Here is a 68,905-nt window from a genome sequence, read left to right as displayed (position 1 = left end):
TAACAAATCCAGAAAGCCCAAGGACCGGCGGCCCGGAAAATAAACAGATACAGGCTGAGACCCCTGGGAGGGAGGCGTAAGACTGGCGTCTGGCTCTGCGGTGGGACCACGGCAGCAGCCAGACGGTGGGCGGCACCCTTGCCAGCCCGGCAAGCAAGCCAAAGTGTCCTCCGAAACAGGGACAGAGCAAAGTCCTGTCCAGGCAAGAACCAAACAGAGAAGATCTGCGCCAATAAAGCCTCATGAAAATCCAATTACAGGAAGGACTTCAGGCACGGGGGAGCGAGCCCAGCCATCAGAAGAGACCCTGGGAGAGAAAACGAGGAAAGAGCCGGGTGGTTGAGCTTAAAAACACAACTAAGCGGCATCGATTGTGTAGAAAAACTCAATGGTGTCTCCTGGGCTAAAAATGGAAACCATCAGACTTAACACACACTTCAATGAAAGCCTACAATCTAGGGACAGGGAGAGGGGGCTAGGATTCCAGCCAGGAACCTAGGGATGGGGGACAGATTCCAGCCCAGAACCTAGGGATGCGGACTAGGATTACAGCCCAGAATCTCGAGACAGGGGAATAGGATCCCGGCCCAACCTAGGGATGGGGGCTAGGATTCCGGCCCAGAACCAAGGGATGGGGGCTAGGATTCTGGCCCAGAACTTAGGGACGGGGGCTAGGATTCCAGCCCAGAACCTAGGGACAGGGGACTACGATTCCAGCCCAAAACCTAGGGATGCGGACTAGGATTCCAGCCAAGAATCTCGGGACAGGGGAATAGGATTACTGCCCAGAACCTACGGATGGGGGGCTAGGATTCCGGCCCAGAACCTAGGGATGGGGGCTAGGATTCCAGCCCAGAACCTCGGGACAGGGGACTAGGTTTCCAGCCCAGAACCTAGGAACAGGGGCTAGGACTCCAGCTCAGAACCTAGGGATGGGGACTCGGGCTCCAGCCCAAAACCTAGGGACGGGGGATGGATTCCAGCCCAGAACCTAGGGATGGGGACTCGGGCTCCAGCCCAGAACCTAGGGATGGGGGAATAGGATTCCAGCCCAGAACCTAGGGAAGGGGGACTAGGACTCAAGCCCAGAACATAGGGATGGGGACTAGGATTCCAGCCCAGAACCTCGGGACAGGGGACTAGGATTCCAGCCCAGAACCTAGGGATGGGGACTAGGATTCCAGCCCAGAACCTAGGGACGAGGGATGAGGATTCCAGCCCAGAACCTAGTGATGGGGGCTAGGATTCCAGCCCAGAACCTAGGGACAGGGGACTAGGACTCCAGCCCAGAACCTGGGGATGGGGGGATTAGGATTCTGGCCCAGAACCTAGGGACAGGGGACTAGGATTCCAGCACAGAACCTAGGAACGGGGGTCTAGGATTCCGGCCCAGAACCTAGGGATGGGGGGCTAGGTTTCTGGCCCAGAACTTAGGGATGGGGCCATGGATTCCGGCCCAGAACCTAGAGACGAGGGACTAGGATTCCAGCAAGAACCTAGGGACAGGGGACTAGGATTCCAGCCCAGAATCTAGGGATGGGGACTAGGATTCCAGCCCAGAATCTAGAGATGGGGACTAGGACTCAAGCACAGAACACAGGGACGGGGACTAGGATTCTGGCCCAGAACCTAGGGACAGGGACTAGGATTCCAGCCCAGAACCTAGTGATGGGGGTTAGGATTCCAGCCCAGAATCTAGGGATGGGGACTAGGACTCCAGCTCAGAACCTAGGGATGGGGGCTAGGATTCCAGCCCAGAACCTAGGGACGGGGGACTAGGATTCCAGCCCAGGACCTAGGGACAGGGACTAGGATTCTGGCCCAGAACATAGGGATGGGGGTTAGGATTCTGGCCCAGAACCTAGGGGTGGGGGCTAGGATTCCAGCCCAGAACTTAGGGATGGGGGAAGGATTCTAGCCCAGAACCTAGGGACGGTGGAATAGGATTCCAGCCCAGAACCTAGGGAAGGGGGACTAGGACTCAAGCCCAGAACATAGGGATGGGGACTAGGATTCCAGCCCAGAACCTTGGGACAGGGGACTAGGATTCCAGCCCAGAACCTAGTGATGGGGGTTAGGATTCCAGCCCAGAATCTCGGGACAGGGGACTAGGATTCCAGCCCAGAAGCTAGGGATGGGGGCACTAGGATTCTGGCCCAGAACCTAGGGATGGGGGGCTAGGATACCAGCCCAGAACCTAGGGATGGGGGCTAGGATTTCAGCCCAGAACCTAGGGACGGGGGCTAGGATTCTGGCCCAGAACCTCGGGACAGGGGACTAGGATTCCAGCCCAGAAACTAGGGACGGTTGGGCTAGGATTCCAGCCCAGAACCTTGGGATGGGGGGGGACTAGGATTCTGGCCCAGAACCTAGGGACGAGGGACTAGGATTCCAGCCCAGAACCTAGGGATGGGGGCTAGATTCCGGCAAAACCTAGTGATGGGGGCTAGGATTCCAGCCCAGAACCTAAGGACAGGGGACTAGGACTCCAGCCCAGAACCTGGGGATGGGGGGATTAGGATTCTGGCCCAGAACCTAGGGACGGGGACTAGGATTCCAGCACAGAACCTAGGGACAGGGGCTAGGACTCCAGCTCAGAACCTAGGGATGGGGACTAGGACTCCAGCCCAAAACCTAGGGACGGGGGACGGATTCCAGCCCAGAACCTAGGGATGGGGACTAGGATTCCAGCCCAGAACCTAGGGATGGGGGAATAGGATTCCAGCCCAGAACCTAGGGACAGGGGCCTAGGACTCTAGCCCAGAACCTAGGGATGGGGACTAGGATTACAGCCCAGAATCTTGGGACAGGGGAATAGGATTCCAGCCCAGAACCTAGGGATGGGGGCTAGGATTCCAGCCCAGAACCTAGGGACAGGGGACTAGGACTCCAGCCCAGAACCTGGGGATGGGGGGATTAAGATTCTGGCCCAGAACCTAGGGACAGGGGACTAGGATTCCAGCACAGAACCTAGGAACAGGGGTCTAGGATTCCGGCCCAGAACCTAGGGATGGGGGGCTAGGTTTCTGGCCCAGAACTTAGGGATGGGGCCATGGATTCCGGCCCAGAACCTAGAGACGAGGGACTAGGATTCCAGCAAGAACCTAGGGACAGGGGACTACGATTCGAGCCCAAAACCTAGGGATGTGGACTAGGATTACAGCCCAGCATCTCGGGACAGGAGAATAGGATTCCGGCCCAGAACCTAAGGATGGGGGGGCTAGGATCCCGGACCAGAACCTAGGGATGGGGGGCTAGGATTCCGGCCCAGAACCTAGGGATGGGGGACTAGGATTCTGGCTCAGAACCTAGGGATGGGGGGCTAGGATTCTATCCCAGAACCTAGGGATGGGGACTAGGATTCCAGCCCAGAACCTAGGGACAGGGGACTTGGATTCTGGCCCAGAACCTAGGGATGGGGACTAGGATTCCAGCCCAGAACCTGGGGATGGGGGGGACTAGGATTCTGGCCCAGAATCTAGGGACGGGGGACTAGGATTCCAGCCCAGAACCTAGGGACGAGGGACTAGGATTCCAGCCCAGAACCTAGGGATGGGGGCTAGATTCCAGCCCAGAACCTAGTGATGGGGGCTAGGATTCCAGCCCAGAACCTAAGGACAGGGGACTAGGACTCCAGCCCAGAACCTAGGGACAGGGGTCTAGGACTCCAGCCCAGAACCTAGGGATGGGTGGCTAGGATTCCGGCCCAGAATCTAGGGATGGAGGACTAAGAATACCGCCCAGAACCTAGGGATGGGGACTAGGACTCAAGCCCAGAAACTAGGGACTGGGGAATAGGATTCCAGCCCAGAACCTAGGGATGGGGTACTAGGACTCAAGCCCAGAACATAGGGATGGGGACTAGGATTCCAGCCCAGAACCTAGGGACAGGGGCTAGGACTCCAGCTCAGAACCTAGGGATGGGGACTAGGACTCCAGCCCAAAACCTAGGGACGGGGGACGGATTCCAGCCCAGAACCTAGGGATGGGGACTAGGATTCCAGCCCAGAACCTAGGGATGGGGGAATAGGATTCCAGCCCAGAACCTAGGGACAGGGGCCTAGGACTCTAGCCCAGAACCTAGGGATGGGGACTAGGATTACAGCCCAGAACCTAGGGATGGGAGGACTAGGATTCCGGCCCAGAACCTAGGGATGGGGGCTAGGATTCCGGCCCAGAACCTAGGGATGGGGGTTAGGATTCCAGCCCAGAACCTAGTGATGGGGACTAGGATTCCAGCCCAGAACCTTGGGACAGGGGACTAGGATTCCAGCCCAGAACCTAGTGATGGGGGTTAGGATTCCAGCCCAGAATCTCGGGACAGGGGACTAGGATTCCAGCCCAGAAGCTAGGGATGGGGGCACTAGGATTCTGGCCCAGAACCTAGGGATGGGGGGCTAGGATACCAGCCCAGAACCTAGGGATGGGGGCTAGGATTTCAGCCCAGAACCTAGGGACGGGGGCTAGGATTCTGGCCCAGAACCTCGGGACAGGGGACTAGGATTCCAGCCCAGAAACTAGGGACGGTTGGGCTAGGATTCCAGCCCAGAACCTTGGGATGGGGGGGGACTAGGATTCTGGCCCAGAACCTAGGGACGAGGGACTAGGATTCCAGCCCAGAACCTAGGGATGGGGGCTAGATTCCGGCAAAACCTAGTGATGGGGGCTAGGATTCCAGCCCAGAACCTAAGGACAGGGGACTAGGACTCCAGCCCAGAACCTGGGGATGGGGGGATTAGGATTCTGGCCCAGAACCTAGGGACGGGGACTAGGATTCCAGCACAGAACCTAGGGACAGGGGCTAGGACTCCAGCTCAGAACCTAGGGATGGGGACTAGGACTCCAGCCCAAAACCTAGGGACGGGGGACGGATTCCAGCCCAGAACCTAGGGATGGGGGAATAGGATTCCAGCCCAGAACCTAGGGACAGGGGCCTAGGACTCTAGCCCAGAACCTAGGGATGGGGACTAGGATTACAGCCCAGAATCTTGGGACAGGGGAATAGGATTCCAGCCCAGAACCTAGGGATGGGGGTTAGGATTCCAGCCCAGAACCTAGGGATGGGGCTAGGATTCCAGCCCAGAACCTAGGGACGGGGGACTAGGATTCCAGCCCAGAACCTAGGGACACGGGCTAGAATTCTGGCCCAGAACATAGGGACGGGGGACTAGGATTCTGGCCCAGAACCTAGGGACAGGGACTAGGATTCCAGCCCAGAACCTAGGGACGAGGGCTAGGACTCCAGCCCAGAACCTAGGATGGGGACTAGGACTCAAGCACAGAACATAGGGACGGGGACTAGGATTCTGGCCCAGAACCTAGGGACGGGGGCTAGGACTCCAGCCCAGAACCTAGGGATGGTGACTAGGACTCCAGCCCAGAACCTAGGGATGCGGACTAGGATTACAGCCCAGAATCTCGGGACAAGGGAATAGGATTCCGGCCCAGAACCTAGGGATGGGGGGACCAGGATTCTGGCCCAGAACCTAGGGATGGGGGGACCAGGATTCTGGCCCAGAACCTAGGGATGGGGGGGCTAGGATTCCGGCCCAGAACCTAGGGATGGGGGCTAGGATTCCAGCCCAGAACCTAGGGATGGGGGAAGGATTCCAGCCCAGAACCTAGGGACGGGGGAATAGGATTCCAGCCCAGAACCTAGGGAAGGGGGACTAGGACTCAAGCCCAGAACATAGGTATGGGGACAAGGATTCCAGCCCAGAACCTCGGGACAGGGGACTAGGATTCCAGCCCAGAACCTAGGATGGGGACTAGGATTCCAGCCCAGAACCTAGGGACGAGGGATGAGGAATCCAGCCCAGAACCTAGAGACAAGGGACTAGGATTCCAGCCCAGGACCTAGGGACAGGGGACTAGGACTCCAGCCCAGAACCTGGGAATGGGGGGATTAGGATTCTGGCCCAGAACCTAGGGACAGGGGGCTAGGATTCCAGCACAGAACCTAGGAACGGGGGTCTAGGATTCCGGCCCAGAACCTAGGGATGGGGGGCTAGGTTTCTGGCCCAGAACTTAGGGATGGGGCCATGGATTCCGGCCCAGAACCTAGAGAAGAGGGACTAGGATTCCAGCAAGAACCTAGGGACAGGGGACTAGGATTCCAGCCCAGAATCTAGGGATGGGGACTAGGATTCCAGCCCAGAATCTAGAGATGGGGACTAGGACTCAAGCACAGAACACAGGGACGGGGACTAGGATTCTGGCCCAGAACCTAGGGACAGGGACTAGGATTCCAGCCCAGAACCTAGTGATGGGGGTTAGGATTCCAGCCCAGAATCTAGGGACAGGGACTAGGATTCCAGCCCAGAACCTAGGGATGGGGAGTAGGACTCCAGCCCAGAACCTAGGGATGGGGGCTAGGATTCCAGCCCAGAACCTAGGGATGGGGACTAGGATTCTGGCCCAGAACCTCGGGACAGGGGGCTAGGATTCCAGCACAGAACCTCGGGACAGGGGACTAGGATTCCAGCCCAGAACCTAAGACAGGGGACTAGGACTCCAGCCCAGAACCTGGGGATGGGGGGATTAGGATTCTGGCCCAGAACCTAGGGATGGGGGGACTAGGATTCCGGCCCAGAACCTTGGGACAGGGGACTAGGATTCCAGCCCAGAACCTAGGGACGGGGGGCTAGGACTCCAGCCCAGAACCTGGGGATGGGGGGATTAGGATTCTGGCCCAGAACCTTGGGACAGGGGACTAGGATTCCAGCCCAGAACCTAGGGACGGGGGGCTAGGACTCCAGCCCAGAACTTAGGGATGGGGGCTAGATTCCGGCCCAGAACCTAGGGACAGGGGACTAGGACTCCAGCCCAGTACCTGGGGATGGGGGTTTAGGATTCTAGCCCAGAACCTAGGGATGGGGGACTAGGATTCCGGCCCAGAACCTAGGGATGGGGGCTAGGATTCCAGCCCAGAACTTAGGGATGGGGGAAGGATTCCAGCCCAGAACCTAGGGACGGGAGGCTAAGATTCCAGCCCAGAACCTAGGGACAGAGGACTAGGACTCCAGCCCAGAACCTAGGGACGGGGACTAGGATTCCAGACTCCAGAGCCCTTACGTTTCAAGGGGACAGAGTACAGATATTCTTAAAACATGAATTTATATGAACACCTGGCAAAAATTCTAGGGTAAAATTACTCCTCAAACAACATAAATCGAGTGTGTAAAGTAGAATTAGAAAAAAAGTCACCTCTAAAGAAGCAAGAAAGGAGAGGACAAAACCAACCAACAAAGCCCTCAGGACAAACAGAAATGACCATGGTAGAAATACAGTCCAGGCATTCAGTGACTATAACAAGTGTTAGTGGTCCAAACGCTCAAGCTGAAAGACAGAGATGATTTTTTAAAAACACCTTTATTGTGAAGAACGTGGAGCACACAGAGAAGTGGGGAGAGCAGCATGAACAGCGCTGGCGAACCGGACAGGCGGGGCCGGCCGAGCGCACCCGGGACCGGGTACCCGACAGGCACCGCCCGAGGCACCCGGGGCCGCGTACCGGACAGGCGGGGCCGGCCGAGCGCACTGGAGCCCGCGTACCGGACAGGCGGGGCCGGCAGAGCGCACCCGGGACCGCGTACCGGACAGGCGGGGGAGGCCGAGCGCACCCGGGACCGGGTACCCGACAGGCACCGCCCGAGGCACCCGGGGCCGCGTACCGGACAGGGGGGGCCGGCCGAGCGCACCCGGGACCGCGTACCCGACAGGCACCTCCCGAGGCACCCGGGACCGCGTGCACAGGGGCCGTCGGGGTGACAGAATGAAGTGGCTCTAAAGGCAACAAGGATGCCCAGCGTCCACTTCCGAGGGGACGCGGATCTGGGCCCCGGCAGCGTTCAGCCACGCACTGCGTCTGCCTCTCCGCACCCGGCCACGGTCGCGGGGTGCAGATCTGCCCCCTCTTAGCCGACGGCTTTTCTACACATCTGTTACATGTTTAACGCACAGTGGCTTTTACGTGAAAAGCACCCGGTAGAGCGGCGGAAAACGAGCGGGCAGTAGCTGGCAGTTGGTTGTACCTCGCCCGGACCGCGCACTTTCTAACAAGTTCCTCCCCCAGTGTTCACAACCTCGGCGCCTGGCACCGCGGGAGCCAAGTGCAAGTGTGCATTAACTGTCCCCGTCCCGCTGGTGGTCGCCACGGCCGGCCCCCAGCGGGCCGTCCACCCGCAGCCTCGGCCCTGGACTGCCGGCCCTGCAGGGCACCCTCCGACCCCGCCCCCGAGCGCCGCCAAGCCCCGCCCCCCGAGGCAGCCCCGCCCCGCGCCGGTGCCGCGCCTGCGCGCCGGCCGCCCCCCCCCCCGCGGGCCTCCGCGCGCGCAGCCTCTGGCCCCGCCCCCCGGAGCCGGCGCAGGGCGCAGCTTCCCGCGGCCCGAGCCAGCCAGCCGGCCGGGTGCGTGCGTGCGTGCGTGCGTCGCGGCGTGCGTGCGTGCGTGCGTGCCGTGAGCTCGCCGGGCACCGCGGCCTCGCCCTCGCCCTCCGCCCCTGCGCCCGCAGCGCGTCGGCCGCCCCCGCCCCGCCCGCCGCCCCCCGCCGCGCCCGGCCCGCGCCCCCGCCGCGCCCCCGCCGCGCCCCGCTCTGTCGCTCTCCCGGGGGGCGCGGCCTTGGCGCTCGCGGCGCAGGTGACCTCTCGGGTCTGCTGGCCGGAGGTGCCCGCCGACGACCATGGCGAAGGTGGAGCAGGTCTTGAGCCTCGAGCCGCAGCACGAGCTCAAATTCCGAGGTAAGCCCGAGGCCGCCGCCGCCCCGCGCGCGCCTCCGCCCCGACGGCGCCGCTGCGGGGCCCGGCCGGCCGGCGGGGGCCTTCGAGGCCCTGGCCGAGGCCCGGGGCTGCGCCGGCCGGGAAGGGGCCGCGGTGCGCGGCGCCAGCCTGGCCCCTGCTGCCCGGCCCGCTGCGGACAGCCGCGGGGGCCAGGCCGAGAGGACCGGGCCTCGCCAGGCGCGGCCGACGTCCAGCACGTGCCCGACGGCGCGGTGCAGGCCCTCCTGTCCCCAGGACAGCCTGGCGCTGGGCACCAGGAAGCCGCGAGCCACACCTCCCCCGTGGGAGGCTCCCGCGCGGGCCGCTCCGCTGTCACGCGTTCGTGTCCGTGTCCCGGGACCTTGTCTGACTTGGCGTTCCCGCCCAGCGCACGTCCTGGGCGTGGGTGGACAAGACGGACGAGGCCTCCGCCCTCGGAGCGCTCCCCGGCCGCCGCAGGACACCGGATCCCGGGAGGAAGTGGCGCTGGCCGACTGGACAGGTCGGCGTGGCCCGGCCAGCAGCGGGGGCTCCGTCAGGCGTCTGCGCGGGGCTGGCCGCGGGCACCGGCTTCTGTGGCCTGCGGTGCCCAGTTGGCAGACGGGGCACGTGGACCCCCGCTTCGGAGCGCGCACTGCCCGTTGTGCTGCCCGACCCCTGGGCCTCGTCCGGAACTGTGGCTGCTGGAGTCCCGGTGGAGCGTGGAGTGACCCCGAGGTGGGAGCCCGCGGCGGCCTCGCGCCTTCGGTGGGAACCCAGCAGAGGCCACGGGGACCCTCGCCCCGCGGCCTGCGGCTGCGCCTGCGCATAGGGCAGACGTTTAGGGGAAGCCACGCTTTCCAGTTGCGATTTTTTTTTTCCTGGGAGTGAGTGAACTGCAGCTCCCAGTCAGCCAGCGCCGCTGCCGCGCGTGTTTCTGCACGCGTGGGGTGTGCGGGGTCCGGCTCCGTGTGCGTGCGCGCTGCCTTCGTTCGGTGCGTCTGGGCACGGGTGAGGCAGGCCAGGCAAAGCCGTGACTCGGGTGCGCCCGAGATAACGTTTAGACTCGACCTTGTCGTCACCCGACGTTGGGTCCCTCCGGGAGAGCGGCGTGTGGCTCGACCTGGTGAAGGGGCCTCGGGACGGGCGTCCAGGGAGCCGACGCGGACGCGACGAGCTGTCTGCAGTGCTCCGGATAGCTGGCCTGTGCGCCCCTGGGAGTTGGCGCCTCCGCGCCTGCGGTCCACGGACGTTTCCCGAGTGCCTGTCCCACGCCAGAGGAAGCAGGACGGCCCCACTCGCTGCCTCCAGCGCTTGAAGTCAGGAGGCGGTGGTGGTGCGGCCATGCGAGGTGGTGCCGGGTGCCCCGGGCGATGCGAGGTGGTGCCGGGTGCTCCGGGCCATGCGAGGTGGTGCCGGGTGCTCCGGGACCGGGCCGTCCGAGCTGCGCTGCGCGGGCGCAGTGGAGGCAGGCGGGACGTGGGGGCCCTCCCGCGGGGCAGGGGTGCCGAGTCAGCTGGTTTCCTGGGACACGGCGGCGTTCCCACGACGGCGGCAGAGGACACCTGTCAGGGTTGCAGGACGACGTGCACACAGGGTGGTAGTGGACAGGAGGTGCCGCTGCTGTCCAGGGGGAGGCGACTCCCCCCACCCCCGGCCCTGGTGCTGTGTCCTCCTGTGTGACGTCACGGAGAAGGGCCCTGGTGCAGAGAACTCCAGTTTCTGTCCCGGTTCCTCACGTGAAGATGCGTGAGCTCGGGCTGACCAGGTCACTTCCAGCGCCTGGTGCCACTGGTGACTTACGGGGTGACACTCGAGGCGGCCCTGTCTCCTGTGGAAGTTTGGAGGGAGTCGCGGTAGAGGTGTTACCCTGCTCGCAAAGTGCGTGGTTCTGTACGGTGGTCAGCGGTTGTATATTACAACCCTGGAGGTGGTGGGCGGTGGCTGAATAATACTCTATGGAGGTCAGAGGTCAGCGGCTGTATATTACCGTGTGGAGGTCAGTGGTCAGCGGTTGTATATTACCGTGTGGAGTTCAGAGGTCAGTGGCTGTATAGTATTCTATGGAGGGGGTGGTCAGTGGCTGTATGATACTGTGGAGGTCAGTGGTCAGCGATTGGATAATACTTTATGGAGGTCAGAGGTCAGCGGTTGTATATTACCGTGTGGAGGTCAGTGGTCAGTGATTGTATTATACTCTGTGGAGGTCAGAGGTCAGTGGCTGTATAGTACTCTATGGAGGTGGTGGTCAGAGGCTGTATAGTACTCTATGGAGGTTGATGGTCAGTTGTGTAATACTCTATGGAGGTCAGAGGTCAGTGGCTGTATAATATCTATGGAGGTCAGAGGTCAGTGGCTGTATAGTACTCTATGGAGGTGGTGGTCAGCAGCTGTATGATACTCGGGAGGTCAGAGGTCAGTGGCTACATGATACTGTGGAGGTCAGAGGTCAGCAGCTGTGGAATACCCTATGGAGGTGGTGGTCGTGTTGTACCGTATGGAGTACTGGAAGCACAGGGCTGTAGAGAGTGCCAAATGCCCAGTGCCCTGTGCAGGTTGGCAGGTGTGCGGTGCTGTACGGAGGACTGAGTGCAGGGCTGTACATTTTTGTAAAGTACTGCAGCGAGTACTGAGTGCACAGTGCTGTGGAAGTGGTTAGGTGGCACAGTACTGTTTACAGCACTGAGTACAGAGTGCTGTGCAGAGTGGTGGTTGTAGACAGCTGGTTTCTCACTTCCACTGTTCTACCTGGAAGGCGTGGCAGCGGACGGTGATCTCTGTGGCCATGGGCTGACTGATGTCACGGTGGCCAAAGTCACTGGATGCTTTTGCCAGGAAAGTGGCTGAGAGAAGGTGTGGGGTCCGCCTGCTGAGCCTGTTAGCCTGTGCCTTGAGAAGAGGCGTCTGGTGCATGTGTGAACCACGTCGTGGGCCTTTTGTTTGTTGGGTTGTTGTTTTAAACTGAACACCAGGACGATAAAGTTAGAATAAAGACTCAGTGCCTGGGGCGGACCCTGAAGCGTAGTGGGTAAAGTTGCCACCTGCAGTGCCAGCATCCCGTATGGGCACCGGTTCGAGTCCCAGCTGCTCCTCTTCCGATCCAGCTCTCTGCTATGGCCTGGGAAAGCAGTAGAAGATGCCCCAAGTCCTTGGGCCCCTGCACCCACATGGGAGACCTGGAAGAAGCTCCTGGCTCCTGGCTTCAGATCGGTGCAGCTCCAGCTGTTGCTGCCAACTGGGGAGTGAACCAGCGGATGGAAGACCCCTCTCCCTCTCCCTCTCCCTCTCCCCCTCCCCCTCCCCGTCCCCGTTTCCGTCTCTCTCTGTGTAACTCTGACTTTCAAATAAATAAATAAATCTTTAAAAAAAAAAAAAAAAAGGACTCAGTGCCCTAGCCTGCTGTGTGGATAGAGCATTCGTTTCAAGGTGAGAAGTGGCACCTCTAACGGGCCCCTTGCAGGCTACTCGAGGTGACAGTTCTGAACTCTGGCCCTTCACCCGGATGGATCCAGCCTCTTCTTTGCCCCCCCCCCCCATGTTTATTTTCTTTTTCTTTTTTTCTTTTTTTTATTTTTTGACAGGCAGAGTGGACAGTGAGAGAGAGAGACAGAGAGAAAGGTCTTCCTTTTGCCATTGGTTCACTCTCCAATGGCCGTTGCGGCCGGCGCACCGCGCTGATCCGAAGCCAGGAGCCAGGTGCTTCTCCTGGTCTCCCATGGGGTGCAGGGCCCAAGCACTTGGGCCATCCTCCACTGCACTCCCGGGCCACAGCAGAGAGCTGGCCTGGAAGAGGGGCAACCGGGACAGAATCCGGCGTCCCGACCAGGACTAGAACCCGGTGTGCCGGCGCCACAAGGCGGAGGATTAGCCTAGTGAGCCGCGGCGCTGGCATGTTTATTTTCACTTACTTGAAAGCAGAGCGACAGACAGATCGTCGAGCAGATCTGGTTGAGCCCCAGATGTCTGCAGCAGCCAGCACTGGAACACCTGCTTGGGATGTCTGATTGCAGGCAGCGGCTTTCCTCGCTGTGCTACAGGCCAGCCCCGAATCCAGCGCACAGGCTGACTTTGCTCAAGAAAGTGATATTTTTTAAAGGTTTACTTCCAAAGAATACTTTTTAATTTTAAAGGTTTTATTTATTTATTCGAGAGTAGAGTTAGAGAGAGAGAGAAGGCAAGACAGAAAGGTCTTCCATCCGCTGGTTCGCTCCCCAGATGGCCGCAACAGCCTGAGCTGGGCCGATCTGAAGCCAGGAGCTTCTTCGGGGTCTCCCACGTGGGTGCAGGGGCGCAAGGACTTGGGCCATTTTCTGCTGCTTTCCCAGGCCATAGCAGAGAGCTGGATCGAAAGTGGAGCAGCCGGGACTTGAACCGGCACTCGTATGGGATGCTGGCGCCTCAGGTGAAGCTTAGCCTACTGCGCCACAACGCTGGCCCCAGATAGTGGTAAGTCAACTGCCTGTCGTTCATCTTCTAAGTGAAGCCTAAGCTGAGGGTGTGGGGTTGTCTACCATCACATTCTGAGGGTAGGGGGTTGTCTACTGTCACATTCTGAGGGTGTGGGGTTGTCTGCCATCACATTCTGAGGGTGTGGGGTTGTCAACCGTCACATTCTGAGGGTGTGGGGTTGTCTGCCATCATATTCTGAGGGTGTGGGGTTGTCAACCGTCACATTCTGAGGGTGTGGGGTTGTCTGCCGTCACATTCTGAGGGTAGGGGGTTGTCTGCCGTCACATTCTGGGGGTAGGGGGTTGTCAACCGTCACATTCTGAGGATGTGGGGTTGTCTACCATCACATTCTGAGGGTGTGGGGTTGTCTGCCGTCACATTCTTTCGGACACTGGGAATTTGTGTGCTTAAATTTAAGGCTGTCCCGTAAGATAGGAGAACACAGATTTACGTGACCTTGAAGATCAGTGTGCTGCATTGCTGATGCAGGAGAAAGGGGAGACCTGGCGGCTGCGTGAGGCTGGCCCTGCTCCGTGGTTGCTCCATCAGACACGCGAAACCCTCCACACCAGTGGGAGCTCCTTCAGGCAGGAGAAGTTTCTGGAAACCTGTGGCGTGTGTGTCAGTGTGGTTGTCCACTGGTGCTGTGTTCTAGCTCTCAGGCCTTCCAGGGCGTGATCCTTTCTGTCTGTCTCCTGCCTGGGCCCCCACGTGTTCGTCTCACAGAGAGCTTGGGGAAGGAGTCACCAGGCGTTTGACGTGTCTCCTCCACCTCCCCTTCAGTCAGGGTCCTTCTGTGGCAAATAGTGCGTCTTCTGGTTCTCCTGTTGTTGTCCAAGTGCTGACACCCCCCAGGCAGTAGGTGGTCACAGAAGAGTCCGCACTGGTGTGAGGGGTGGACCCACTGAGGATCCATTCACCTTTGCTGTGTTCAAAGGCTAGAGCGTTGGCCTCAGGAAGCCTTGGGTGGCGCTGCCGGTGGTGAGTAGGGGTGTCAGGTGCGGTAGTGCCCGTGGGGTGGGGAGCTCGTCTCCACGCTCCAGAGGTCAGGAGTTTGGGCGCTGTTCTGCGTGAGGAAAGCAGGCTTGGATCCTTCATTCAGCCCCCGAAGCTGACGTGTGATTTAAGATTGGGAAGATAAAGTCTGAAAGCCTGTGGACTGGCCGTTCTGTGCGGGTCTGTCTTCTGGATGCTGAGTGCACCTTCAGTTCCTCAGCTTTGGTGCAGCACTGGTCCTGTTACCATCCCTGGTCGCAGGAGCGGACGGCTGTACGGCACAGCCAGATGCCAGCAGTGCGCGGAAGGGTCTGTCTGGTGCCGCTTCAAACCGTGCTGGGTAGATCCCCTTCCCTTACTCATTACTGACCGGCTTGCGCGTCACGGGCACGCTTCAGTCTCGTGGCGCTGGGTTTACTTCTGAAATCGCGCTCCTGGAGGAGCTGAGCTAGAGGCTGACGGTTCTGCTGCCTGCTCCCTCCGTTTCTTCTCGGCGGCCTGAGGACGCAGCGGGCCGTGGGGGGCCTCGTGCTCGGGTCTGGGAAGGGGTGCTGTCCTCGGGATGTGTGTCGTGGGCACGTGCCGCGCAGTGGCCACATGTAGGTGTGGCTTTATTAAAGTAATTAGTCTGAACTGGTGCTTATTAGAGAGCTGAACTCTTAAACAGTGTCACTGTCTTTTATTTATGAGAAGTATCTAGCATCTTTCCTTCAAAATACTGTGCACTTTGACCTGATAGTGTTACCAGTAAGCAGTTGGAAGTGAGGGGAGGGGCAGGGGAGTAGATTGCATTGGTTATCACTCACATGCTGCCCCCAGGCTTGATTTCCCGAACCTGGAACTTGAGTCTCTACATAAAGAATTACCCCCAGGTTGCCTCCTGTGGTCCCCGTTTATTGAAAAATGTGCCGAGCTGCGGAGGCCCCTGATTTGGAACAAATGAGCAGAGCTTTCAGCAGGATGAGGGGAGACGGGCACAGAGTGCCCAGCTCCATTAGTCACGACAAGGTGGCCATCGAATGCCTTTAATAAAGCAAAATAAAATAAAAGCCTTCTGCACCTGGGTTGCCTCCCGAGCGAAGTTGCATTGTGGCTTCCAGGCGGCTTCCTCATTTCCTGTCATTTCGGCCCCTTGCTGGCAGCATCCACGAGACAGAGGCAGAATGGCTTCGGCCCTCGTCCGGGGGTGCGTGGTGCCTCCATCAGGGGCCGCACCTGATGGCCCGGCGGTGGCTTTACGAGAAGGGGCTGTTTGAAGAGCGCGTTCCGGGGGCCGACAGAATTACCCAACTCCACGTCATCTTAAGGTTGTTGAAAAACACCCGTGTGGCAAAACAGCATCTCTAGAAATCTGTTTGTTTTGTCATGTTTATTTTTAGGTGTGTTGACTTATATGAAAGGCAGAATTCTAGGGGGTGGGTGGGGAGACATATTCCATCTGCTGCTTCACTCCCCAGATGGCGGCCACGGTGAGGGCTGGGCCAGGCCAAACCAGGACCCCAGAAGGCCATCCAGGCCTCCCACGAGGGTGACGGGGCCTGAGCCGCCTTCCACTGCTTCCCAGGCACGTCAGCAGGGGCTGGGTTGGAAGTGGAGCAGCCAGAGCGCGAACCAGAGCTCACGTGAGATGCTGCAGTCGCGGGCAGCACGCTAACCCACCGTGCACCCACGGGCCCCACCCACGGGCCCCACCCACGCCCGTCTGTTTCGCTGTTGAGTGTTCTAACAGAAGCTGGTGATGTCTAGAAACCTCCTGACGGTGCTCTGTGGGGTGGTTGGGGGTGCTGTTTAGGACGCGGTGTAGTCGCACGGGAAGCCTGGAAATGCTTCCTTTTAATAACGTTAATTGCACGAAACTGTAAAACTACAGAAATACACTCCTAGGACGTCCCTTCATCCCTTTGTTATGGGAATATGTTTCCCAGTTTTTATTCCAAGTTCTTCCCCCCTCATGAGATAAGAATTCAAAGCAGAGGCATAAAAGATGTGCACAGACGAGAGCGGGTTTTATTTACAGTGAGAGAATGAGAGTACATTCAAGCGTGAGTGTGGGAGACCCCACGGGAAGTAAAACTCCCCACGGAGAGTGCAGGAGGAAGAGAGGGGCCAATAGGAACGGCAGAGAAAGGCCAGCAAGTCCCCTTTGTCGGGCAGGGGGTGGCCCCCTCATTGGATATGCAGGTGGGGTGGAGTTTGGGCGTCGTTCAGAGTGTGTGAGGTTTTCTGGGAGTTTCCCTGTGGAGTTCAGCTTCCACGTGTTCATCATGACACCTGCTTGCCAGGTCTGGATGACACAGGTGCATTGTGGGAGTGCAGGTGTACTGAATTGACTGGCAAGGGGGTGGAGCTACATACATGGCTGCTAGAGACAGACACTGTGGGAAAATCTTCCAGCTCATTTTTTCCCAAACTTCCTGCCTCTTCTTCACAGGACTTTGAGAAGGGTTATTAGCTGTTTCTGTTTAGCGGGCTATCTCTGTCCATTTGTCTCAAGTCATGCCCCCACTGGGCTTCGGTGTTTGTGTGTGCCCCTGTGGGCACCTGCAGGACTGCTGATGGCTGCGGGTGGCCTTTCGGTGGGCTCCTGTGCTCTTTGCCTATTTGAGAAATAAGTATCTTGGGCGAGGAGCAGTTCAAGGCTGTGCGGCTGGCAGCTCTTGGCAGTGCTGTGGGGCAGTGGGCTCCACCTGGGCCCTGTACCAGGCCTGACTGAATCGCTTGTGGCGAGGCTTAGCGCCCCAGGCATTCAGTTCCTTGGGCTGTCCTTCCAAGCTTTAGGATGCCGAGCAGGTGGCTGGGAGCACAGGGCTGATTGGCAGGCACGGCGTGGGGTGGGGTCCAGAGTTACAAGCGGTGCTGACGGGCGTCTTGTCCTGTGAGGGTGCCGAGGAGGACCAGGGCTTGTGCCAGGACGTCTGTGGAGTGTGGAAGAGCATCAGTTCCCAAGACTTATTCTTTGTGAATTTTTAGGAGGGAGTTCTTACCATATTTTGAACAAGTACAGACTGATGAGTCCGGAGAGTGCGATGGTTTACCGTGTGGCTGGTGGCTCTGTTGCCGTGTCTGTGCGTGACTTACTAATGGGAACGGGCGCGTTCAGGGTGGTGCTCACTGAGGCAGAAAGCCTCCATGAAGGCCTTTGCAGACGCACCTTGAACTCTACGAGAGCGAGCGCGCCTGTGGTCCTAGGGCCTGAGAGCCAGCGCCCGGGCAGAGGAGCAAGGCTGCATCGTTGTATAGCTGGAGACTCCTCTCAGACCGTGGAAGAGTCAGACTGAAGGGGACCACGCGAGCCCGCTTGCTTCATTCTCGTTCATTCTGGATGAGATGAGCTGTGGGAAGCTTGTTCACTGATGACGAGAGCCCGGGCCCAGGAACTGGACGTGCGTTAGAGATGTGTGTGGGTGCAGTGCCTGCAGGTGTGACCCATGACCCCCTCTGGAGACCTGGGACAGAGGTGAGAGGAGGACTGGACACAGACGGTAGGACGGAGAGAAAGGAGAGGAGCTTAACCGTACGGCCTCACTGACACCTGGCCGTGGAGTGCGCAGTCCTCTGGGACGTTAGTGTGACTGTGGTCAGCGTGAAAAAAATCTTTACCAGTCCTGTACTTTTCCCTGAGAACCTGTGTCCTAACTTGGTCACTTCTAAAGATTTACTTACTTGAGAGGTGGAGTTACAGAGAGAGGAAGAGACAGAGAGGTCTTCCATCCTCTGGTCTGCTCCCCAGGTGGCTGCAATGGCTGGAGTTGGGTGGATCTGAAGCCAGGAGCCAGGAGTTTCTTCCAGGTCTCCCATGGATGCAAGGACCCAAGTATCTGGGCCATCCTCCACTGCTTTCCCAGGTCATTAGCAGAGAGCTGGATCTGAAGAGGAGCAGCCAGGACGTGAACCAGCGCCCAGGTTGGGATGCTGGTGCCACAGGTGGGGTCTTAGCCTACTGTGCCACAGCACCTGCCCCTCTTGCTATTTATTTATTTGAAAGTCAGAGTTACACAGAGATAGGAGAGGGAGGGAGAGAGAGAGAGAGAGAGAGGTCTTCCATCTGCTGGTTCACTCCTCAATTGGCCGCAGCAGCCAGAGCTGCGCCAGTCCCAAACCAGGAGCCAGGAGCTTCCCCCGGGTCTTCCACGTGGGTGCAAGGGTCCAAGGACTTGGGCCATCTTCTACTGCTTTCCCAGGCCATAGCAGAGAGCTGGATCGGAAGAGGAGCAGTCGGGACTAGAACCGGTGCCCATATGGGATGCCGGCGCTTCAGGCCAGGTGTTAACCCGCTGCGCCACAGCGCCGGCCCCTCTTGCTGACTTCTGATTGTGAATCCTTGCTTTGTTTTTTAAGATTTATTTACATGTTTGAAAGGTGAAGCAGTAGAGATCTGCCGTCTGCCGATTCACTACTCGAATGGCCATGATGGCCAGCACCAGCCCGGGCCGAATCCTGGAGGTCTATCTGGGTTTCCCGCTTGAGTGTCAGAGCACTTGGGCCATCTCCTGCTGCTTCCCAGGCACATCAGCAGGGAGCTGGGTTGGAAGCGGTGCTGCCAGGATGGGAGCCGGCACTCCCCCTAGCCGCCAGCATTGCCCCTTAGCCTGCTGCACCGCAGGGCGAACCCCAAGTAGTTTACTTGTTAATGTTGAAAATCGTGTGGTTGGTCCGATGGTGGTGTAGTGGGTAAAGGCACCTCCTGCGACATGGCATCCCATATGGGCACCTGTTTGTGTCTCAGCTCCTCCACTTCTGATCCAGCTCCCCGCTAGTGGCCTGGGAGGGGCAGCAGAAGATGGCCTGGTGTTTTGGGCCCTGCCACCCAGAGTGGAGACCCAGATGAAGCTCCTGGCTTCAGCCTGGCCTAGCGTTGGCCATTGCAGCCACCTGGAGAGTGAACCAGCGGGTAGAAGATCTCTCTCTGTCTCTCCTTTTCTCCAACTCTTTCAAAATAAATAATTTTTTAAATTATGTGCTAATATTATCAACTTACACCTACCTTCTACTCCCTATTCCAAGTCTTCTGCTTCTGAGTATGTCTCATGTGAATGATGTGTTTCTGGATTATTTGTGTACTGTTTTAGCCTTTTAGTCGCATCATTCAGCATATATAGTTCAATAGGAGGTGGGCAGGCGTGGAATGGTACTCCCTGAGAAGTCAGCGTCGTCATGTCTGTTGCGGGCTTGAAAGAAGCTGAGCCCGGGACCTGCAGAGTTTGCACCCCGGGCTCTGGGTCCCTGCAGCCAGGAGGTGTCCATGCCTCGCTCTCGGCTACCTCCCCGTCCTTGCTTTCCTCCCTGCAGTGGGAGGAGCTTGAACTGCACACCTCGTGGTGCTCCTGGCAGGTCCAGCCTGAGACCTGGGCAACTGATGTTTGTTTCGGGGGAGGAAGGCAAAGCCGGTGGGGGTGGTCGCTGGGGCTCGCATGCCCCGCGGCACTGCCGGTGCTTGGTGCTGGCGGCTGCTGGACGCTGACTCTGAGCCCTGGTGCTCCTGTTTGGAAGCACCCTCCTGCTGGCCTTTCGTGCGTGTTCCTGGAGGTGCCCTGAGCAGAATGCTGTCCTGCCTCAGGACGGTGCCCGTGTGTGCCGCGTCTCATTCTCTGCTTTGTCTCCACTTCAGAACACGGCTCCAGCGGGTTTGTTCCTGCGTTTCCCAGGAGAGACTGGTGGGCTGTGTTCTGGTTTATCCTCACACGCGGAAGGGGTATCCTGGGGTCGCCTTCAGTGTTTCCTGGGATCGTGTGCAGTGGAGGAGTGCACAGGAATCAGAGGCAAAGATCTGTCCTTGTGGAGGCTTCTGGGAATCCTCGTTCTGGTGGCTGAATGGAGTGTTTCACACAAATGTGCCTGCTGGGGTCTCTGGAGGTCTGGACCTGCACCTTTGGCCTGTGTGGCTCACTCTGCAGAGAATCCCACACCCAGAACGTTGCACCGGGGGTCCCATTTGTCACGAGTGCTTCCTTCCCCTGTGACTGTGCTCAGAGAGGGGCATCGGACAGGCAGCCCCTGTGCGCCTCTCAGTTTTCCCCAGAAAACTCGAGCAGCCCCTGTGCGCCTCTCAGTTTGTTTCTTAAACGTTGCTTTTGTTGTCTTTCTCCTTGGAAGCAAGATTGTTTCTTTTTCCTTCTTTATATACCTGGCGTTTATCACAGTGCTTCGTAATCAGTCATTTTTTAAAAGATTTATTTTATTTATTTGAAAGACAGAGTTACAGAGAGAGGTAGAGACAGAGAGAGAGGTCTTCCATCTGCTGGTTCATTTCCCAGTTGGCTGCAACGGCCGGAGCTACACCCATCCAGAGCCAGGAGCCAGGAGCTTCTTCCAGTTCTCCCACGTGGAAGCAGGGGCCCAAGGTCTTGGGCCATCTTCTACTGCTTTCCCAGGCCATAGCAAAGAACTGGATCGGAAGAGGAGCAGCCGGGTCTTGAACCCGTGCCCATATGGGATGCCAGCACTTCAGGCCAGGGCTTTAACCTGCTGTGCCACAGCACCGGCCCCTAGTCATTTTTTTTTTTTTAAAGCTTTTCTTTATTTATTTGGGAGGTATAGTTACAGACAGAGGGAGAGACAGAGAGAGAGGTCTTCTTCCATCCTCTCGTCCACTTCCCAAGTGGCCGCAATGGCCGAAGCTGAGTCCATTTGAAGCCAGGACCCAGGAGCTTCGTCTGGGTCTCCCAAGCAGATGCAGGGGCCCAAGGACTTGGGCCATCTTCTACTGCTTTCCCAGGCTGTAACAGAGAGCTGGATCGGAAGTGGAGCAGCCAGGACATGAACTGGTGCCCATGTGGGATGCTGGTGCCACAGGCAGAGGCTTAACCCACTGCGCCACAGCCAGGCAGTCGTTTTCACTTAACATCCCATGGTCTCCTCCGTGTCTCCTCCACTCTGGAAAAGAGAAACTGCTCCTGCCACAAGTGCACCCCTGCAGCTGCCCCCTTCACCCTCCTCCTTCATGTAACAAAACTCTGCGACGAGCAGCCTCCGTCTCTGTCCCTCCCACCCTCTCCCCTGACGTCCGCGATGGCCTCAGCGTCCCATCTCCCGTGGCATCTGTGTGCGCTGTGGTGTTGGCTGCCCCGCCGTCCAGCTTGTTGACACTATTCCTTGGCCTCCTGCTGGCTCCCCTGTGGCTACTCCTGCCCCCTCCTCCCGGTAATCTCAGGTTATAGGTTTCCTGCATCACTCTTCTCCCCACTGGTCACCGCTCTCTGTCGCTCAGATTTGCCCTCTGGCCCAGGGCGCTCTTCCTCCAGTCCCTTCTCTTTCTCACCTCTCCTGGGTTTGACCCCAGCCTGACCCAGGCCCTGCTGTGGGTGCTGACGGCACTTTCAGAAATCTGAGCATAACTCTTTTTAAAAAAGATTTATTTTATTATTTTACTTTAAAATCACAGTTAGAGAAGACAAGGTGGGGCGGGGGTCCTCCATCCACTGGTTCACTCCCCAGTTGGCTGCAACAGCTGGAGTTGCGCCGATCTGAAGCCAGGAGCCAGGAGCTTCTTCCAGGACTCCCATGCAGGTGCAGGGTCCTAAGGACTTGGGCCATTTTCTACTGCTTTTCCAGGGCATAGCAGAGAGCTTGATCGGAAGTGGAGCAGCTGGGTCTCGAACTGGCGCCCAGATGGGATGCCGGCACTGCAGGCCACGGCTTTACTCACTGCGCCACAGTGCCGACCCCTAACTTTACGTTTTTTAACAAAGCCTGGCTGGTCACGGCTGCCTGTCGTCCCTCTCCAGCCTCGTCGTGGTGCGTGTGTGCACCTGAGCCTTTACTGCTGACCACAGGGCTCTCGCGCGTGCTCTTGCACCACTCGGAGCCCATCTGTTCCCCTCCTGCTTCCTCGCCCCCTCCTTTTGCCTCCAGGCCCAGTGTGGGCTTCAGGTCAAGGTCACCTTCCTGACGCGTCCCGGTCAGCTGGTGCCTGTGCCCTGAGCTCCCACACTTACCGTCGGGCGTTGTGGCAGGCCCTTGGCTCTTCCCCTCGCATCCCAGCAGCCAGCACAGTGCGTGGCAGGGGCGGGTTCTTAGGGAGTTCATGTTCCGGTAGTGCAGGCCTCGGGGAGAGGAGTGGAGGTGGGGAGGGGGAGGGGAGGGGGTGGACTCTGCCTGACGTGGACACAGTGTGCTTTGTGAAAGAAATATTTGGAAGTGCTGCCAGGTGCCAGCTGACTCGTGCCTCCTTCCACAGCGAGATGCTGGCTGCCATCTCCCAGGCCAAGGCCACCTGCCTCACCTGACCCCTGCCCATTACCCCCGTTGGGCAGCCTCCGTTTTGGGGGTCTTGGGTCGCGCCTCCCCTTGATTCCTTCCTGTGCCTACACTCTTGCTTGCGTTGCCACTTCCTAAAGACACCTGTTCTCCAGACCTTGCCCACCAGCGCGGACGCCCAGCCCCGCCACACTAATTCAGGTAGGCAGTGAGTCTTAGTCACTGTCTTAGTTGGCACCTTCCTTTCCTTTCTCAGACCACACGCCTTCACTGAACCCTCCGTAACTCACCAGCTCATTGACTTCTGGTGATTCTCTCTGCCTCACAAATTAATAAATCACCCACCAAATGCCCCGACAGGTGAGTCTAGACCAGGCCAAAGCCAGGAGCCAGAACTCGCCCCAGGCCTCCTGCATGGGTTTCAGGAGCCCACGTTCCTGACCGTGCTGCGCTGCCTTCCCAGGCCCATCTGCCGGAAGCTGCACCAGAAGCGTGCAGTGGTGGGGGTTTAACAGGCTGTGCAGCCCGGGATGTAGGCATCCCAAGTGGTAGCTGAACCCGTGTGCCTGCCCCACTGCCTGCCGCCTCCATTATGGGATGTTGACATCTTCATGGCTCTGGCCTCAGTGTTCTGTGGTGAACCGTTCCCCATGTGTTCTCTCATTAATAATCCTTCAGCAGGGGCTGGTGTTGGGGTGGCATGGGTTAAGCCACCGCCTGCAAAGCTGCTGTCCCCTGTGAGTGCCGGTTCTAGCCCTGGCTGCTCTATTTTGATTCAGTTCCCTACTAATGGCCTGGGAAAGCAGCAGAAGATGGCCCGTGTGCTTGGGCCCCTGTACTCACGTGGGAGACCCTGATGGAGCTCCAGGTTCCTGTCTTCAGCCTGCCCCCGCACTGGCCATTGTGTCGGGGAGTGAACCAGCGGATGGAAGATTCTCTCTTTCTCTTTGTAACTCTGCCTTTGTATATCTTTTTAAAAAAAAGTAACCCTTCAGCTCCCTGTTTGACACAGAAAACTCCCAACTCTGTGTGTGGACAGGCCTCAGGGTCGCTGGGCGTCGCCTGCTGGGTGTGGACAGGCCTCAGGGTCGCTGGGTGTCGCCCGCTAGGCATCCTGCCTGTGTGGTTGTCATAGAAACTCAGACTCCACCTGCTGCACACCGCATTCACGATTTATCCTCATCTGAACGTGGCCGATGTGTCACCCAGGTGGGCAAGCCACTGGCTCAGCTCATAGCTGCCTCCCTCCTTTTCCCACCCCTCTAACACCTACTTGGTATTATTTTTATTACTTATTTTTTCTTATTTAAATTTTTTAATTAAATTTTATTTATTGTTTGAAAGGCAAAGGCAGAGACCCCTCCTGTCTGCTCCCCAACGCCCACAACACCTGAGGCTGAGCCAGGCTGAAGTCAGAGCCTGGGACACCATCCAGATGTCCACGTTGGTGACAAGGACCCACGTGTTGGCGCCGTCACCTCCTGCCTTCCAGAGTGTGTACTGGCAGGAAGCTGGAATCAGAAGTGGAGCTGGGACTGGAGCCCGGGCATTCTGATACAGAATGTAGGTGTCCTAACCACTATGCCAAGTGCACACCCTCGTCAGTCCATGGACGTCAGCAGACGGGGGCAGGCTCTGGCCTGGCGGTTAATGTCTGACTACACCTGCGCACACACCAGGACAGCTGGGTTCACTCTCAGGCTATGGCTTGCAGACCCTGGGGGCAGCAGTGATGGCTCAGTGGAGTTCCTGCCGTGCGCGTGGGGACCTGGCCTGAGTTTCTGGGTCTGGCTTGGTTCAGCCTGGGCTGTTTAGGCACTGAGAGGGTGACCCAGTGGGTGGGGGCTCCCTGTCTGTACCTCTCAATGTCCTGTGCCCAGACGTTCGTTTAAGGATATAAATGCATCAGCACAACCTGCCTTTTGCGCCTTCGTCCCACGGCCGTGTCCCCTCGGGGTGGTGGAGAAACACTGTGTCCCAGATCTGTCTCTGACCCTTTGAGTTACCCTGTGTCCCGTTCCAGAGATGTTTTTCTGAACTGAAATCTGATCATATCGTCTGGTTCAAAACACTTTGGCTCTGCAGATTTTACAGGTTCATGTCCAGGACTCTGGCCACCACCAGAGCCCTGCAGGATGGGGCCAGCCTGCACCCTCCTGCCTCAGCTCCACTCACCTGTGCTGTAGCCGTTGCACTGTGGCCTGAGGGGCTCCGGGGGGCCCAGGGCAGGGCCCTCAGCCTGCGCGTCCGCCCAAGCAGGGCCTGCAGTTCAGCTCACGCCCGCCTTTGTCCGCTGCCTGCCCCAGGCCCTGTGCTGATGTGTCCACGTTTCACTTCAGGTGGCGCTCAGTGCAGTGAGAGAGTGTGCGGCCCGGCGCGGGGAGTGTGGATCCTGGATCTGCCACCTGAGCCCCTCACCGTCGGTGAGGTCTCTCAGCTTTCACACATTGGATTCTTCACTCCGAGTGCATTTCTTCGGGGTCAAGTAGTCAAACGTGGCTGACACATGTTAGCTGACCGCATGTTTGATAATGTCTCGAAAAGATGTATTATTACGATGCCTCAGCCCCGGAGATCCTGGGTTCGTGCTCTGGGTGGGCTTCCGACGGGGGCTCTGCAGGTGTTTTTGCTCGTTCTGGGTGGGAGCATTGGTGCCTGTTTCCTCTCCAGCTTGAGAGCCTAGCACAGAACCTGGGCCGCGTGTTTGTCCGTTATTTACTGTGCACCTGCAGTGCGCCCGGTGTTCTGGGTACCTGAGAGGCCCAGATGAGAAAAACTGTTCTGGTGGGCAGGGTGGACATGCATGGTGCGGTCAGGTAGTGGGGGGCTCAGAAGAAAGTGCAGGATGACAGGGCTGGGGGGAGGGCAGAGGGGAGCGCCACCTCCCTCCAAGGCCACGCTTGAGGCCTGTGTAAAGAGGGGGTGCAGTCGACGCAGACGTCTGAGGGAAGAGCACTTTCCCGACTGTGGGAAGGGCAAGCGCATGGTCGTCGGGTGGCAGGGAGCTTGGTGTGTCCGCGGAGCAGCAAGGGCGTTGTGCCTGCCCTGGAGTCCTGGACACGCGGGCCAGAGGAGCTCGGGGAAGAGGCAGGCGAGGGCAGGGGCCCTGGGTTTGTTGTGAGATGGGGAGCCTGGAGGATCCTGAGCCGTGGTCTGTTCTGGGAAGACTGGCTGGCGTGGGGAGTGGGCCGTGGGAGAAGCGTCGGGTGGTGTGGTGTCTGAAGCTGGGGGGTTATGGTAACCGGGATCGGAGCGGGGGAGAGGTGCGCAGATCCTGCATCTGTTGGCAAGATGGGGCCGACAGAACTTGCTGCTGCGTTGGGTGTGGGGGAAGCGGGAGGCCGAGGCCGTAGCAGCTGGGTGAAGGGTGAGGACAGGCAGTGAGTCGGGGTGGGGGGTGGGGGGGTCTGAATGCTGTTGGCACACGAGACACCTGGGGTGCAGAGGGCAGGGAGGCAGTGGAGCCTGCAGCTCAGGGGAGAACACCAGGCTACAGAGAGGAATGTGACGATCATCAGTTTGTAGTTGGAACCCAGTACAGGAGGGAATAATTTCTTCCGGCTGGAGAGACTGGTAAGCCCTTCCCAAGGAGGAGGCACTTGGGAAACCGGAGAATGAGCACGGTTTCCGAAGGCAGAGGAAGGGGAACGTCGAAGCTCTCTTCCGTCCCGCTCTCGGCCTCCTCCCGGCCTCTTGTGGGCTTTGTTGAAGAAGCTGCGGACCTGCTGGGTAATCTCTTCACTGGTACAGCCACTGGGTTCTCTGTTGAAAGGAAAACCAGACCCGATTACCCCGGCTGAGAAACCGCGGTCTGCTTTCTCTCTCCACACACTGAAAGCTGCAGTTGGACGGAGCTACAGAGCGCTGAGCTGGCGGCTCCCCGGCTGTCTGGAGGGAGCCAGCGTGGGTTGATTTGGTGCGCAACGTCGCCCGCCGTCTGTAGTCCTGAAGGTGGAGCATCTGGGGGCTTCTCACGTCTGCTGATGCCGACACCGTGTGCTGCTTGACCTGTTCGCTGTGAGACGGCGGCCGCGGCCCCGAGGAGTCGGGCCCTTGCTGTTTCGCCGCTCGTACTCCTGACTGGGACACGATTGCTCCTCTGGACTCATCCTGTTCTGTATGAAAAATGAGTCATGTTTCACCCCACTATAGGTGAAATGTTATTTGGAGTAGAAGATGGAGTATCTTTTTGTTTATTTTTGTGATAATCACAAACTTTGGTCTTTTAAATAGGGCAAAATTACTAGATTTTGTTAGCCAATGGGATCAAGATTGTGCATTTAAAATTTTGATTTAGTAAGTCATCTTCAGCTCCTTTCGGAACTGACAGGTAAATTTCTGTGTGAGATCTCACTGGACTGTAACACGTCTTAGTGCTGGTGTAAGTAGAATGACGAAACTCTGGTCTTACACAATGCTTTCAGCCTATTTTTTTATTTTTATTTTTTTCTAATTTTGCTTATTTATTTGAAAGGCATACTGGCAGAGAGGGAGAGGTTTTCCTTTCATTGGTTCACTCACCAAGTGCCAGGGCTGGGCTGGTCGGAACCAGAGCCAGCGGCCAGCAGCTCCATCCAGCTCTCCCGCATGACGGGCAGGAATCCGCGCCCTGGGTCGCTGTTCCTTGCCTTCCCAGGTGCGTTAGCAGGAAGCTGGATCTGAAGTGCAGCAGCCAGCACTGGCACCACCGCTCTGCGATGGATGCAGCTGTCCCGAGTGGAGCCTCGCCGCGCTGTGCACCACACCTGCCCTATTTCTCTGTTCAGGAAAAAGAAGAAGAAAAGCTGGTATTCGAGAGAGGTAGTCCAGCATTGATGTCCAGAAGGGTGGACGCTTCTGGGCTTTGCAGTGCGGGGACCAGCTCTTGTCAGCGGTGCAGCTGTGTTTGTCTCCAGTGAGAACACTGCTGCCCAGCCTGTTTCAAGTGGGAGCCTTGGTCTTTGCCGAGTACACAAGGATCACCATCAGCGTCGGCTTCCTGATTTCCAGTGACTTCACAGGCCGGATTCGTGTTTCTGTAGACCCAAGGCATTCTGGGAAGGAAGAGAATTATTTCAAAACAACATGGTCTAGATTCATATACACTGTACGTGGGTTTCTTTTTGTGGCCAAAATAATAATAATAATTACAAGGCCTCTCTGGTCCTTTCTCCTTGGAAGATTTTAGCATGGACTGTCTCCATTCTGTTTCCAGTGTAGGATCATGGGGTTCACTTCACTTGTTTTTGACACTATGAGGTGTTTTTTTTTTTTTTTTTTTTAAGCTTTATTTATTTTACTTGAAAGGCAGAGCTAGGGAGAGACAGAGAGAGGTTTTCCACCTACTAGTTCACTTCCCAGATGGCTAACAGCTGGGCCCGGGCCAGTTGGAAGCCAGGAGCCAGGAGCTTCTTCCGGGCCTCCTGCATAGTGCAGGGGCCCAGGGATTTGGGCATCTTCTCCTGCTTTCCCAGGCCACAGCAGAGAGCTGGATGGGAAGTGGAGCAGCCGGCACTCAAACTGGTGCCAGCATGGGATGCCGGCACTGTAGGCCATAGCGCCAGCCCCAACACTATCAGTTTTGGAAATGCATCTAATTCATTCATTTCAACGTTGTATAAATTCCTTCAGAAGAATTGAGCATGTTCATTCTATGTAGAGGTTCTTATAGCGTCTGAATACTGACCACGCGCCCGTCTGCTAGGCTGCAGGTGTCCTGGGTTCCCAGGTGGGGAGCTTTCCTGGGTTTGACCCCGCCCTTCGTGGGTGCCGGATTACACTCCAGCGGATGCCTTGCGTCCGGCGTTTCCACCTGAGCAGGTGGCAGCGGCCGAGCGTTGGTCCTGTCCACCCTGCAGAGCAGGAAGGCAGCCTGCAGGGTCGGTGTCGCCTGGGGTCAGCTCCGCTGGCTTCTGCTCCAGTGACGGCGGTGGATGGTCTCAGTTGCTGGATGCCTCCCAAGGATGGAAGGCAGGGTCCTTTATTAGTGTGGGACGCTGGGTTCTAAGGTGTCTTTAGGAAAGTTGCGTGACTGTGTGTGGTTTCAAAATAGAGCCGTGTAATTAGGCTCTGTGCTGAAATGTTGGAATGCAATGTTTGCCATTAAAAACACATCAGTTGCAAAGCTTTATTTTGGTTACTGAAGCATTTATTTAATGTGTGAGCTATCAATTCAATCAAGAAAATAGCTTTTTTAAAAAACACTTCTCCAGTGTCCTTACTCCTGAATTCATGATTAGCTCACCCTCTGAGTATCTGTTACTGTGACATTTTTCTTTGATTTCTAAGGAAGGGGGCAACTTAAAAAATGTATCATCGAATAATTACGATGACTGTACTGTTTTGATGCAAGTGAACATTCCGACGGCCTTCAGCCTGTGTGTGAGCCACACAGATGGTGATGGCTTCCGATCCAGGCGTTGAAGTAGGCGTCTGTCTGCAGCAGCGTGGCGGGGTCAGAGTTCGTGAGCACACACTCACCGAGCCCGTCTGCCACGTCGTCGCTGTCCCAGGCTGCGGGGATGTGGGGAGCAGGGTGGGCGTCCTCGAATGTACAAAGATGAAAGAAAGGGTGGTTCGGCCGGGCAGGGCGTGAGGGAAGGCCCAGGGCCTGGGTGCGTGTGGACGAGGGAGTGCGTGCAGGAGGAGCGCAGCCGTGTTGATTCGGCCACCGACGGAGCCCACACGCGAGAGGGCCAGAGAGGAGCGGACGGGTCTGGGCAGAGGGCTTAGGCAGGGCAGGGGGCAGTGGACACCTTCTAATGAAGATGGACCACCACCGGATGACGAGGCGTCCAGTGGCCGGGGACTGCTCCCGCCCCCTCGGCACAGTCCCATTGTCTCAACAAAACCCATCAGAAGCTGTCGACTTCTGGAGACAGATGATTACCTTCCCAGAGGTAATCTTAGTTTTTGGAGGGTTGTGAAGAGAGATAAGGTGTGTTTGCAGGAATATAGAATAATACAGCTCTGTTTATGTACACTGCAAGACCGATTGCAGAGTGAGCGCCTGGTAGACGGTACGTCAAGTTGGTGTGTCGCTTACGTGGTAGCACACGGAGTTTGAGCGTCAGAGTGTTGTCGCTCCATCAGGAGATCAATACAGAGGAGGATATGTGTCTGTGAGGGCAGAACTGCGTGGACTTGGGAGGGAGGGAGGAAGTCAACTGTAGAACAGCGCGTCTTCATTCTCCCTGCGCGTGCGCTCGCTCTCACTCTCACACACACACATTTTTTTTTCAATCTCAATAACATTTAAGCATATGGGAGTGAGCAGGATGTCCAGTCCCTGATGCGCACTCCCACACTGGCAGCCCCCCACGCCACGGTGGTCCACTGGCGAGTGAACCCACGGTTTCACCATCATCAGGGCACTCTTGGCGGTGGTCGTGCTGTGGGTTTGGACAAATGTGTGATGACACAAAGCCACCATCACAGCGTCAGACCACGTCGTCCCAGTGGCCTGCGCACCAGCCCCCCGCACTCCTCCTGTCAGCCCTCTGATCTTCTCGCTTTCTCCATAGCTTTGCCTTTTCCAGAAAATCAGGTGGTTGGACCCACGTAACCTGCAGGTTTTCTCATTGCCTCCTGAGGTTCCCCCCGGCGTTCCCGTGGCTCTCCGGGTGTGCCGCAGTCTGTTTACCCGTGTACAGACTCGGGGACATCATGCCCGCTCCAACGCTGCCGAGCGCGTCCACATGCCGGTCCTTGTGTGGCCGTGGGTGTTCCCAGTTCGTTGGAGTCGGTGCTGCGTCGTGTGGCAGCAGTGTGTTCAGTCTCTAAGAAACTCCCACGCTGCCTTCCTGAGCGGCTTACCATGGTGCCTGCTCGCCCTTGCTGAGTGAGCGGTCCGGTTGCTCCGCGTCCTTGGCATTTGGTGGTGTTGGGTTTTATTTTGGCATTTTCTGATGGGGAACGGTTGAACAGATGGGTAGATGTGTGCCTGGGCGTACAGATGAGGAGGCCAGGGCTGAGCTTTGAGTTTCCTGGGAGGCTCTCATAGGATTTTTTTTTTTTTTAAGATTTTACTTATTTATTTGAAAGGCAGAGTGACAGAGGGAAGGGGAAAGAGATATCTTCCATCCACTGGTTCGTTCACCAAGTGGCCACAACACCCAGAGCTGCGCCGATCTGAAGCCAGGAGCCAGGAGCTTCTTCCGGGTCTCCTACGTGGGTGCGGGGGCCCAAGCACTTGGGCCATCCTCCACTGCTTTCCCAGGCCACAGCAGGGAGCTGGGTGGGAAGTGGAGTGGCTGGGACTCGAACCGGTGCCCACATGGATTGCACTCCTGCGCCCCGTGTGACTGTTCGTGGTTGGTGGGAGGTGAAGCCTTCAGTTACTTTTTGTGACGCTGATACATTTCCCGAAGGAGAGAGTCTTGCTTTAATCTTTTCCTCCAGTGCAAGGTTAGAGAAGAGCATGGGAATGTTTACGGATTTAATGGGCATCTTTTTCTGGAAAAACTTCCTGTTTGGTGGGCTTATCCATCTGTTTTGGATGAGATCTTTCAGCACCTGGAACCTGATCTCAGTGTCAAGAAGTCCGCTGAGGGCTGGCACTGTGGTGTAGCGGGTAAGGTCCCGCCTGCAGTGTCGGCATCCCATATGGGCAGCAGTTCAAGTCCCGGCTGCTCCACTTCCCATCCAGCTCTCTGCTGTGGGAAAGCAGTGGACGATGCCCCAAGTCCTTGGGCCCCTGCACCCATGTGGGAGACCCAGAGGAAGCTCCTGGCTCCTGGCTTTGGGTTGGCATAGTTCCGGCCTTTGCCGCCATCTGGGGAGTGAACCAGCGGCTGGAAGACCTCTCTCTCTGTCTCTACCTCTCTCTGTAACTCTGTCTTTCAAATAAATAAAAATAAATCTTTAACAAAAAAATCTCTGCCTGTTTTCATTTTTCATGCCATGCAACTTTCAGCTACAATCTGCCTTCTAAAACAGGTCAACTCTCGGCTTTCCTGCTTCCCTAACTGCACAGGTGACAGACGCCGAGCTCTGGGGCGTGGGGAAGGCGGGGAAACTGTCTGTTTCCTGCACAGCCGTACCAGGGACCTGAAGAAAGAATCAGGGATCCGCGCTCACTTAGGACCTGAAGAAAGAATCAGGGATCCGCGCTCACTTAGGACCTGAAGAAAGAATCAGGGATCCGCGCTCACTTAGTGGATGTTTAGTGACCGTCTGTCACACGCACAGAGATGTTCACAGGTGGACATACACTTAATACGGACATAGCGAACACTGTTCACCTGTTCAAAAGAAGACTAACAGTTTCAAAGAGGTTCCCAATTTCCCCTAAATTTGTGTTGCATCATTTTTTTTACCCTCCTGTTTCACATTTTAAATGCTTGGTTTCCGTGCAGCCATTACCTGAAGTAAGGAATAGGAGATTAGCGAGGAAAATGATTAAAAGGTTGTGTTGCAAATCTAGAGACACAAATCACTTTCCTCATCCCTCCCAAGAAAAAATTCTGACTTTTGGAGTCGATTTCATTTGTAAAATTGGCTCTGTACTTTATAAGCAGTGTTTAAATTCATCGGTGATTAATGTGCGTGCTGGTGCCGTAAAACCCCCTTTTTTACATAAAGCTGTGATGGAAATGGCAGTTTCAGGAAATGAGAGTGACTAGTGAAAACCTGAATGAGGTTCCTAAGGCTTTTGTGTATTCTGATTCATTAACACAGAGGCAGAGGGGAGCACCAGCGGGCTTATCTCCCATAATGACTCCAATCGAACAGAATTCATTTTTAATAAGTCCCCGAGGACATGGCCCCGCGGGCGGAGCAGAGGGCTGGCCTGTCTTCCTGGAGGTGGTGTTTCCCTGAGGACGGCCCAAGGAGCCCTGACACGCGAAGCCCAGGGCTGAGAGTTGAAGGAGGCGTGTGCGCTGTTCATGGCACCTGCTCTGCTGGCATTTTTAACCAGGCCACCTGCTGCGGCCTCCTATAAGGTGAGGCACCGTTTAGACTGCCGGGTCGCAGGTGGACCTGGGGATTTTCCACCAACAGCTTGGTGTTCATGGTAAAATTTGATGTGTTTCTGTGGAGAGGCCCCTCAGAGAGGAGAGGCAGAGACGGAACCGCTCCGTCCAGCAGAAGAAACCCTGGCGGTCTTGGAGGTGCCCGAGGACCTTGGGGAAGGCTCCGTGTTCCGGAATGGGCGCCTCGGGCTCTGTCTGGAGAGCGCTGAGGCTGGGCCCTGGAGCGCTGCAGGCTGCCCTTGGTGCCCTGGTGCCCTGGCTTTGGGTTTGAAGGGCGTCGCTTTCCAGGTGTCCCGCGGGTCAACATCTTTGTCCCTGCCTCCTCCCCTGCCCAGCCATGGGACTGCTGGAGCTGGGGCTGCGCGTCCAGGGGTCCGTCCTCTGACGGTGTGGATGTGAGGGCTGGGGCGTGCGTGCGCGGCTGTCCCCTGCTGCTTCCTGACTGCAGAGTTAGCCCTGAGTTTAGTTCTCCTGATGGCTTTTCTGTGCCCTTGCTGAAGTGACCCCCTCCTCGCTGTGAGTCAGACTGCGGCGTTGGAGAGAGGAGGGGCAGAGGCACAGGGAGCTGCGGCCTCCCCCCCCCCCCGTCCCCCATCCCCAAACACCGCTTCTGCACCCTGGATCCTGTTTCTCCCTTGGTGCCAAGGCACTGATGCGAGGGTGGTGCCTTGGCGGCCGCAGGGCAGCTGCAGTCCTCCTGGGCCTGAGCACCGCTCTTAGCAGCGTCTGGTTCTCCCCAGGGGCTGACTGGCCGTGCTGGTGTCTGTAGGTGAGCTGCCGGAGCCGATTCCACTGCAGCTGCATCCCGGCTCCCTCCAGCCTGGCCCCCAGAGATGCTTTTGGGGAAAGTGAGCAAATTGGGAGTTTCGTTCTCGGAGGTGCTGTCACGCAGGGAATGAGACAGCCTTTCAGCTGAAGTAGCCCAGTCTAGTAAGAGACCCGGCAGTGTGGTCCATGTGCTGTGCCGCGACCTGTGCGTCCCTAAGGTGTCCAGCCAAGTGCCGCAGCAACCGCAGGCCGCCTGGGCGGGGCGCAGCGCTCGGGCCCTGTGGCTGACAGAGGCAGAGACCTGGGGCCAACGGCAAACGCTGCCGCAGTCGGGCCCCTCTCCGTGAACTACGCAAAGTCTGCCTGGGACGTGAGCGTCGGGGGAGCCGCGGTCACGCCGTGGGGAGCTGTGGCCACAAAACGTGGCCCTCACCCCTGGGCTGAGCACACGAAGCGTGTATGGAGGTGGTGGAAGCGTGTGTGTCGTGCGCTGCTCTGCCAGCTGGGTCCAGCTGGGTGCGATTTTCGGTGTTTACCTAGTATTTCTTGCAGACAAAATGCGTACACGAATGTGAACATTGTTTTATGCTCAGATCCTCCCCTTACTATCACATCAATCACTTGGGAACAGATTCGTGTTTTCATAAATAAGCCTTGTAGCGTAACTGGCTGTAGTTTATGTGATTTTTAAATGGAGTCCCTGTTCCATTCTCCCTTTCCGCCATTATTGATTTCTTCGTTTGTGTTTGAGTTAAACCCGCGTCAGATTGAGTTTTCACACCCGAGCCCCTCTGGGAAGCAGCCTGGGAGCTCAGCGTTGCCGAGCTGACCCGCAGGTGGCTGCACCGCGGAGGGTCAGGCGCAGTCCTGTCTCGGGCGTCAGGTCCCGCGGCAGATCTGAGGGCGCAGCTGTGGGTGTCTTTGTTGGATCCTGGAGGACAGCTGAGCCGGTACCTGTTTGTGCACAAGCACTAACTCTCCACACCATCCTTTCTCCTAAAGGACTAGAGGGCGGAGTCACAGAGACTGAGTACATTGCAGAGGGGCGGAGTTGGGCCCTGCCCAGGATCTGGGGTCTACAGGAGGCAGCCTCAGAGGACTCCTGCTGCCACTCCGCCCCCCACCCCCACCCCGGTGTGTGTGTGTGAGCGCATGGCTGATGTGGAGAATCTCCCCTGTTATTAATATGCTGTCACTCCATCCCCACCCCCACCCCAGCGTGTGTGTGTGTGAGTGCATGGCTGATGTGGAGAATCTCCCCTGTTATTAATATGCTGTCACTCCGTCCCCCACCCCCACCCCGGTGTGTGTGTGTGTGTGAGCGCATGGCTGACGTGGAGAATCTCCCCTGTTAATATGCTGTCACTCCGCCCCCACCCCCACCCCGGTGTGTGTGTGTGAGCGCATGGCTGATGTGGAGAATCTCCCCTGTTATTAATATGCTGTCACTCCGTCCCCCACCCCCACCCCGGTGTGTGTGTGTGTGTGAGCGCATGGCTGATGTGGAGAATCTCCCCAGTTATTAATGTTGGTTTCCTCGGGGAACAAGAGAAAGCTTATTAACTTCCTCCTTATACATCTTTTATTGTTTGGTTTGTTTTAAGAAGCAAGTTTTACCTTTTTAATTAAAAAATCTAATAAAGTCGGAAATGAATAAATAATAGTCAGGAAAACTATCCCAAAGGCACTGATCTTGGTTCCCGTCTCCCAGGAGCCTGGGCCTCCAGCGCTGGGCACGCTGTCTCAGCTGCGGCTTGCCCTGCAGGGCCCGGCGCTTCTCCCACAGCCCCCTGACTGGCCCAGCAGCAGCTCTGCGTGGACCCCTGCGCCTCTGTCTCCCCTGCCCCTGCTGCTCCTGGCACACCCTGCCCTTGACTGCCACTCTGGACCCAAGTGGAGTCCTGTGTGTGCTCCCCGCTGTGGGAACCAGTGTTTGGCAAAGGGAAGAACTGGGTGGATCCTCACTGCTGCTGACTGGCATGGAGGCTTGGACAAGTCCCTGTCTCCTTGTGTCAGTTTCCTCATCTGCAAGACAGCAGGAATCGTGGAGTTGGGGTTTCGGTGAGGGGCCGTGTGTGGGTCGCAGTGAAGGACTGCCAGCACCCGCAGCCCATCGCTCCCATCTGTCCCTGTTAGAGGACTTCGGCTCTCGCGTCTCCCCTTAACCATGTCGCGTGGTCCCCGGACCGGAGACTGGCCGATCCAGTCAGCCTGTGTCTCACTCCGCAGGGCCCTTCACCGATGTCGTCACCACCAACCTGAAGCTTGGCAACCCGACAGACCGGAACGTGTGCTTTAAAGTGAAGACGACGGCACCGCGCAGGTACTGCGTGAGGCCCAACAGCGGGATCATTGACGCAGGGGCCTCCATTAACGTGTCTGGTAGGTACAGAGGCCAGAGGTGGAGGGCGGGCCCGCGGGCCCCAGAGCCGGCCTAGAGCAGAAGCAGGGTGGGCGTCTCCCCCACCCGCGGTTCAGGAGCTCAGGGGGTCCTCTCACCATTTGTTTTCCATCTTTTGTTTGCCTCTTTGTTTTAATGCTCACAGCCTTTGCGCCCCAATAGTTGGAGGAAAATTAAAGTGGTAACTTGAGCCTTGACTTGAGAATGAGTGTGGTGTTCACTCCCGCCCTTTAGCAGTAGGTAGGCAAGCGCTACTGAACTTTCCTTTGTGGGAGAACGTGAAATGGAGTTGTTTCCTCACGTAAGTGCGCGCTGTTCCCAGGGGCTGGCTCCGGCACTCCGCCAGTCGTGCCGGCTGAGGGAGCTGGGGTGCCGTCCGTGCGCACGCTGCGCGTGGCCCAGCCCTCGGAGCCCTGGTTCTGTCTGGGAGGCCACGTGTTTTCCCAAGTCGGACTTCGGAAAGGTGCAGGGAGAGCACTCAGGACTGGATTTCAGAATTGGAGAGGTGTAAGGATGGCTTGGAGTTTTTAAATGTCTTTCAAAAATGAAGTGCACGTGTGGCTCATTAGAACTCCTGGAGCCGGGCAGGAGCTTCGGGGAAGTCTGTATTTATCCTTTAAACCTTGGTGACTCGGGGTCACAGAGGCGCCTGTGTCCTTAGACGCTGCTGCTCATTTTAGATGAGTTCCTGCTGCCTTTTCCATGATAGAGTTTGACTGTGGTGCATTTAGCTTACTCGTTTGACACCTGAAAGAAAATGATTCACCTCTCTGGAGAGGTGGGAGGTGTTTCATTATCTGATCATTTCTGCAGGTCTTGCTGCCTGCAGCCACTGGTCTCTCCTTAGGGTGCACCCACGCCAGCTCTCCCCGCCGGGAGCTTCTCCCTCAGGCTGCGTGAACTGCTCTGGGCTCTGAGAGGTCAGGAGGTGGCAGCCGGCAGTGGCCGAGGGGCTTCTGGGTGCTGGCACCGCACTTAGATGAGCTCCTGGCGTTTCTGCTACCTGCTCTGTGACTGGGGCGGAGGAGGAGTGTGGTGGCTGGAGGGTCAGGAAGCCAGCGAGCGCGCGGTTGCCCGGCCGTGATGCGTGCTCTGGGGAAGGGGCGAGTCCCAGCCCCCTCCCCCGTCGGGCTTCAGGGCTTTGTCTCCGGTGAGGGTGATGAGGTCTGAGTCCCCTCGTTTAATTGCTTGTTTCCCTTCTCGATTTCCTGTCCATGTGAAATTGGAGCCGAGCTGTCAACAGGTGAAAGTCAGATTCTCACAGCAGAGGGCGGGAGCGGCCCGGTTTCTGACTGGAGTGGTCCCTGCAGGGCTTGGACAGCGCAGGGGTGCTCCTGGTGCTAAACACAAGTGTGCGTGTAGTCAGAGAATCCAGTCCTCTCCTGTTCCCACGTTGGCTTTGCTGTGTCATTGGCTGCTTAGGGAAGACCAAGGTGGCATGCTGTGACTTCCCTGCAGAGCAGAGGGCGAGGCGTGGAAGCAGGCCGTGGCCATTCAGGCCACGTGGTGGCGGGCGTCTTGGCCCAGGGCTTTGTGTCAGCAGAGCTGGAGGCTGGCCCCTCACAGATCAGCTTAACGTAGAATCTGGGGATGAAGGACCTGAACAGTAACTGTGGAGCCTTCCCGTAGCTGAGAGGAGGCGCTTTTGTTTTTATTGTATTTAGCTCAGTGCCTGAGGGGAAGCTGCCTGTGGCCAGGGGTCCTCGCATCCCTAGGATGGGGCGGCCTTGGGACAGAAGGCACTGTCCTATCCACAGGTCCTCTTAAATGCAGCTGTGCAGCGATGTCGTGCTGAGTCTGTGGAGTGCCCAGAGTGCTTAGGGAGAGGGACTGTCCCCAGCTTCCTTTCTCCCCAGCTGCGTGCAAGGCTGCTGTGCGCAGAGGCCGCCGGCTCCGGCCAGTCTGCCGAAGTTCGCAGGTTCTCATTCTCTCACCTGGGAGGGGGGCGGGTGGCTGTTTGCTCAGAGAGCACAGGTGTGAGTAGGGTGCCTTGTTCTAGTTTGCGGACGAGCTGGTTTCTGGAGAAGACGGATTGTATAGTATTTGAATTGCCTTCTAGAACTAAATTAATTCCATAACTTTCCTAATTTTGAGAGGAATGTCATGCTTTTTCTTCTATGATATGTCTTTATTTTATCGTGAAAAACTACTAGTAAATTTTGAAGCTCTCTGTAAAAAGGTGGCCGTCAGATAAAACACGGCAGGCTGCGCCCTGCCTACCCTCCGCGTCACAGCGTGCCCGGGAGGATGGGACTCGTGCGTCTCTTCCATTTCCCAAACCCTGGGATGTGCTGGCTGCCAGAGAAGGTTCCAGATCATTCTCTTACAGAGAGGCCAGGACAGGGAGGGAGCGGGGCGGGGGAGAGGATGAGGGTGCTGATGGCGTGCGTCTGCTTCGAGGGCAGGCACAGGGATGTGGGTGGGGACAGGGAGAGCGACGACCCTGGAGCGAGGCCCCGTGAGCGCCTCTCAGCTTGCAGGTTCACCCGACATCGAGGGGCCGCCGTCCGCCTCAGGACGCAGGCTGTGACCGGCACTGCTCTTTTCTTCAGAGCCTGGGTTTCCGAGAAGCTTGCAAGGGCAGGCACAGCCTGCGTGCGCTGCGTCAGGACGTGGTGGTGGTGGGGAAGGGACTTTCCCAGGAAGGGCTGCAGGATCCGGGATCTGAGGTCCCGGTGTGTGCCCGTGGGCCGGCAGCAGCTGTGGCTTTAATAGCCCCGGGGCCTCGGCGTTGGCCCTTGCTCCTGTGATGGACCGTCTACCTGGGATGGTTTTGAATTATTCAGATCTGGACCTCAGCAAAATAGGCACACTGAACTGGAGATTGGAGGAGAGGAGATTGGATTTTTCCTCCTGAGATTTCAGATGCGAGGAAGATAGAACTTCGAATTAATGAATTGTTTGTGGCAGTGGGGGTCTCCCTGTTTGTCCTAGCTTTGCAAAATTAAATCTATTTTTCGAACTGTATGGAGGGGATATTTTGAAGGCAGATAATTTCTGACAGTGTCTTTGTGGTGAGCCATTAGTGGTTGTGAAATTTTTTTTAATACTGAGTTTAATAATGAGGGGGTTTTCCATTAATATGCCAAACCACGTTTGCCAGCCGATACGGCAGGTGAAGTGGTAAAGTTATGGGCCCATCAAAAATACTTACGCTTCCTGTAGCACAATATTAAGTTTAATATTTTTATAACCTTCACTGAATTCTAATTTCACTAAAGTAGCAAGCATGCTTCCATTTGCGGTTCAGTTATGCACATTGGTTGCCCGTGTACCAAGCAGAGTAGAAATGCAAACATCGGGGGTGGGCTGGGACGAGTCCTTCAGGATACCAGTATTCAGGTGCAGGTACCTTTACCAAGTGAACCCTGGGAGCTGAAGACGGATTAGACACACACTCACAGTTTTCCTGGTGTCTGAATCTGCTTTTACTTAGAGCTCACAGAGTCAGGAGCTGTGTGCACCCTCACAGAGCCCTCGTCGGCACTGTTTTCAGTCCCACTTGGAGCACGAAGTTCTTCCAGCGGAGTCCCAAGGACGGGGGGGCGTGTCAGCAACTCTTCCGATGGAACGGCGGCCAGCCGCTGTAGCTGGGCAGTGCTGGCGTTGGTGAGGAGGCGGCCAGCCGCTGTAGCTGGGCAGTGCTGGCGTTGGTGAGGAGGCGGCCAGTCGCTGTAGCTGGGCAGTGCTGGCGTTGGTGAGGAGGCGGCCAGTCGCTGTAGCTGGGCAGTGCTGGCGTTGGTGAGGAGGCGGCCAGCCGCTGTAGCTGGGCAGTGCTGGCGTTGGTGAGGAGGCGGCCAGCCGCTGTAGCTGGGCAGTGCTGGCGTTGGTGAGGAGGCGGCCAGCCGCTGGAACTGGGCAGTGCTGGCGTTGGTGAGGAGGCGGCCAGCCGCTGTAACTGGGCAGTGCTGGCGTTGGTGAGGAGGCGGCCAGTCGCTGTAGCTGGGCAGTGCTGGCGTTGGTGAGGAGGCGGCCAGTCGCTGTAGCTGGGCAGTGCTGGCGTTGGTGAGGAGGCGGCCAGCCGCTGTAGCTGGGCAGTGCTGGCGTTGGTGAGGAGGCGGCCAGCCGCTGTAGCTGGGCAGCGCTGGCGTTGGTGAGGAGGCGGCCAGCCGCTGTAGCTGGGCAGTGCTGGCGTTGGTGAGGAGGCGGCCAGTCGCTGTAGCTGGGCAGTGCTGGCGTTGGTGAGGAGGCGGCCAGCCGCTGTAGCTGGGCAGTGCTGGCGTTGGTGAGGAGGCGGCCAGCCGCTGGAACTGGGCAGTGCTGGCGTTGGTGAGGAGGCGGCCAGTCGCTGTAACTGGGCAGCGCTGCCGTTGGTGAGGAGGCTTTCCAGACACTGCTGCCTCAGGTTGATGGGACTGTCTGGTGGCCCTGGGCCAGCCAGCTTTGGGCAGCAGCTCTGGGGCGGGTAGGACCAGGGTGTAACTGCACAGCACCCACAGCTGGAGAGGCCGGGCATTTGTCCATCAAGTGCTGACTGAGCGCGCCCGGGGAGTCTGGGCACTCCGTGGTCTCCGTGGTCTCCGTGAGCGTTTGCTGTGGAAGTCCCTGACAGGCAGAGCTGCCTCGTGGCTGGTTTCCACAAACCAGGTTACTACTCAGAAAGGAGCAACTCACATTCATACGTAAAAGACAAAGAGATTCTGGTTAAAAAGAAAATTACTAACAAAATTTCAACTTAATTGTCTTTCGAAAAAGTTTTTTAAAAGTTTATGTTCATTTTATTTGAAAGGCGGAGTTAGAGACAGGTGGAGAGAGATCTTCTTTCCATTGTTTTAGTCCGCAAATGCCCACAACAGCCAGGGCTGGGCCACAAACTCCATCCGGGCCTCCCCCGTGGGTGGCAGGGACTAAGTGCCTGAGCTGCCACCTGCTGTCTCCCAGGGTGTACATGAGCAGGAAGCTGGAATTGGGAGCAGGGCCGGGACTTGAACCCGGTACCGATACGGAACGCGGCAGCCCAAGCAGCAATGAGTGAGCTGCTGCACCAGACACCCAACCCTGACGATGTTTTTTCAAGTTTACAATGATATTTGGGTTTCAAAGAAGAATTGACTGTGACACAGTTTATTTATTCTTTACATTTTCAAATAGCAAGAAGACTTTTTTTTTTTAAATTTTATATTTGAGAGGCAAAGTTACAGACAGGGAGAGAGAAAGGTTTTCCGTCCGCTGATTTACTGCCCAAACGATCCAAAGCCAGGAGCCAGGTTCTCCCACATGGGTGCAGGGGCCCAAGGACTTGGACCATCTTCTACTGCTTTCCCAGGCCACAGCAGAGAGCTGGATCAGAAGTGGAGCAGCCAGGACTCCAACCCGTGCCCACGTGAGATGCCAGCACTGCAGGCGGAGGCTTAGCCCACTACGCCCCAGCCCCAGCCCCAGCACGGAGACTTCTTGAGTACATTTAGTGCATCCTACTTAGCTGAAAGGAACTCCAGCTCTGTGACAGAGAAGTGCAGAGCAAGCAAAGCAACGCACAGCGATGTTCTTGTCACTCGTGGCACACTCGGACACTCGAGGGCACCTCAGCCTCGTGCTGGAAACGCACGGCCCATCACAGGGGCACAGCGGACGCGCAGGCAGGCGTGTGCAGAGAGCAGTGGCGGGAGCGCGCGGGCATGTCAGAGAGGCACGGTGTGTAGGCCCCCGCGAGCGGCTGCGGCAGGCGTTCTGCCTGCAGCTCAGGAGTGATCGGAGAAAGGCGTGTGGCGTTCCGCCTCTGTGTCTAGTAGGAGTTGGGACAGTGTGTTGGGTTTTTGAACAAGATTGCTTAAAAAAGTATTCAGAAAATGGGCGCGTGCACGTGCTGGCTGCCCGATGCCCGTGTGTTGCGCCGCCCGCCCTTGGAGGGGACGCAGCCGTCGGGCAGCTCGCCTGCCTGTCCAGCAGGAGCGGGCTGTCTGCCGCAGAATGCACGGAGACAGCTGGGGTGTGTAGATACGTGGGGCTGATGTCTGCTGGCTGGCTTCATCACGGGCCCCTGAGAAGGTAGCTGTGGTCTGCACAGAACGTGTTCACACATGGACCAAGGCAGCAGCTTCTAGCTTCAGGCTGGAGCTCTCTCACCTCCTGGTGGCACCGCTGGCTCTCTGTGGACCCCGAGTTCTGGTTGCTGGCTGGGTGCATCTGTAATCAGGTTCCAGCAAGCTGAGACCCTAGTGCACAGCGTGGTGGGGAACCTCTTGATAGGCAGGCTGTGTGAGGAGCGGGTGGCCGCGGCTGTCCTCCGTGCGGGCTGCCCTGGGAGACCTGCAGAGGCGGTGTGATTCAGGGTGCTCTGAGAGCTGGTGGAAGGTGAGCGAGCGCCCGAAACGCCCCATCCTGCTCTCAGTGCACTGGAAGCGAGAGGCAGGCCCGCCGGGAGCGGCTTCCTTCCACCCCCACCCCGGCCCTGCCAGCTCAGGAATGCTGCGGGTGGTCCTGGTGGCCTGGGCTCAGCAGGCCCCCAGGCGGCCACACGGGAGCTGCAGGACACCTCCAGCCCTGCAGGGTGTGGCACAGGCTGGAGCAGGGTGAGGGAGAACTGAAAGGAATGTTCCAGGTGGGGCTGACGGTGGTGAGCGGAGCCTTTGGTAATCGCCAGAGAACGTCGCTGGGTCCAGAGATAAAGGGACTTGGTGTGCGGACTCTCGGTCCAGGAGAGAGGCCTGGTGTTGGGAAATAGGCAGTAATCTGTCAGCACCGGCTCATGAAGCGCTGAACTGACGGCCTCTTACTTGGAAATAGTTTCTTTATAGATAGAGGAGAGTGACAGAGAAAGGGGCAGAGATACAGAGAGATCTCTCTTCATTAATTGACCCCCATTTGGCTGGAGAGGTTGGACCAGGCCGAAGCCAGGGGCCCTGAGCTCCCTGCATGTCTCCCACATGCGTGACGGGGGCCCAAGTACTTGCGCCATCATTTGCTGCTTTCCCAGGCTCATTAGCAGGAAGCTGGATCAGAAGCACAGTAGCTGGGACTTGAACTGGCACTCTGACACAGGATGCCAGTGTCGCAAGCTGTAGCTTCATCTGCTGGGCCATGACATCAGCGCCCAGGAAATAGCTTTTTTGTTGTTGTTTTTCCCTTTTCTAGGCGGTTTTGGTCAGAGGAGTTCGTGTGTAAATAGGTGCCGGGGGAGGTGAACTTTCTGGGGCCTGTGGGGTGCACATGCAGGGTCGCTGCGGTGGAGAAGTGGGAGAACGTTGGGAGGCATCTAGCAGTGAGTTGGTGGAGGCTGTGAGACATTCTGAAGACGGGGCCCCGAGGCCGAGAGAGCAGGGCAGCTGCCGTGTGCCGTCCCCGTGGTGCCGGGCCGTGCGCTCTGCCTGCGGCGGCTTCGGGAAGCGGCAGTGACTCGAGTGTGTGTCGTGAGCGGCACGTGTTGGTTCCTGCTCTCCTGAAGCGAGTCCCGTCTGGCAGTGTGCACGGCCGTAAGCACCTGTGCCCCTCCATGTCCCAGGAGCACATGTGGTAAGGCTCCACGCAGCTCCGGACTGTTAATTGGTTAAGTTGGCAGTAGTGAATCAGTTACCTGTTAGAGTAGTATTTTTAATACAAAAATAACTTCAAAAATAGTAGTGAGAAGACTGGCATTTTTTTTATACTTGTGTGCATTTTTCTTTAACATTCGTTTTTACAGAAGATGGCTTGGCGTCTCGTCTGCTTTGGCATCCCATGGTGCTATGTTGCTTTGGTGAAGGTATGTGAAGTGGTTTAATCACAGCCAGTAGCTGTAGAGGGGAGACGTTCCCTGTGGTAGCGCACCAGCGCCTCACAGGTGGTTCTGCGAGGTTCTGGTGCAGTGTGGAGTCTCCTCTACAGCACATCTGTCTCCTGTGTTTGGGATGCTTTTTGTGAACCAGGTGTGGGTCCTTTGGAAAACACTCCCTGAGCTGCACGGATCTCCCACGTGTTGACATACTTCGTCATGCAGCTTCAGATACTTGTCATTTACTGCCGTCCCCACTGATGTCCGCAGGGAAGTCTTAAGTTTTTGGAAAACGCACAGCTTTTGGGGGCAGATGCAGGTTTTCCATGTTTATTAGTTTTGCTGAAGAGTGTGAATTTGTCATTGGCAACAGCTGCTGTAAGTTGTTTTCTTCATCTTTGAGAACACCCATGCCGTGTCCCCAGGTCCTAACAACCAGGCTTTGTCAGTCGGTGGTTCTTTGAAGCGGAAAAGGTGTACCTTGGGGAGAGCACCTGGCTCAGCTCACAGCCCCCTCAGGTGCTTTCCCAGAGACGGGAGGGGGCCTGCTCACCTGAGGGCGTTAAGAGCACGTGTGGTCAGGGTAGAACTGTAGTCAGATTACAGCTTTATTGCTTCATCAGGAATTTTTTTTAAGATTTATTTTTCTTTGGAAGTTGAAGATAAGGAGAGGGTGCACGGAGGGGAGGGAGAGAGTGAGAGAGAAAGGGAAAGAAAGAGAGAGAGATCTTCCATCCATCCACTGGTTTGTCCTCCCAATTAGCTGCAACAGCCAGGACTGGGCCAGGCCAAAGCTAGAAGCCACGTGCTGCGTCCCATGTGGGAGGCAGGAGCCTGGGTACTGGAGCCATCGCCTGCCACCATCCAGGTACATTAGCAGAAAAGCTGGACTGGAGCAGCAGGCAGACTTGCACGACACGTCAGTGTGGGGTGCCAGCAGGCAGTGGCTTGCCGTGCCGCCCCGCCGGCCCCAGGGATAGGCTGCTGCTTTTCCTGAAGATGTACTTACTGATTTGACGGAGCTGCAGAGGGAGAGGGAGAGGCAGAGGGGGAGAGACCCGTATGCGGGTTCACGCTCCAGGTGGCTGCAATGGCTAGAGCTGGGCCAGGCTGAAACCAAACGCTTCCTTGGGGTCTCCCAGGTGGGTGCGGGGGCTCAAGCACTGGGCCATCTGCTGCTGCTGTCTCATGTGCATTAGCAGGGAGCTGGATCAGACGTAAAGCGGCCGGACTCAAACTGGTGCCCATATGGGATGCCAGCGTCACAGGCAACCGTTTACCCACTGTGCTGCAGCACAGGCCCCGAAGAGGTTCTCAAGTGAAACTGACATTTTAAAAGTTGGAGTGTGGAACAGTGCAGATTCGTTCAGTTCCACAGCCTTGATCCGTGTTGCTTGGCACCACTGGTTCACTGTCCACACCCAGGAAGGCCTGCAGTCCTGTGATCTGTGACTGCCATCACAGTCATGGGGTCCACCTGTGGGCATCTGCAGACCTCACTTTGAGAACCAGAGACGTGGCCATGTGATCTGGAGTCAGGGACTGGTGGAGGTTCTGGCTTCATTGTCAGATGCCAGCATGCCACCCAAGGAGGCCACTTGGCTTTCTGAGTGCTCACATTCGTCTAGGAGAAGGGACGTGGACAGCTCTGATGCATTGCCGCGAGGATGAGTGGGGGGACTGGAGAGGAATGGGCCTTCCGTGCTCCCTGGGCTGTGAATGGTACCAGGAGAGGGAGGTTCCCTCTCTACCCCGGAGGCAGCGTCCAGGTGTTGGCGATGGGGAGGTGGGCGTGGTGGGGGCTGAGGAGGAAGGGCCGGTGTGCGAGCGCTGGGCAGAGTGCCCAGCTGCTCTGCCGCAGGCGGGGGCAGGAGTGGGCAGGCGGGGGGCAGGAGTGGGCAGGCGTCCTGGAGTGGTTTGTTGGCTGCCGCCTGTTGTGTGGCCGTCAGTTCTTCGTGTTCCGCCTTCTTGCAGCACAAGCCGTGTCCGCCTGAGGCTGCTCTCACCACCACACCTGCGCCCTGATCACGTCCTGGGGCTGTGGTCCAGTCGTGGTCCTTTTCTTTCTCAGACTGAGACTGGGATTCAGCCGAGCAAGACCTGAAATGTTCAAAGCTAAGTTCAGTCTGACTTAAACATGAATGTGAGCAGTGAAGGCTGTCCTGACTCCAAAAAAGAGTTCACAGTCCCACCCTGGAAGGAGCACAGCACACGGGAAGACACGGGCACCACACACGGGGAGACACAGGCACCGCACACGGGAGACATGGGCATGGCACACGGGAGACATGGGCACGGCACACGGGAGACACGGGCATGGCACATGGGAGACATGGGCACGGCACACAGGAGACACGGGCACGGCACACGGGAGACACAGACACGGCGCACGGGAGACACGGACACGGCGCACGGGAGACACGGACACGGCACACGGGAGACACAGACACAGCGCACGGGAGACACGGGCATGGCACACGGGAGACATGGGCTCCTTGGTGTTTCTTCCTCCTTGCAGTCCTGGGGTCGGAGAAGACACGCTGTGCCCTCCACACATGCCCGTGGTGTTGACTGCAGTCTGGCCATTTGTCCTTCAGGTTAGATGTCAAGCCCAGGGATGTGACGGCCCATCCACAGGAGAGCGCTTGTCAGCCCAGTGGTGTCCGAGGAGGCCAGCACTGTGGTTACACTGCCACCTGCGGTGCCTGCATCCCGTGTGAGTGTCCGTTTGGGTCCTGGCTGTTCTGCTTCTGGGCCAGCTCCCTGCAGATGAGCCTGGGAAAGCAGAGGAATATGGCCCATGTACCTGGCCCCCTGCACCCGTGATACACCAGGCTGGAGTTCTAAGCTCCTGGCTTCAGTCTGGGCCAGCCTATCTGAGGACTAAGTGGTTGCAAGATCTCTGTCTTGTTCTGTGTTTCTATCTCTGTCTTTGTCTTTCTCTTTCTCTAGTAAAAAGTTTTTAAAAAGAAAGCCACTAGTGAGGGCCGGATTGTCCAGAGTGCACCACGCCTTTGTGCCTGCAGGCATAGGATTCCGAGAAGAGTGGCCCTTGTTCCTAAGTGGCTTTCCTTCTCTCTGCCGATGGTTACACTGTTTGGATTTTGAGGTTCAGACCAAATGTCCTTATTGTAGTTACCCTTGGCTAGACGCTGCGTTGTGTGTGTGCAAGGTTTGCTCTTCAGTGTGCATTGAATTCTGTCCTGTAGCTCAGAGCACTCTGCTGAGTGTTGTGGGCGGCCGGTGCTCTCGGTCTGATGTGTGGGGAGCTCATAACGCACCTTCTTTGTCCTGCATCTCCCGAGTCGGGGGAGGGAAGCTGGCGTTTTCTATTCCCCATCAGTGCAGATCCCGGAGTCCCTGTCGTGGGCGTGTCCAGTGGGGTGCAGGGGCCGCCGGGAGTCAGAGGTCTCGGCTGCTTCCCCTGTGGGGCCTCCGGTTTCCCCGGCGTGGACCAGCCGTGGACCAGGGCTGAAGACAGTGCCCTTCCCTGGCCGCCCGGGACCTTGAGTGCTGGCCTTGGGCAGTGTCGAGATGAGCTTCAGAGGACACTGAGGAGCACGGGACGGGGAGCACTGCCGGCGGGAGGGACCGAGGACGAGGACGAGGAGGTCCTTCAGGGCGCCTGCCGGGAGCAAGGGCTCGCCTGGCAGGCCGCTGGGGCCTGGCTTTGCCCTCTCCCCAGTGTGACCTCAGGCATAGCGGGTCACTTCTCTGGGCTTCAGAAAGTGGGCATCAGAGTCACACGGCCTCCTGATCCGAAGCCCGGAGCCCCGTTCTGGCAACACCACATGGAGGTGCCAGGTCCCTGCCGGCTCCCGCCTGGAGGCAGGGCCCCAGGAGGCCTCTCCCGCAGGTGGAGCTGTGTTTCAGGGAACCTCACTAGATGAGGGCTTAGCCCAAGTCCTGCAGCAGACTAGATTTTAAAGCGGCCATCATTTCGTCAGCGGGGCAGGCCCTCGTCTACCCTGTGGGAGAGGCTGAGGGCAGCGGAGGCTGTGGCTGTTGCTGGTCCACAGACCCCTGGTGAGGGTGGGGGGTGTCCTCCGGGTGCCTGCGAGGAGCAGGGGCCGTGAGCTGTGGGTTTTCCTGTGCTCTCTGCATATCCTCCTGCTCTGGTGGCAGCTTTGTGTTTCAAGCTTTACCTTGATGAACTAGGAGGAAATGGGGTGGAGAGAAGCTGAAACAGTTCCTTCCATGTTCCGGATTGTTCTGTTGCTGTTCTGAAAGGTGCTTGGAACAGAAGCAGGCTTGTGGTTTCTGCCTCGCCCGCCTGCCCTCCGAGGCCTGCCGCCGGGTCGAGGGTAGGCTGGAGGATTGAGAGATGCACAGCTGGGAGCCGGAAGACCCAGCCCTGACCTTCTGCACCGGCTCGGGGAAGGTGCGGTCACCGGCTCCCTCAGCGCTGGCCCGAAGGCTCAGATCAGAGGACGCGGGCAACAGCTTCCCAGGCACAGGACAAGCACTAGCGTGACGAGTGGCGCGGATAACCCAGCTCTGACCCTCCTAATGAAATATTTTCTTTCTCAGTGATGTTACAGCCTTTCGATTATGACCCCAATGAGAAAAGTAAGCACAAGTTTATGGTTCAGTCTATGTTTGCTCCAACTGACACTTCTGATATGGAAGCAGTAGTAAGTACTGAATGCTTCTTACTTTTTTCAGTAATAATCGTAACAAGCCCAATTAGGCACAGAATGGCGGGTGCATGCGTGCCAAAGCGTGAAAGTTGTGTGCAGGGGAGCGGTCTTCTCAGGGGGGGTGTGCTTTGACTGCCTGTGATAACACTCTATTCTGTGTCCTGGAGCACTGTGTTTCTCTGGCTTGCAAACTCCGTGTGCTTCAGCAGTCGCTTGCCCTCACGGCTGTGTCTCGTGTGAGTGGGTGCTCCCCCTCTCCTCTCCTGCCCCAGGAGGGCTGCGAGGGCCCCCGTCTCCCCTGTCTCCCCTTGCCCTCATGGCTGTGTCTCGTGTGAGTGGGTGCTCCCCCCCCACCCCAGGAGGGCTGCGAGGGCCCCCGTCTCCCCTGTCTCCCCTTGCCCTCACGGCTGTGTCTTGTGTGAGTGGGTGCTCCCCCCCGCCCCAGGAGGGCTGTGAGGGCCCCCGTCTCCCCCGTCTCCCCCGTCTCCCCCGTCTCCCCCGTCTCCCCCGTCTCCCCCGTCTCCCCCCGTCTCCCCCGTCTCCCCCGTCTCCCCCGTCTCCCCCGTCTCCCCCGTCTCCCCCGTCTCCCCCGTCTCCCCCGTCTCCCCCGTCTCCCCCCGTCTCCCCCCGTCTCCCCCCGTCTCCCCCCGTCTCCCCCCGTCTCCCCCCGTCTCCCCCCGTCTCCCCCGTCTCCCCCGTCTCCCCCGTCTCCCGTCTCCCGTCTCCCCCGTCTCCCGTCTCCCCCGTCTCCCCCGTCTCCCCCGTCTCCCCCGTCTCCCCCTGTCTCCCCCTGTCTCCCCCTGTCTCCCCCCGTCTCCCCCGTCTCCCCCCGTCTCCCCCCGTCTCCCCCCGTCTCCCCCCGTCTCCCCCCGTCTCCCCCCGTCTCCCCCCGTCTCCCCCGTCTCCCCCGTCTCCCCCGTCTCCCCCGTCTCCCCCCGTCTCCCCCCGTCTCCCCCCGTCTCCCCCCGTCTCCCCCGTCTCCCCCGTCTCCCCCGTCTCCCCCGTCTCCCCCGTCTCCCCCGTCTCCCCCGTCTCCCCCGTCTCCCCCGTCTCCCCCCGTCTCCCCCGTCTCCCCCGTCTCCCCCTGTCTCCCCCTGTCTCCCCCTGTCTCCCCTGTCTCCCCCTGTCTCCCCCTGTCTCCCCCGTCTCCCCCTGTCCCCCGCTTGGTCCCAGTGCGCTGCTGCCTTGTTGTTCCTCCCTGCGTTCTTCATTTTCCCCCTTGCTTAAACACATGTTCAGCTGTGTGTATTTTTGGTAAAATTAAAATGACTTCATTTTTTACAAAATAAATAAGTGATGTTACATTTTTGATGTTTCTGGGAAAAGATTATAATGGAAATTCTCTCCGAAGTAAACTTCACACACAGAGCATCCTGGTGTTCTGAGCATGGATCGCAGGCCATAGACAAGACGTGCAGTGCCCAGCGCCCCACGGCCTGGCAGGAGGGCAGCTCTGGGCTTCCTCTCGCCGAGTGTCACCCAGAGGCTCCTTTGTGGAGCCGTCTCCTGCCCGGGGTTGCCGCACAGTGTTTCCCCTTGCACTTGGAGCATGACTGACATCTCCGTTGATGGTTAACTTTTGGAGAGAGAATGAAGGCAGAGCCGGTACTTTTGAGTTTGAGAGAGATCTGGGGTAACAGGCCGTCCACTGTCCGTAGAAGATTATTGGGCATTCGCCAGCTCCTCTGTTTCCTGGACTGTGTTCTCTGCCTCAGCCAGCATGTGGTCGAGGAGGTTGGGGGCACACAGAAGACAGCGTCCGCGGGCACCGGCGCCTGGCGTGGCCGCGCGGCCCTCTCGCTGCTGACGCCGAGTCCTGCCTTCTGCTAGCGCTGTGGCCTTGAGCAGCTTTCATAACTTCTGTGGTGTTGGTTTCCCGGTGAAATGAGGCTAAAAATACAGCCCGCGCGGCGAGGATTAAGTGTGCCGGGTGCTTGTTCTGTCTGAGTGCTGCATGTATGTGGACGGTCACTCCACAGGCTCTGTGACTTTTATGAGTCCAAAAGAAATTTTAGACAAAATGTACTGCAGGAAATTTTGGAAATACACAAATGAACACAAACTGAAAGTGATTTGTGATTCCTTCACACTGGGTCAGAGCAAGCACTGCCTTGTGCTTTTCCTTATTTTTAAATGTTTTTATTTTGATGCACAGAAAGGTGAAAACACAGTGCACTGACCACTCCTTACAGCCGCTGCCTCGACTGACCCTTTGTTAGTATCCTGCCACCTTTGCTTCCTCTCTGTCATAGGCTTTCTTTTCTTTTTAGAAAAGATTGATTATTTGAGAGGCAGAGTGACAGGGACATACACACACGCGTGCACACGCACACACACGTGTGTGCACAGACATCTTCCTTCCCCCAGTTCCCTGTCCAAATGCCCACGACAGCCAAGGCTGGGCCAGGCTGGAGCCAGGAGCCTGGGCCTCTGTCCTGGCTCCCACAAGGAGGGGCCCAGGCACTTGGGCTGCCACTCGCTGCCTTCCCAGGAGCATTCGCAGGGAGCTGGGTCAGCAGGAGAGAAGCTAGAACGCCACCACCATTCTGAGTGGGACGTGGGCGTCCTGAGTGGCCTGCCCCTCTGCGCCTGAAGTTTCTGTCCTGTCGAGCCACTTGGGTGTAGAATGCAGACATCAGGACGCCACCCCTCCGTGCGGCCGTGCAAGAGCAGCTAGCTGCTTCCGTGGCCCAGCGGGGCTGTCCTCGCTGCGAGGAGGCGCCTCACTGAGCGTGATTACCTGGTAAACGGGGCCACAGTCAGCAGCATCGAGTTACGGCCAGAAACGGCCCTGGGCCCTTTCGGTTCCAGTGGAGGACCCCAGCCCACTTTGTTTCCCCTGCTCTCAGGCCGTCGGCATGCGGCCGCGTGGCTCGTCAGACGCCCGTGTCCCCGTGTCCCGTGCTCCTCCGCGACGTCCTCGTGACCAGTCGAGGCTGCATTGTTCTGGGCAGGAGTATCTGTGGGTGGTGGCACGTGGCCCTCACCCGAGGAGGCGTGTCGTGGCACTGGTGCTCCCTGCCGCGGTGCCTCTGGCACTGCCAGCCCCTGGTGTCAGTATTTGCCCCCGTGACTAATTGGTGATCCGTGATCCTCTGAGTCATCAGACACAGACCATGCGGCTGGCCAGCAGTCTGTCACCGGTGAGTCAGCGTCCGGCAGTGACCCCACGTGTGCTTAGGGTGCACACGCACTGTGCTGCGCGGTTTCTCCGCGCAGTGTTCCGGGACGCCCCCTGGAAGCTAGGGCTCTCCGGTGTCGGTGCCGTCGCCTGCCTGGCAGCCCTGCGGCATCACATTGGCAGCCGGTTCCCTGGTCGTGGTTCTCGGCACTGGTGTTGCCTGGGTGCCTCCTGGTGGTTGGGGGTGGGCGTGAGGGTCTGTCTCCTCTCTGTGTCATGGCCTTGCAGTTGTGCTGGCCTGTAACTCAGAACAGCGGTAAGCTGGGGCGTGACCCCCCCTCAGGCTGGTGGGAGTGGCGGGGGCCCTGCCGAAGCCGCTCCCCGACGTCTGTGCCAGCTGTCCCTGAAGGGCGTCCCCCGTGAGGAGACACTCACGTGCCCTGGTCGCCTGGACCCTGTGCTGGAGATCGGCCAGGGCTTAGCGGGCGGCAGTGTCCTGCAGCTGTGCCCCGAAGACCAGCCCGGGCTGCGCGGGCTGCAGTCAGGGGCGAGGCCTCGGGGGTGGAGTCCGTGTGCGGGGAAGCTGGCGCGTCTCATCTTCTCATCCTGTCGTGTTAAAAATGCTGAAGTGTCAGCAGACTCAGTTCTGTATTTGATACCATCAGGGCTGTCTCATTCAGTGTTTTTCTGAAATTGTCAGTTAGAGGAAGAAATTATTCTTCCAGCAGCTTTATAATGTCCTGATTATGAAATTTAAATTGTTTTAGTGGAAGGAGGCAAAACCGGAGGACCTTATGGATTCAAAACTTAGATGTGTGTTTGAATTGCCGGCAGACAATGATAAACCAGTAAGTATACCGATAGTTAATGGAAATTGAATGTTGCAAGCTGATGCTTATTTGCATACCATCTCCTGCAAAACCTCGATTTAAGTTGGCAAATTGTTTTCTTCCTCTAATGTATGAAGAAGAAAAAAATAAGCTGAGGTCAACAAACAAGTGGGCCTTTCGGAGAGCGGCCCCCGGCCGCGTGAAAGGGCAGCTGGTGGAGACAGTTTTCCCCTCGGGACTGCAGCCTGTTGGCTGGCTGCGGCAATGTCATAAATCCCTGAGTGCCCGTGTGGCTTGGCAGAGTTAGAGGTGGCGGTAAAACCGCAGACGAGACCCAGCCACGGGCCGCTTTCCCCGTTACCGTGGTCCTTGGCGGATGCTGTGCAGTGCCCAGGACCCCTGCCCAGTGCCGCCTCTCCAGCCCCTCGGCCCCGCTTGCCCTTTTCAGCCCCATCTGCTTCCACGTTAGGGTTCCTGGCCTCTCGCCGGTGACCGTGGGGATGCTGCACTTCCGGGCCGGGCTGGGGTGCCGTCCTGAGCGCTGAGGGATGTTCAGCAGCCTCCCTGGCCTCCACTCATTAAAGCCCGGCAGTGCCCGGCAGTGCCCGGCAGTGCCCCGTCGTGACAGCCAGGAGTGTCTCCAGACGTGCCCCAGGACGGTGATTTGCCCCTGGACCCGCAGAGCACTCGCGCGTGCCCCCACTCCAGCCCTGTCCTCGGTGAGCTCAGGAGGGGCCACAGCCCTTCCCAGCAGGGCGTTGCTGGGGCTCAGCCTCTGCAGATGCCAGCCTTGTTCCACCCTCTCCCTGGGCTCCACCCCTGCCCGCTGGGCCTGGGGGTGTGCAGCTCCTGTGGCTCAGGCTTCGGAGCTTGCACAGTCACCCTGTGCTAATTTTTGCACGACAGGATTTGATGGTGCAAAATCCACAGCCCTTCTCTCTCTCTTTGCGGTATTGGTCTCAGCCAAACTCCATGGTGTGTCCTTGTCCATGATTGCTAGGGCCCTGTTGCTTTCGACTGTGAAGTTACTAGACACAGTGATCCGTTTTAGAACCAAGCGTGACAGTTCACGGTGTGGATGAAACGCTGCTGCGGGTGGTGTTTCCTGAGAAGTGTAAAAACGTCCTCTATTACCTGGTTGGTGACACATGGGCTTTTGTTTATTTCTGAACAGCATGATGTAGAAATGAATAAAATCATATCCTCCGCTGCTGCGTCAAAGACAGAGACGCCAGCAGCGTCTAAATCCCTGACCTCTTCTGTGGACGACGCCGAGGTGAAGAAGGTTATGGAGGAGTGTAAGAGGCTGCGAGGCGAAGTCCAGAGGCTGCAGGAGGAGAACAGGCAGTTCAAGGTACCGCTTCCCCCGACGGTCTGCGAGGGGAGGGCACAGGGCCTGGCTGCCAGATGAGGCTCCCTGGTTTTGCCTTTTGTCCATTTTAACTCGGGGGGCGGGGGGCAGGTTTCCTGGCTTCCTCAGGATCTCAGAAGGATCTGGAACTCCCCCTCGCGTGAAGAACCACTGTCCCCTCAGCAGAAGGTTCTCGACTGTTTAAAAGCTGCTTTAGGAAAAACTGAAAGTAAAATTGGAGGCTAAAAGTAAGACGCCATTGGTCATTTCGAATGCTTCCCGGGCCCCGCTGCCCCTCAGTCGCTGGGGTGGAGACCACTCTGACTGTCCTCTGCTGCTTTCCAAGCTGAAGACGGCGAGGGGAGCGAGCTGCAGGCTGCTGGCTCATTCCCCGCGTGCCCGAGACAGCTGGGGCAGAGCTGGGAGCTGGAACTCAACCCAGGTCTCCCACGGGCATGGCAGGAACTCCAGTCACCTGGGCCAGCACCTGCTGCCTCCCAGGGAGCTGGAACTGGGGATTGAACCCAGGTACTCTGGTGTGGGCTGTGTCTTACCTGGTGCACGGCTGCGGGGCCAACTCCCGCACCTGTGGTCCATTTTAACACAGACGTGGTCCTGACTCGGAGACCAGCAGTGTGAGCAGCAGCGGTCCCTCAGACTGGTGGCGCCGGGTGTTCTCACCGTTTGCAGGAGGTGGGGCTGTGGAGGGAGGGCCCCGACTCCAGCTCGTGGCCGTGGCGCCGGCCGGTTGTGTTGTGGCACGGAGGCCTGTGGTGCCAGTGACCTCGGCCTGTGCCCGGCACAGCGTCTGTCAGGCTTCCATTTGAAATGCTTCAAACGCCCCTCCAGCTACAGAGGTCTGCGTGTGCTCCCCACACGGTACTGGAGAGAATATCCCGAACACCTGACGGTGGGTGCTTTGGCTCCACTTCTTAGGCCTGCCCGTGCTCTTGTCTTGACCGTGCCACGCGAGCATGGGACAGGTTTCAGTCTTAGCTGCCGTGGCGCCAGGCGCACAGGAAAGACGCACTCCAGTTGGTCGTTCCGACAGCGGGGCAGGCGGAGGGAAGCGGCTCCGTCTCAGTGCCTCTTCGCAGCTTCTCTCTGCGAGGAGTAGGTTAGGGAGCCGGCACTTGGCTTCTTGGCTGAATAGCTGAGCTAGGCCTGAAGCTTCTCCCTAAGTACGTCTCCCTCCAGAAACGGTTCTGCATGCCTGCAAGTGAGGGACAGCAAGTGCTGTCACTGAACTGAGATGGGCCGTGCCCCGTGAGCAGGTGTCTAAGATATCATCAGAACAGTCTTGCCGTTGGAAGATTCTTTGTCTTGCCAGACCCTGATTCTTTTGCGCTGGCTCCTTGGGTGTGGCCAACATGTCCCTGAGTCTCTGCTGTGAGCAGGCCCTGCCCTTGAGCTCTGTGGATGGAGTAGCAAGGAGACACTGAGACAGACAGCGGCCTGTCCGGGTGCGAGACGGTCCACAGGCAGAGCAGCGAGTTGCAGGGAAAGTCAGCGTTGTGGGCTCCTCTGCCCGTGGCCTCTGCACCTGCGAGGCGCGTGGGTTGAAGGAGAGGGGAAGGGGGCTGTGGGGTGCAGATGGGGTGGTGACAGGAGATGGGCAGGATGGAAGGCCCGGCCGCAGGCCCCGCGTGCCCTGCTGTCTTGGGCCCAGAGGTGAGGGAGGAGCAGAGGTTCCGCCCCGACGCAGCCTGGTCGTTGGGGGGGGAGAGGGGGTCACGCATCTTTGTATTTGTGAGAAAGAATGTTGCTTTTGTTCATGAGAAGTCCGAGCCTTACATGGAAAGTGCTGGACGTCCAGTCACGGCTGAATACTGCAAGCGCGCTGTGTTCTGGTGGGCCGGCTCCTCCCGGAGCGTCTCAGGGCTCCCAGGTCCCCGCTTCCTTGTTCCTGGTGCTCCTCTGTTTCAGGAATCGATGACCAGGGTAGCCTGTTCTCAGCGTGGAGGACAGAGGAATCAGCGCTGGGCTAGGGGAGAGGAGGAGTTGGGAGACGTGGACAGGGTACACATGGCCCCGCTGGCCCGAGACCTCCCTGTAAACCACGGGGAGCCAGGGAGCGCCCCGTGAGGGCAGGGGGCTGGCATCAGGCATAGAGAGCCAGGGAGCGCCCCGTGAGGGCAGGGGGCTGACATCAGGCATAGAGAGCCAGGGAGCGCCCCGTGAGGGCAGGGGGCTGGCATCACAGGACAGATGAGGGAAGAGGGCCCTTCCTGGGGGTGAGATCCGGGAGACCGCACGCACTGGCTGACCGCCCTTCCCGGGCCCTGTCTGTCTGTCTGGCTGACCGCCCTTCCCGGGCCCTGTCTGTCTGTCTGACTGACCGCCCTTCCCGGGCCCTGTCTGTCTCTGCAGGAAGAAGACGGGCTTCGCCTGAGGAAGACGGCACAGAGCAACAGCCCCATCGCGGCCCTGGCCGCCGCCGGGAAGGACGAGGGTCTGAGTGCCCGGCTGCTGGCCCTGGTGGTCCTGTTCTTCATCGTGGGGGTGATCGTAGGGAAGATCGCCTTGTAGAGGCAGCACGCGGAGGGTGGGTCTACCACGCCATGGGATTTGAATCGATCATAACCTTGTGTAAAAAGAAATTAACCTACGATGACATCTCACAGGTCTTGCCTTTAAATTACCCCTACCCCCCACGTACACACACGCCCAAGTACACACACAAATATAACATACTCTAGCAATCCTTAGAAGGGAGCACTGCGTCGTCAGTGGTCGGGGGATGAGTGGTCTGCATTGACGAGGGAGCTGTGAGGGCTGCCGCAGTGGTGAGGTTTCAGCGCGCTGGGCCTCGGGCGGTGCTGCGAGGCGGGTGCCCCTCCCTGCCCGGGTGCCCCTCCCTGCCCGGGTGCCCCTGCCTGCCCGGGTGCCCCTCCCTGCCCGGGTGCCCCTGCCTACCCGGGGTGCCCCTCCCTGCCTGGGGTGCCCCTCCCTGCCCGGGGTGCCCCTCCCTGCCCGCCGGTGCCGAGGCGGGGTGCCCCTCCCTGCCTGGCGTGCTCCTCCCTCCCCGGGGTGCCGAGGTGGGGTGCCCCTCCCTGCCCGGGGTGCCCCTGCCTGCCCTGGGTGCCCCTCCCTGCCTTGGGTGCCGGCGCTGTGGCAGCAGCCCCTGTGCCTGGGAGCCCCCGCTGCCCACTCCCTCCCTCGGATGCTCTTCCGCGTCCTCAGTCTGTTCCCTGGGACTGGTGGAAAGAGGCGGGCGCCCGGACAGCAGCGTCTCAACCCGGAGGCCCATGCTGGCTGAACCAGCACTCAAACAAGTCAACGCTTCGTTCTCTTAAAGGGACCACGCTGAATTACTGTTGGTTCATGTAGTGAAATCGAACTGTTGTTCAGAGATGTTTAATGCATATTTAACTTATTTAATGTATTTCATCTCATGTTTTCTTTTTGTCACGAGAGTGCAGTTAATGCCGTGGCCTGGAAATCATCCGTGCTCCCCCAGGCCCAGGCGCAAAGCTGGCATGGCCTCTGCAGGGCTGTGGCTCCGTCTCCGGAGGCTCCCGCGCGTGGGACTCCTGGGCAGCAGCTGCAGGAGGAGTTTCCGCGTCACAGAGGGGCCTCTTCTGAGGAGTGACGGCTCCGGGCGCCCGTTTCAGCGGAGGCGAGCGGCCAGTGTGCCAGGCAGGGGCTCCCGTCCACGCGGCCGGCAGGGGCCTGAGGCCGCAGCCGCGCTGAGTCACGGCCGGGAGTTTAAGGAGGGAGGAGCGGCAGGCGGGGTGGGGAAGGGCGGGAGGGAAGCTCTCGGCTGATGGGTCTGGCAGGTGGGAGCCTGGTTGGGAGGGCTCCACGGTGAACTCACGACGCCGTGGAAGACCAGTCCAGTTCTGTTCAGCTCTGTAGCAACTTAAAAAGAAAAAAAATAAAGCCCCAAATGAAGAGTCCTTTGTCATCTTGTCACGTTGCTCTGTGGGCAGAGTCGCTATCTTCTCGTCACCCTTATTTTGGCATTGGAAGGTTGATTTAAAAATGAGCCCTGTCGCGCCGGGTTCTAGTCCCAGCTGCCCCTCTTCCAGTCCAGCTCTGCTGTGGCCAGGGAGTGCAGTGGAGGATGGCCCAAGTGCTTGGGCCCTGCACCCCACGGGAGACCAGGAGAAGCACCTGGCTCCTGGCTTCGGATCAGCGCAGCGCCGGCCGTAGCAGCCATTTGGGGGGTGAACCAACGTAGGGAAGACCTTTCTCTCTGTCTCTCTCTCACTGTCTATAACTCTACCTGTCAAAAAAAAAAAAAAAAAAAAAGCTCTGTCAGTGGGAAACGTGCTGCTCAGTGGTCTCCCTGCACGTGCACGGGGATTCCGGAATTTCACGGAAAATGCAGTCCAAGGACAAGTTTATTCTGGCACAGTTTTCACATCTGTGCACATGGGGGGTTCCTCAGAGAGTTCCTGAAAAATTCTAATTAGGAAAAGCTCTGGATTTCCAACATTTTTTGCACCAAAATAAAGTTCTCTCTTGAGTCCATTTCTCCACAAGTGAAATGCTGTCTGTGTGTGTGTGTGTGTGCGCGCATGCGTGTGTGTGTGGTTGGCTTCGACGGACGCCATGGAAATGCCTGGCTGTGGCCCCAGGCAGGTGTGGGTCATCCACAGCAACACAGCAGCGGGAAGCCACACGCCTGTGTCTGGCGAGCTGGGTCAGGAGCCCGTGGCCTGGCGAGTGGCGGGTCTGTGGTCGGTCTGTGTACTGAGAGCTGCAGGCACTGGCGGAAGTGGCAGGCAGGCCTCTTCCCCAGCGTGCAGACGGGGAGGCTGCCCTGTCCTGCTGTGGGTCGGCCTCTGGCCCCGGGCACCTAGGAAAGCAAGCTGTGAGTCGTGTGCCTTGTGCCTCCGATTTTCTGCAAGTAGCCCCTGCAGCAGGTTGGCCTCTGGCCTCGAAAGGAGTGGTTGGCTGGGCCCGACAGGAAGCGTGGCGCGGCCCCCCGGTGCCAGGGCTCGGCCGCGGGCTTGTCCGTAGAGCCTGGGGCAGTGGGTGCCATGCATCCTGCTCTACGAAGCCAGCTGCTGTGCGTGGGCCTGTGGGAAAGTCCTCTGCTGGACGTCTTTGAAGGTGATGCAGTGTTTGGTGTACACTGAGGAAGGTGCTCGGTTTCCCAGACTGCAGACGTTTTGACTGGCTCAGCCGGCAGCTGGTAAAATCCACGGCTGGCTGCTCCCTCGTGCTCTGACGTCCCGTGAGCACGTGCTTGCTCGTGGGCCTGTTTTTCTTTTATTTTTTTAAGATTTTATTTGAAAAAGCATCCAAGGGAAAGGGGAGGACAGAGAGCGAGTGAGAGCGAGCGAGCGCGCTATCTTCTGTCTGCTGGTTTACCCTTCAGGTGCCGTGAGAGCCGGGACTGGGCCAGGGTGAAGCCGGGAGCCAGGAACTCCATCCGGCTCTGAATGAGTGACGGGCCCATCTCACACGGGACGCTGCGTCACAGGCAGCAGCCTGGCTCACTGCGGCACAATACTGGCCCCGTGTGGGGCTTTGTGACTGGAGGAAGGAAGCTCCCGAGGGGGAGACGCGCAGCGGCCGCCAAGTAGAGGGTGTGCCAGGAGAGGGGCGTGTGGGCGTGCCCTGCCCGCGTTCGTGGCCAGTCCTGAGCCTGTAAGGGACTTGCGCTGGTATCTGGGCTGCTGTTTGTGGGCTGGCAGAAGACAGCAGTGCGGGTGAGGCAAGGGGAGATGAAGGTGGCGTCGGCAGGGTGAGAGGCAGGCAGTCGGCCACGCCGGCCAGGTGCTGGCTGCTGTCCCCACTGCGCTGCGGCCCCCCCGCGAGGGCTGCCCAGCGTCCAAGCCCCAGGCGTGGTGCTGCTCGTGCGGGAGGGGGCCGAAGCAGTCCTGTACGTTTTTATTGATTGAGTTCTGTAGATTGATCATTTCAGCTCCCTTGGCACAATACAAAACACCCGCTAAAGACAGCAGGCTGTGTTATTTGTAGTGTGAGGATCCAGCCATATTTTTTCCCCTCCCTAGTTTGCATGTTTTCCCTCGTCTTTAAACTGCTGACACCAGCAGTAATAAATACTGATAAGATCAAAATTGATTTCTACCAGTGGACAGTTTATGCCTAGAGAAACAACTTAGACCTGTGTAACACAGCAGGGGTGGAATGAGGAGCCCGCCGTGACCCGCGGAAGCCGAAACGCGCTCCGACAAATCCCGGGAACGGAGTCTCTAGTGAGACATGAGTGGTCGGCTGGGATGCAGGAGAGCTTGGAGCTAAACAGCCTTGCGCAGTACTTTGGAGACGAGCTCTGTGTGTGCCCACGTGTGTGTGTAGCATGTGTGCCGTATGTGAGCGGCCGCACGGTGTCCAGTGGTGCCCATAGCTTTGGCACACACAGATCTTAGCAGACTCGGAACCCACGTCCCAGTACAGTGCCGCCTACCCCCCTCAGCTCCTCCAAAATTCCGACCCAGGTGCAACTTTGTGGTTATGGTCGGTGAAATCCTTGGTGCAGAGAAAGAACTGTTGAGAGCTGGGGTCTTGGGCCTCCCTGCACCCTTGGGCAATGTTTCCCTTGCAGAGCTTCGGGCGCTGTGCTGGAGGGGTCTGCTCCCCGCCTCCCTGCTGACCTGCTGGTGTTCGTGGGAGGCCTCTGCCCTGGGGACAGCTGCCCTCAGCTAAGCTCGGGGCCGAGGGTGGTGTTGCTGGGAACGAATGCTTCCAGAGGTGAGCGGCAGTGGAACTGTTTCCAGAGTCCCCGCAAGAGGGGAGGTGGCCGGCGGCAGGTGCCAGCACACGGGTCCGGCGAAGCCCACAATTACTCTCCGATAACAGGGCAGCTCGGAGCGCACACAGGTGCCCACGGCGAGGGTGCCTCCCTCCCTCGGGGTCTCCCTGGCCTGTTGGCGGTTGGGGGGCTTTTTATTTGCTGGTTTTGCCCTTGCTCACAGAACTGCCGTGGGAGGAACAGAGCAGCGACTCTTAGCGCCGCCCCACGCCTGCCTGTGCCACCCGGGTCCCAGTGCCAGCCGTCTGGGCTCAGTCCCCGGGGAGAGGAAATGAAGGCTCCAGGTGAGGCATTTGGCACTGTCCAGGAAGCTCAGCTTCAGCTGGATCCGTCTAGGGAAGATGGGCACTGCCATCTCGCTCCTTCCTGGAAGTGCCTGGGGACTGAGCAGGTGAGCCCTGTGTGTCCCCATGCCTGCCCGGTAGTCCGGGACGCTGGTGCACACTGAACGCACTCCAGACAATGAGGAGGTGCCCAATTCCTTCCCTTACTGCTCCTGGGGCGCACACGTCGGGGCTCTGGGCACGGGGCTGCTGGCGAAACTCGGGTGGCCTTGCATAGCTTGTCAATTAAAATGAACGTGAGCTTTCATTAAAACTGGCATCGCCAAAGTGGCCTGCTGAGGTTTGGAAGTCAGCAGTGCGGCCGGGGTCTCGGACCTCTCCTAGACGCAGCACCGGGTCGCTCTGGGAAGTGGGTCACGCGGCTTCGGGGCTTCCGCTGCGAGGGGAGCTCAGCCCCCGAGAGTGCACGAGGCCAGCGCCTGCGCCGAGGCCCTTGGCCAGCTGCTGCAATGGGGTCCACAGCACTCAGCCACAGAGGTCTCCTTTTAATTTATTTTCATTTCAGAGGTATTTTGAAAAATTTGAAAGACATGCACACACATAAACAGGGATAATAGTGGAGGTGGATGAGTGATTGGATGAATTTAATTACTTCAGGTTTTTCTCCTTAATGGAATTAATTCATTAGAAAATGTCTACATCAAATCTGCAGGAAAAGGAAGGAAAAGCTAGCAACAAAAATATAGCTGTTCTCTAACTTGCCATAAATATTTGCAATTGTGATGCCTTGGAGTGTTGCCACGATGTGGATTGCTGTGATTAAAAGACGTCGGTGCTGTGGGAGAGTCGTTTCTGCTGCTAGATAAATGCTGATGCTTATTTTTAAACCAGGAGACATCGATCCTGTGACAGTGCCTTATTCCGACGGCTTTATTATGCCACGGGGCCGATGTCGGTGCGGTCATCTGGCTAATGGACGTGGGTGCGGGTCAGATGCTCGTGCCCCCTCCCCCCGCCCGCCCGCCAGCGCTCTGATGAGGCCCCGCAGCCTGCTGGGGGCTGTGCGGTGGGGCTGCCGCCTCGAGTCTCCTTGCACAGCTGTGCCGGGATTGGGGGGCGTATAAGCCAGGTTACCTGGTCACCTGCTAAAAGACACGGAACACACAGCGTGATGAAGGCCTGGTGCTGAGAGAGGCGGAGCCTTTGTGACTTAGGAGATGAATGACGTGCTTGTGTCGCACGTGAGCTCCCTGGTTTTCCGTGTCACACAGGCAGGCCTGTTCTTAGGAACTGCCTGTCGGCAGCCCCTTATCTCTTGTTTTTAAAAGTAAACTAAATTCAGCTTTTTTAACTCTGGAATGCAGATTCGTTAAACAGTTTTTTTTAAATGTGGATTTAAAGGTCAGAATTTATTGTGTAACGCGGAGACCCTTGTGTACAAGGATTTCCTTTTCTGCTTTGTCCATTCGCTCATTTAGCTGACATCAGTAAGCACCTTCTATAGGTTGGAGTCTGGCCGAGGCACTGGGAAATTAATCAGCGGGAATGAGTTTGTTTTTGTGCCTTTGACGGCTAAGCAGCCTCAGCACAGCCATTCAAGCCCCTACGCAGCGGGAAATGCAAAAAGATACATCCAGTTCCCCTTCTGTGCTAGCGTTTCCTTTTTAAAGACAATTTATGAACCGCTGCCATTTGGAACTTCCTTTACGAACCTCGGAATGATCTATGTAAATGCGGTCGCTGCCCTGGAAGCCGGGGTGGGGGGCGTGTGCTGACTTCAGCGGACGTCAGCATTGTAGGGACTGAGTGTTTAAGAGACGTGTGAGAATGCTTCAGTTTTCATGATTTTCCCTTTGTGTGTTCCTCGTTGTATTTCCTGTTTTGACAAGGAATGCACTGGGAGAAGTGGGCGCAGGAAAGAACTCCTGTCGCCGCACGTTTCGGTTATCTGGCGTGCAGTAAACTCACAGTTTTACAGCTGACTTCACATTTCCCGGCGGGAAGCAGGTGTCCTGCGCCGTCCGCAGCGCGTTCCCACGCGCCGTGCCAGCCTCGCGAGCCCTGCCCTGCAAGTCATAAGCTTGTGTACCAGCGCCTTGTGTCCTGCTCAGTCAATCCTGTGCTCCCAGTGCATTCAAGGACACTTCGGGGTGAACTTGTTCCGAATGGGCGGCTTCGGAGCACTTAGCTGTGCTTTGGAGAAAGCCCTGGAGCTCACGGCTCCGCTCTCTGCTGCTTGGGAACAGGGAATTCGTTTAAATGAAAATCATAAATGTTTTGAACCAGCAAGCAGATCCGAGAGATGGCTTAGGTCAGCGACGCTCATTTTCCTGGTGAGGAAGCTTGTCCAAAGAGCCCGCTGAGCCAAGGGGTAGGATGTTCCGTTTCAGGGGTTGGGGTGGGAGGAGATAAGCCCTTGATTTCCCAGTAACCCCCGCAGGTTGCCCTGCCCCCCTGAAGGTGTGTGGCTCCAGCTCCTGTCTGGCCCGTGGCTGACTGCTCTCCATCTCACAGTGTTACAGTGTTACAGTGAAAGCAGTTTTAGTTTCTTTCTGAGAAAGTGAGGAATGGTCAGACTCCACAGGTGAAGAGGAAGGGTGCTCGCGCAAAGTCCCGAGGCCGCTCCCTCCTCCAGAGGTCTGTGCACTCGTGTGCCTGTGTGCACAGCCTTTTCCACGTGTTGGCTGCCGTGTGGAAACACGCCCTGGAGGTCCTTCGAGCACAGCTGCTGCCCGTCTCAGGCCGGTGAGCCGCCTCTCGCAGTGTCTGTTCTTGCTGCTGTAAACACAGCCACAGCCAACAGGCCTGCGAGTGAGCAAGCCCGTGGTGGGCTCCGTTCCCGGAGAGGAACGGGTGGATCCGAGGGAGCCTGCATTTTCAGATCGCATTCCGAAGAGCACCTGGGGATCAGGGCCCCCGCCCGCCGCCACGGTGTCTTAGCTTCCTGACCTTCACTCATCTGAACCGCGCGCGTCCTGCCTCGATTCTGGTCTGTGCTGGATTTGTGCAGCTGTTCATCTGTGGAAAGGCCACGTGAAAACTCCCGCAGCCCTGGAGTGAGATAAGGCGGAGGGCTGGCAGCACCGCAGCGGGCATCCAGGAGTCGCGTTAGCCGCCAGTGAGCACGTGACTGGGGAGTGCGCTGAGCCGGGAGAAGTAGCTGGCAGACTACCGGTGCTGTGACCCTTGACCTCACCCAGGTTGCCTTCCCAGGGAGGTCTCTGTGCCATGGGGCTCATGAGGACCCAGGTGAGGGACACACTCAGCATCCCAGACTGGAAGGTGGTGGTGGTCTTTGATACACTCAGATGTAAGATCTGGGGGCGGGCCTTTGGCACAGTGGCCAGAGCACTGCTCGGCACACTTTCCCATACCGGAAGGCCTGGGTGCAAGTCCCTGTTCCGTCCCCGATTCCAGCTTCCTGCTGCTGTGTGGCCTGGGAGGTGGCCGGTGGTGGTTCCCTGACTCCCACGTGGGAGACCTGGGTTGAGTTCCGGCTTCCTGGCCCTGGCTGTTTTGGGTGTTCGGGAAGTGTTAGATGGGACAGAGTTTGGAAACGAGCAGAAGGAGCACTTGTGAGGTTGCAGGGCACTCATTGGCCACTGTCTGTGGCCAGCACGCTGGAGATGGCTCTGCTGCCTGGACCTGGCCCGAGGTCACGTAATCAGAGTGGCCCCCTCGGAGCCAGAAGGCATCCCCCGAGAGTGCACTTTAAAAAAAGAAGGGCAAAAATTTTGGAGAGGTTCAAAGTTGCTGCTGGTGGGAACTTAACTGGAAAACCATCTTGTGCCACTTGGAGAAGGTTGAGTGAACATGAACTGGGCAGGAAGAGGCTTTGAAACCCAGCCAAGAGCCAGGCTTCCACCCTAACCTCCCCCCAGGGGGCTGCAGAGCACAGCGGATGCGAGCCCTGTGCAGGGAGGAAGGCAGCCCGCCCGCACGCAGCCCTTCCCACCCTTCCTCCTCTCTGCCCATCCGCCCAGACCCTGGGGCCCCCGTCTGCGGCCATCCTGCCCCACCCTGCCGTCTCCCCGAGTGGTGGAAGGCCTTGCAGGGTTGGTGGCAGTGCCGTCTCCGCACCTCGCCCTGGGCTACCTCCTCCTACAGGCAGCCGTGAGCGCCTTCCACCGTCCTCAGGCTCCACCTCTGCGTTGCTGAATGATGTGGCCATCGCACTTCGTGTTGATTTTTCCCTGCTCGGTGTGATCTGTTCTTTCCTCCCGGGAAGATAGGGATTTTTCTTAATTCTCCCCCACCCATCCCAGGCCTCCTCCCCTGGCCTGTGGCACAGCCGACTGTTGCTTCAGCTGTCCTGTGACTGTGCGTCCCTTCATTCCCCTGCAAGTTACTACAGTTGAGTATTTGGTTCCCGGGCGCTCTCCTCACACATCCGCTTGCCTCGGGCAGTGTGTGTCCTCAGATGTCCCCACAGAGAGGTCGTTTCATGCTCTTGCTGCCCCCTGGCCTGGCTGCTGCCCTGGCCTGCTGCCCAGTGCTCATCACCACCGTCCTGTGCTCTCTTCTGGGTTGGATCTCTCTCCCGTGCATCTCCAGCCTCCTGTTTTCCTGTTGAACTGCCTCACCCCTTAGCGGGTATCAGAAAGGAGCAGGTGGGGTCTGGTGTTCTTGGGAACTTCACACGCACACACACGTTAGTGTTCTCACCTGCCGGCCCCTGGGGTTGATAGCTGTGCTGGGTATAAAAGCCAAGGTCGACAACTTCTTTTCACTGACTTCTAGCTTCTGCCTTGCCTATTAAAAACTAATTCCAGATCTTTTTTTTTTAATTTGTGGGAAAACTTCGATTTTCAACCTCCTTTTATTTTTTTTTCCTGCTAGCAAATTTATAATTTTCATGAATCCTTTCTTTTCCAGTTGTTACTGTAGCTCGCTGCTCCTCTTAGTGTGTGCAGATCTGTTTCCCCCTCCAGAGGCAGTTGCAGGTCTTCATGAAGGTGCCGTTTTTCTGTGAGAGGAGCGGGAGGTGAAGGTGTTTGATGATTTTCGCTGAGGATGCTGCAGGCCCTGCATGCTGGCTGTCTGCTGGCCACTTTCGGGCTGGTTTGATCTCTGTTTGGAGGCTTTCCTGAGTGCCTGGAGGGGCTTGGATGTTCCTTTGCAGACACGCGTGAGCACTGAAGAAGCGATGGGGAGCCTCAGGCGTGGGTAGGATTTCCTGGACCGTGGGTTTCCACAAAAGGTAACTGCACGGGGACTTCACTGACGCCCCTTGGGGCGTTCCCAGCTGCCGATGTCTGCAGCTGCCTTTGTGTGGGTTCCTCTGGAGGGGAATCCGCTCGTGTCCCTCCTGAACCCATCTCTCCAGGAGCCAAGAGGAGAAAGAGGCTGAGCAGTGGCACAGTTTAATGTGTAGGGCTTCGCTCACTGGCCACGTCTGTGACATGATACCGTGCTCTGGGCTGTCCCCAGGTCCAGAGGTCCCTGGATTAAACCTTTGGCTTCCCAGAGGGGTTAGGGAGGATCTGGGTGTAGAGCCCCTTTTACAGATTGGTCAAGAGTTGCACAGATTCCTCCTGTTTCCAGCCCCACTGCTCCCCCACTTTCTGAGGTGCCCGGGGCCCCGATTCCTCGGTCTCAGCCTCGTCAGGTTCTGAGCTCCACTCCACACAGGCTGCTGTCCATGACGAACTGCCCGTCGGTTTTCCAGACCCTGTGTTTTTGCTGACCTCTCGTTGGCTCTCTTCTCTCTTTTTTCCATTTAACCATGTGATTTTGAGCCTTTTGATTCTCGCGACTTCTTGGGGCTTCAGGGGGAAGCAGAGGAGAAAGCAGGCGTGCCCTGCTCGCCATCATGGGGAGCCCGGAGCACTCCACTGCCCGGCACAGCCCGCCCCTGCACAGAGGGCACGTACCAAGCTGTCTTTAGGCAGACGCAGTTGGTTTTAACATAGTGATTTTAGCCTACGTCTTGCTCAGTCCCACCCCCCACACCCTCTTGAGGGATTAAAAAAGCACATTGTAGAAGTGAGAGGAGTAGGTTTAGTGATAACCCCTGGAAAATAAATACCGCGTCACGGGAGAAGACGCATCCCCGCCAGAAAGACATCACCGCTGCCTCCCGAGTGCCTTAGCTGCTGTCTCCTCCCCGGCTGGTGTTGGCTCTGGGGGCTCCTTTCTCTGGTGAAGAAATGGAATCCATTTGGCCAGCGTCACAGCTCACTAGGCTACTCCTCTGCCTGCGGCACTGGCACTCCAGGTTCTAGTCCCGGTCGGGGCGCCGGATTCTGTCCCGGTTGCCCCTCTTCCAGGCCAGCTCTCTGCTGTGGCCCGGGAGTGCAGTGGAGGATGGCCCAAGTGCTTGGGCCCTGCACCCCATGGGAGACCAAGAGAAGCACCTGGCTCCTGGCTTCGGATCGGCGCAGCACACCAGCCTTAGCGGCCACTTGGGGAATGAACCAACGGAAAAAGGAAGACCTTTCTCTCTGTCTCTCTCTCACTGTCTAACTCTGCCTGTCAAAAAAAAAAGAAAAAAAGAAATGGAATCCAGTGGGGTGGGGGAGAGACGGGGCTCCCGCGTTTTGAGGGTGGGAAGCCTCGGGGTCCTGGGGGAGGCGTAGGAGCTCGTGGCCTCCCTGGGCTCTGCGCGGCGAGCAGCTTGCTGGATCCCCTGTTCGGGAGCAGCAGTCGCACTCAACACCATGGGACGGCCCCACCAGCGTTTCACAGCCGCCTCAGGTCAAGGCCTGGGCTCGCTCCGTCATCACAATGCCCAGTGGGTGTTAGGAGCTGGTTGCTGTCATCTTGGTGCTTGGAGTCAGCCTCCAGCCTGGATCACCGCCAGAGGGGACCCCCGGAGGGCACCAGACAGGAAGGGGGCCCTGTCACGGGCTCAGGCAGAGGGCAGAGGGCCTCAGGCGATGAAGAAGTGGACGAGGCGGGCATTGCACACTTCAGGGCTGCTGCGTGGTGAGGGGCTCCTTCCTTCGGGTGGTCAGGTGGGGTGGGCAAGGGCAGAGCTCATGCAGAGACCCCGGGACGGGCAGAGGGAGGCAGAGAACAGCGGAGAGGCCTCGGGGACGCAGGAGGGAGGAGGGTCTGCCGCAGGCTTTCGGGCCGGGTCTCCAGTTTGGCGACAGGCAGCTCGCTCCCGGCGATGGGGGCTCCACGTCACTTCCGGCCCCGCCCGCGTCCACCCCCACCCTGCCAGTGCACAGCCCCTGCCAGCTCCCCTGCAGAAGCTGCGACCTTGCACACCTGAGTCCCGGCTCCCAGGAGACATCGAAGGCCTGGCCCGTGTCACCGAGCCCCGTGCCTGCCCGAGCGCCACTGGGAGGTTAAACACAGTCGCTTAAAGAAAGGCAAAGAAATAACTTATTTTGATAACCAGCATCTGTTAGCTAATGGACCTCTGAGAGCTGTGAGCAATTTAAACTTTTTATTGAAAAAAAAAAAAAAAAAAAAAAGAACAGCTCATTTGCTCTCCCGGGGGTGGGCAGCACTGTGAAACTCTCAGCTGCACAGCCTCCCTCCTTGCCAACGTGCCCAGACATGCGATGGCAGACATTAGCTGTTTTGTTGTGGTTTGCGCCAGGGCTGGGTGCTGGCCCGTCCCTCGCCAGACAAATGCTCCCTCTGCACTCGCCCACTTGGTCGCTCGCTCCCCCTCGTGTTGGTGGAGGCTCAGGGGCGATGGGCCGCGGTGTCTGTGTCCAGCCTGCCTCGGGCCCCTCCTTCTGTCCGGCAGCCCAGGAGGAAAGCACCCCCACTTCTGCAGCCTTCACCTTTCCCCTGGGCATCGGGGGGCAGCCAGGTCCGGCCAGGGGGCAGGGACGCGTCTGTCTGGGCCAACACACACCTGCTCATCAGCAGCTCCTGCTGGGTCCCTCCAGGCAGCAGCGCTCTGGGCCGGATCAGGGTTGGCTCACGGGTCCGCACTGGCTGCGTGGCCTCAAAGAGCCCCTCCCCCTCTCTGCAGGTGCCGGGTGCACAGAGCCACAGCCCCCAGCAGAGCCTCACCTGGTGCACCTGATGCGGCGGTGACCTGTTCACAGGTCAGGGCCTGAGACTTGAGGGCCTGTGCAGCCCGGACTTGGGGAGGCAGGACAGGCCTCCGCAAACCACAGTGGAGGGCTTGGGCAGGGCAGAGCCCACAGACGGAGTTGACCTCCGCTGGTTTTATTGTCTTTCGCACATTTCTCTGCAAGACACTGCACTGCCCCTCCTTTAGCATCATATTCCCCTTGGTTGACTTTAATAACCAGCGAGAACATTTTTCAGGCTGTTTAATTTTATTAAAAGATTCAGATTTGATGATAAATGGTGGCACGGCCGCCCCAGGTCCCTGGAAACGAGGCTTCTTCAGCAGCACTGCCCTGGTGCCCCCCAGGCTCCCCCGCCCCCGGGCCCCCGCCGAAGGCCATGAGGAATGCGCTTCTCGGACTTCGTTGAGTGTGCCAGGAACCCTCAGCTGTCTGAGCCCTACAAGAATATTAACTTGGTGGGTTTTTTTTTTTTGGAAGAAGAATGGATAATAAGTTTGAGCAATTTCAGCTGGCTGAGCCCTGCACAGTCTGGGGGAGGCATCATTAGCTGTGCAGACACTTGTTGGAGATTCGTGATAAGAGCCGGAGGTAGGGACGGGAGAGGTGGCTGAGTCATCAGCACACAGCCCCGAGACCCTTGGGCCTTCCCGGTGCCTCTGCATTCCCAGTGTGCGCTGGGGGCACAGTCAGGGCCCCCCCCTGGCCAAGGAGGACAGCGACACCCTGGCGAGGAGAGTCTTCCTGGGTCCCTTGGAGCGT

At 58.0% G+C, this 68,905-nt stretch overlaps 1 protein-coding gene and 1 long non-coding RNA gene across 2 annotated transcripts; one reads left to right on the top strand and one right to left on the bottom strand.

Moving 5' to 3' along the window:
- Positions 1-8,454: 8,454 nt before the first annotated feature.
- VAPB (VAMP associated protein B and C) lies at positions 8,455-55,750 on the top strand. Its single transcript, XM_070051394.1, has 6 exons — positions 8,455-8,737; positions 35,326-35,478; positions 47,718-47,821; positions 51,716-51,796; positions 52,953-53,132; positions 55,500-55,750. Exons 1-6 carry the CDS (start codon positions 8,680-8,682, stop codon positions 55,656-55,658), a joined length of 735 nt encoding a protein of 244 aa, XP_069907495.1. The 5' UTR covers positions 8,455-8,679; the 3' UTR covers positions 55,659-55,750.
- On the bottom strand, positions 55,601-57,616 carry LOC138844182 (uncharacterized). The gene is made up of 2 exons (XR_011379725.1): positions 56,042-57,616; positions 55,601-56,005 (listed from the first exon to the last, which is right to left on the bottom strand). It is a non-coding gene; the product is annotated as an uncharacterized lncRNA (long non-coding RNA).
- Between the last annotated feature and the right edge of the window lie 11,289 nt (positions 57,617-68,905).

This window comes from Oryctolagus cuniculus, chromosome 11, assembly GCF_964237555.1.
Source record: "Oryctolagus cuniculus chromosome 11, mOryCun1.1, whole genome shotgun sequence".
NCBI classification, from domain to species: domain Eukaryota; kingdom Metazoa; phylum Chordata; class Mammalia; order Lagomorpha; family Leporidae; genus Oryctolagus; species Oryctolagus cuniculus.
The sequence above is the reverse complement of the archived record's forward strand: the minus strand, read 5'-3'. Positions and strand labels throughout refer to the sequence as shown.

Bases quoted from the DNA above. Each gene is read 5' to 3' on its own strand.
- VAPB (XM_070051394.1), top strand. From the start codon at position 8,680: ATGGCGAAGGTGGAGCAGGTCTTGAGCCTCGAGCCGCAGCACGAGCTC. The intron at 47,822-51,715 runs GTAAGTACTGAA...AAATTGTTTTAG, and splicing joins CTTCTGATATGGAAGCAGTA to TGGAAGGAGGCAAAACCGGA. The intron at 51,797-52,952 runs GTAAGTATACCG...ATTTCTGAACAG, and splicing joins CGGCAGACAATGATAAACCA to CATGATGTAGAAATGAATAA.